The 71,384-nt window shown below is 48.7% G+C and overlaps 2 protein-coding genes and 2 pseudogenes across 4 annotated transcripts; 2 read left to right on the plus strand and 2 right to left on the minus strand.

Annotated features, from left to right (window-relative positions):
* The first annotated feature begins 15,017 nt into the window (after nt 1-15,017).
* Nucleotides 15,018-15,557, plus strand: LOC109944310 (uncharacterized; annotated as a pseudogene).
* Nucleotides 15,558-20,822, minus strand: LOC103649000 (L-2-hydroxyglutarate dehydrogenase, mitochondrial-like; annotated as a pseudogene).
* A 3,579-nt stretch (nt 20,823-24,401) lies between these two features.
* Nucleotides 24,402-26,935, plus strand: LOC100273132 (putative MATE efflux family protein). The gene is made up of 7 exons (NM_001147579.1): nt 24,402-24,861; nt 25,065-25,606; nt 25,688-25,774; nt 25,886-25,942; nt 26,033-26,390; nt 26,462-26,548; nt 26,660-26,935. The coding sequence occupies exons 1-7, from the start codon at nt 24,511-24,513 to the stop codon at nt 26,738-26,740; spliced, it is 1,563 nt and encodes a 520-aa protein (NP_001141051.1). The 5' UTR covers nt 24,402-24,510; the 3' UTR covers nt 26,741-26,935.
* A 1,693-nt stretch (nt 26,936-28,628) lies between these two features.
* On the minus strand, nt 28,629-35,498 carry LOC100285568 (uncharacterized). 3 transcript variants are annotated; one of them, XM_008669919.4, is made up of 13 exons: nt 35,352-35,498; nt 35,183-35,265; nt 33,905-34,491; nt 33,737-33,817; nt 33,214-33,480; nt 32,531-32,662; nt 32,269-32,442; nt 31,396-31,625; nt 30,616-30,733; nt 30,120-30,251; nt 29,905-30,039; nt 29,609-29,815; nt 28,629-29,313 (listed from the first exon to the last, which is right to left on the minus strand). In XM_008669919.4, exons 3-13 carry the CDS (start codon nt 34,442-34,444, stop codon nt 29,149-29,151), a joined length of 2,181 nt encoding a protein of 726 aa, XP_008668141.1. In that variant the 5' UTR covers nt 34,445-34,491; nt 35,183-35,265; nt 35,352-35,498; the 3' UTR covers nt 28,629-29,148. The 3 variants fall into 3 exon arrangements, with proteins under 3 accessions (XP_008668141.1, XP_008668143.1, NP_001151931.2); NM_001158459.2 differs by having other exon boundaries at nt 28,883-29,313; nt 35,183-35,272; nt 35,352-35,446; XM_008669921.4 differs by lacking the exon at nt 35,183-35,265.
* Between the last annotated feature and the right edge of the window lie 35,886 nt (nt 35,499-71,384).

Below are 71,384 nucleotides of genomic sequence, written 5' to 3' on the forward strand. Positions count from 1 at the left end.
TTTAGATGTTTGCAATGTTACAATTTCCGATCTTAGAGATAACAATGATATTTTATGTGCTAAGATTGTTGAACTTAATGCTTGCAAACCCTCTACATCTACCATTGAGCATGTCACTATTTGCACTAGATGTAGAGATGTTAACATTGATGCTATTCATGATCATATGGCTTTAATTAAACAACAAAATGATCATATAGCAAAATTAGATGCTAAAATTGCCGAGCATGACTTAGAAAATGAAATTTTTAAATTTGCTAGAAGCATGCTCTATAGTGGGAGACGCCCTGGCATCAAGGATGGCATTGGCTTCCAAAAGGGGGACAATGTCAAACTTAGTGCCCCTCCTAAGAGATTGTCTAACTTTGTAAAGGGCAAGGCTCTCATGCCTCAGGATAACGAGGGTTACATTTTGTACCCTGTCGGTTATCCCGAGAGCAAAATTAGGAGAATTTATTCTAGGAAGTCTCACTCTGGACCTAATCATGCTTTTATGTATAAGGGTGAGACATCTAGTTCTAGGCAATCAACCCGTGCAAAATTGCCTAAAAAGAAAACTCCTACTGCATCAAATGATCATAACATTTCATTTAAAACTTTTGATGCATCTTATGTGCTAACCAACAAATCAGGCAAGGTAGTTGCCAAGTATATTGGGGGCAAACACAAGGCCTCTAAGACTTGTGTTTGGGTACCCAAAGTTCTTGTATCTAATGTCAAAGGACCCAAAACCATTTGGGTACCTAAAATCAAGAACTAAACTTGTTTTGTAGGTTTATGCATCCGGGGGCTCAAGTTGGATCATCAATAGCGGGTGCACAAACCACATGACAGGGGAGAAGAAGATGTTCTCCTCCTACGAGAAAAAACAAGATCCCCAACGAGCTATCACATTCGGGGATGGAAATCAAGGTTTGGTCAAAGGATTGGGTAAAATTGCTATATCTCCTGACCACTCCATTTCAAATGTTTTTCTTGTAGATTTTTTAGATTACAACTTGCTTTCAGTTTCACAATTATGTAAAATGGGCTACAACTGTCTTTTTACGGATACATGTGTCACTGTCTTTAGAAGATGTGATGATTCAATAGCATTTAAGGGAGTGTTAGAGGGTCAGCTATACTTAGTAGATTTTGATAGAGCTGAACTCGACACTTGCTTAATTGCTAAGACTAACATGGGCTGGCTCTGGCATCGCCGACTAGCACATGTTGGAATGAAGAATCTTCACAAGCTTCTAAAGGGAGAACACATTTTGGGACTAACAGATGTTCATTTTGAGAAAGATAGGATTTGTAGCGCATGTCAAGCAGGGAAGCAAGTTGGTGTTCATCATCCACATAAGAACATCATGACGACTGATAGGCCACTGGAGCTCCTACATATGGATCTATTCGGCCCGATTGCTTACATAAGCATCGGCGGGAGTAAGTACTGTCTAGTTATTGTGGATGACTATTCTCGCTTCACTTGGGTATTCTTTTTGCAGGAAAAATCTCATACCCAAGAGACCTTAAAGGGATTCTTGAGACGGGCTCAAAACAAGTTCGACTTAAGGATCAAGAAAATAAGAAGCGACAACGGAACGGAGTTCAAGAACTCTCAAATTGAAGGCTTCCTTGAGGAGGAGGGCATCAAGCATGAGTTCTCTTCTCCCTACACCCCATAACAAAATGGTGTAGTGGAGAGGAAGAATCGAACTCTATTGGACATGGCAAGAACCATGCTTGATGAGTACAAGACTTCGGATCGGTTTTGGGCCGAGGCGGTCAACACCGCCTGCTACGCCATCAACCGGTTATATCTACACTGAATCCTCAAGAAGACATCATACGAACTTCTAACCGATAAAAAGCCCAATGTTTCATATTTTAGAGTCTTTGGTAGCAAATGCTTTATTCTTGTTAAAAGAGGTAGAAAATCCAAATTTGCTCCTAAGGCTGTAGAAGGCTTTTTACTAGGATATGATTCAAACACAAGGGCATATAGAGTCTTTAACAAGTCCTCTAGACTAGTTGAAGTTTCTTGTGACATTGTGTTTGATGAGACTAACGGCTCTCAAGTAGAGCAAGTTGATCTTGATGAGCTAGGTGATGAAGAGGCTCCGTGCGTCGCGCTAAGGAACATGTCCATTGGGGATGTGTGTCCTAAGGAATCTGAAGAGCCTCCACAAACACAAGATCAACCATCCTCCTCCACACAAGCATCTCCACCAACTCAAGATGAGGATGGGGCTCAAAATGATGAAGGAGAAGATCAAGATGTTGAGCCACCTCAAGAGGAGAGCAATGATCAAGGGGGAGATGCCCATGATCAAGATGAGGAAGATGAACAAGTTCCAAGGCCACCACACCCAAGAGTCCACCAAGCAATCCAACGAGATCACCCCGTCGACACCATCCTCGGCGACATTCATAAAAGGGTAACCACTAGATCTCGTGTTGCACATTTTTGTGAGCATTACTCTTTTGTTTCCTCTATTGAGCCACACAGGGTAGAGGAAGCACTACAAGATTCGGATTGGGTGGTGGCGATGCAAGAGGAGCTCAACAACTTCACTAGGAATGAGGTATGGCATTTAGTTCCACGTCCTAACCAAAATGTTGTAGGAACCAAGTGTGTTTTCCGCAACATGCAAGATGAGCATGGTGTGGTGACAAGGAACAAAGCCCGACTTGTGGCCAAGGGATATTCACAAGTCGAAGGTTTGGATTTCGGTGAAACCTATGCACCCGTAGCTAGGCTAGAATCAATTCGCATTTTACTTGCCTATGCTACTTACCATGGCTTCAAGCTTTATCAAATGGACGTGAAGAGTGCCTTCCTCAACAGACCAATCAAGGAAGAGGTCTATGTTGAGCAACCTCCCGACTTTGAAGATAGTAAGTATCCTAACCATGTGTATAAACTCTCTAAGGCGCTTTATGGGCTCAAGCAAGCCCCAAGAGCATGGTATGAATGCCTAACAGATTTTCTTATCACTAATGGATTCAAAGTCGGAAAGGCCGATCCTACTATATTTACTAAAACCCTTAACAATGATTTGTTTGTATGCCAAATTTATGTTGATGATATTATATTTGGGTCTACTAACGAATCTACATGTGAGGAATTTAGTAGGACCATGACACAGAAATTCGAGATGTCAATGATGGGGGAGTTGAAGTACTTCTTAGGATTTCAAGTGAAGCAACTCCAAGAGGGCACCTTCATTAGCCAAACAAAGTATATTCAAGACATTCTAAACAAGTTTGGGATGAAGGATGCCAAGCCCATCAAGACACCCATGGGAACCAATGGGCATCTCGACCTCGACACAGGAGGTAAATCCGTAGATCAAAAGGTATATCGATCGATGATAGGCTCTTTACTCTATTTATGTGCATCTCGATCGGACATTATGCTTTCCGTATGCATGTGTGCAAGATTCCAAGCCGACCCTAAGGAAGCTCACCTTACGGCCGTAAAACGAATCTTGAGATATTTAGTTCATACTCCTAAGTTTGGGCTTTGGTACCCTCGGGGATCCACATTTGATTTAATTGGTTATTCGGATGCCGATTGGGCGGGGTGTAAAATTAATAGAAAGAGCACATCGGGGACTTGCCAGTTCTTGGGAAGGTCCCTGGTGTCTTGGGCTTCAAAGAAGCAAAATTCCGTAGCTCTTTCTACCGCCGAAGCCGAGTATATTGCCGCAGGCCATTGTTGCGCGCAATTGCTTTGGATGAGGCAAACCCTTAGGGACTATGGTTACAAATTAACCAAGGTTCCTCTTCTATGTGATAATGAGAGTGCAATCCGCATGGCGGATAATCCCGTTGAGCATAGTCGCACTAAACACATAGCCATTCGGTATCATTTCTTAAGGGATCACCAACAAAAGGGAGATATCGAGATTGCATATATTAACACTACGGAACAATTAGCCGATATCTTTACCAAGCTACTAGATGAACAAACTTTTAACAAACTTAGACATGAGCTTAATATCCTTGATTCTCGGAATTTCTTTTGATGTTTTGCACACATAGCTCATAAATATACCTTTGATCATGTCTCTTTTATATGCTATGACTAATGTGTTTTCAAGTGTATTTCAAACCAAGTCATAGATTGAAAGGGAATTGGAGTCTTCGGCGAAGACAAAGGCTTCCACTCCGCTCCATCGAGATTACTCATCCTTCGCCATCACTCCGAGCATCTCTCCGTCTTTGGTATAATCTTCACTCATATTTTATTTGCCAAAGGGGAGAAAGTAGTTAAAAGGGCTTATATTTCACTCAAATATCCATTTTTGGTGATTCATGCCAAAGGGGGAGAAAGTATTAGCCCAAACCAAAAGGACCGCACCACCACCGATTTCAAAAATATGTTCAAATGATGAAATTTTTCAATTGATATCCTATTGTTTTCAAGAGGGGGAGAAAGTAGTATTTTCAAAATTGGTATCTTAAAACTCTCTTGAACGCTAAGAGGAGGATTTTTATTAAGGGGGAGTTTTGTTTAGTAAAAGGAAAAGCATTTGAAACAGGGGGAGAAAAATTTCAAATCTTGTAAATGCTTCTCAAAATCTTATTCATTTACCTTTGACTATCTACAAAAGGACTTTGAAAAGAATTTACAAAAGAATTTGCAAAAACAAAACATGTGGTGCAAGCGTGGTCCAAAATGTTAAAAATATAAAGAAACAATCCATGCATATCTTATGAAAATTTATTGGTTCAATTCTAAGTAACCTTTGCACTTACAATTATGCAAACTAGTTCAATTATGCACTTCTATATTTGCTTTGGTTTGTGTTGGCATCAATCACCAAAAATGGGGAGATTGAAAGGGAATTAGGCTTACACCTTTTCCTAATTGATTTTGGTGGTTGAATTGCCCAAACATAAATAATTGGACTAACTAGTTTGCTCTAGTCTATAAGTTCTACAGGTGCCAAAGGTTCACAAAAAGCCAATAAAAAGACCAAGAAAGGGTTCAAACAAAGAGAGCAAAAGACAACCCAAAGGCACCCTGGTCTGGCGCACCGGACTGTCCGGTGTGCCACCGGACAGTGTCCGGTGCACCAGGGCACTCGAAGCTGAACTCGCTACCTTCGGGAAAATCAGAGGGCGCTCTGCTATAATTCACCGGACTGTCCGGTGAAGCACCGGACAGTGTCCGGTGTGCCAGCGGAGCAACGGCTACTTCGCGCGCAACGGTCGACTGCAACTGCATTCAATGTGCTACAGTGCGCGCCAGAGTCAGAGCACACGCAGTTGGCGCACCGGACAGTCTACAGGACCTGTCCGGTGCACCACTGGACAGCCCAGAGGCCCCACCTGACAGAGCTCCAACGGTCGAACCCTAACGGCTTGCTAACGTGGCTGGCGCACTAGACAGCGTCCAACGGCGCACCGGACTGTCCGATGCGCCATGCGACAGCAGTCTTCCAACGACCATTTTTGGTGGTTGGGGCTATAAATACCCCAACCACCCCACATTCAATGGCATCCAAGTTTCCAACCTTCAACACATTACAAGAGCTATAGCATTCAATTCTAGACACTCCAAAGAGATGAAATCCTCTCCCAAGTCCGGAATCACTCCAAATCAAATAGTGACTAGAGAGAGTGACATTTGTGTTCATTTGAGCTCTTGCGCTTGGATCGCTTCTTTTCTTTCTCATTCTTCTTGTGATCAACTCAATTGTAACCGAGGCAAGAGACACCAATTATGTGGTGGTCCTTGCAGGAACTTTGTGTTCCGTTTGATTGAGAAGAGAAGCTCATTCGGTCTAAGTGATCGTTTGAGAGAGGGAAAGGGTTGAAAGAGACCCGGTCTTCGTGACCACCTCAACGGGGAGTAGGTTTGCAAAAACCGAACCTCGATAAAACAAATCATTGTGTCTCGCTCTTTATTTGCTCATGATTTGTTTTGCGCCCTCTCTCTCAGACTCGTTTATATTTCTAACACTAACCCAGCTTGTAGTTGTGCTTAAGTTTATAAATTTCAGATTTGCCCTATTCACCCCCCCTCTAGGCGAATTTCAGACTCTTTCATCTTGATTTGGTGATAACCTGAATAGGCGTTGAGGAATGACAAGGTTTCGCACCCAGCAGTGGAGTCCACAATTTGATCGATGCGAGGCAGAGGGTAGGGAACCTTCGGACATGCTTTATTTAGACCAGTGTAGTCTACGCACATCCTCCACTTCCCACCTTTTTTCTTTACAAGCACATGGTTAGCTAACCATTCGGGATGGAATACCTCTTTGATGAACCCTGCAGCCATCAGCTTGTGGATCTGCTCGCCTATGGCTCTGCGCTTTTCTTCGTCGAAGCGGCGTAGAGGCTGCTTCATGGGTCGGGCACCGGCTCGGATATCCAGTGAGTGCTCGGCGACATCCCTCGGTATGCCGGGCATGTCCGAGGGACTCCACACAAAAACTTCGGCGTTTGCGCGGAGAAAGTCGACGAGCACTGCTTCCTATTTGGGGTCAAGCTCGGAGCCGATCCGGACTTGCTTGCAGGCGTCGTTGCTGGGGTCGAGAGGGACGGACTTAACCGCCTCAGTCGGTTCAAAGTTGCGGCGTGGCGCTTCGCATCAGGCACCTCTTTGGAGAGGCACTCGAGGTCGGCGATGAGGGCCTCGGATTTGGCGAGGGCCTCAGCGTACTCCACGCACTCCACGTCGCATTCGTACGCGTGTCGGTACGTGGATCCGACGGTGATGACCCCGTTGGGGCCTGGCATCTTGAGCTTGAGGTACGTGTAGTTGGGGACGACCATGAACTTGGCGTAGTACGATCTCCCCAGCACTGCGTGGTAGGTCCCTCGGAACCTGACCACCTCGAACGTGAGGGTTTCCTTGCGGAAGTTGGAGAGAGTCCCAAAACAGACGGGCAAATCGAGTTGCCCAAGGGGCAGGACGCGCTTTCCGGGGATGATCCCGTGAAAGGGCGCCGCACCAGCCCGGATCATGGACAGATTGATCTCTAAGAGCCCGAGGGTCTCGGCGTAGATGATGTTGAGGCTGCTGCCTCCGTCCATGAGGACCTTGGCGAGCCTGGCGTTGCCAATGACAGGATCGACAACGAGCGGGTACCTTCCTAGGCTCGGCACGCAGTCGGGGTGGTCGCCTTGGTCGAAGGTGATGGGCTTGTAGGACCAGTCTAGGTAGACTGGCGCCGCCACCTTCACCGAGCAGACCTCCCGGCGCTCTTGCTTGCGGTGCCGAGCCGAGGCGTTCGCCACTTGCCCACAGTAGATCATGAAGCAGCCATGGACCTCGGGGAACTCCTCTTCCTTGTCGCCCTCTTTCTTGTTGTTGTCTTGGCCTTTGCCATCTCCCGCCGGGGGCCCGGCCTTATGGAAGTAGCGCCGAAGCATGACGCATTCCTAAAGGGTGTGCTTGACGGGACCCTGGTGATAGGGGCACGACTCCTTGAGCATCTTGTCGAACAGGTTGGCCCCTCCGAGAGGCTTCCGGGGGTTCCTGTGCTCGGCGGCAGCGACAAGATCCGCGTCAGCGGCGTCGTGCTTTGCTTGCGCCTTCTTCTTGGCCTTCTTCTTTGTGCCACGCTGGGCGGACGCCTCGGGGACGCCTTCCTACTGCCTTCCCTGAGGCTGCTTGTCCTTCCGGAAGATGGCCTCGACCGCCTCCTGACCAGAGGCGAACTTGGTGGCGATGTCCATCAATTCGCTCGCCTTGGTGGGAGTCTGGCGCCCCAGTTTGCTCACTAGGTCCCGGCACGTGGTGCCGGCGAGGAACGCCCCGATGACATCTGAGTCGATGATGTTGGGCAGCTCGGTGCGCTGCTTCAAAAACTGTCGGATGTACTCTCGCAGGGATTCCCCTGGCTGCTGGCGGCAGCTTCGGAGATCCCAGGAGTTCCCAGGGCGCATGTACGTGCCCTGGAAATTTCCAGCGAAGGCCTTGACCAGGTCGTCCCAGTTGGAGATCTGCGCGGACGGCAGATCCTCCAGCCAGGCTTGGGCAACATCGGAGAGGAACAGGGGGAGGTTGCGAATGATGAGGTTGTCGTCGTCCGTCCCTCCCAGCTGGCATGCCAGCCGGTAGTCCGCAAGCCACAACTCTGGCCTTGTCTCCCCCGAGTACTTGGTGATGGTAGTCGGGGCCCGGAACCGAGCCGGGAATGGCGCCCATCGTATGGCCCAAATGAAGGCTTGCAGACCTGGTGGTTCGAGCGAGGGACTCCGATCCTCCTCACTATCGTAGCGTCCTCCACGCCTGGGGTGGTAGCCTCGGGCACCCTCTCGTCGAGGTGGGCCCGACGGTTGCGATGGTGTGGCTCGTCGCCGAGGCGACCCGAGGCTGTAGGCGTTCCGTCCCGCGTGCGCCCGGTGTGGACCGAGGCCTCCCGCATGAGTCGGGAAGTCGTTGTGCGATGCTCCGGGGGGCACCCTTGCCTTCGGGAGGCAGAGCTTTCGGCCCGTCGGACCGCAGCATCCTCCAGGAGATTCTTGAGTTCGCCCTAGATACGCCGCCCCTCGGTGGTGGATGGCTTCGGCATTGCTCGGAGTAGTATTGCCGCTGCAGCTAGATTTTGGCCGACCCCGCTGGAGGCCGGGGGTAGCCTTGCCCTGGCATCGTCAACAAGACGGTGTTGAACGTCCCGAGCCCGATGACGTGCTTCTCCGGCGAGTGCTCGGCCTGCCCACTCCTGCTCGATGTTTTGCCGGAGCTGCACAAGTTGCCCTGCTTCCTCATCGAGCTTGGCCTGCATCTCGCGGATTTGCTCGAGCTGTGTCCTAACCCCCCGCAGGGACTGGGACCACAGCTAGCTCCTGCGGGATGTCAACGCGAGAAGCAGGCACAGAGGGATCGTCATCCTCCGGCATACCAAGGTGGTTGCCTTCGTCGCGATCCCCCAGATCGACGTGGAAACATTCGCGACTTGCGCCACAACCCTTGTCGTCAAGGCTGTGGCCATCATCAGAGCAACCGGAGAGGCAGTAGTCACATGCGGACATGAAGTCTCGCATGGCATTGGGATCACGGAGCCCGAAGAAATCCCAACCAGAGTCGGGGTCATCTTCTTCCTCGGAACCCAGGGGCCCATAGGATGAGACGGCCGTCAGTCGGTCCCAGGATGACCACATATGGTACCCCGGAAGGTTAGGATATGCCTTTACGAAAGCGCTCACCAAAGCAGGGTCGCTTGGTGGATCGAAGCTGAATCTAAAAGGCACAGGGTGGAAACGGATGGTACCTCTTGGTCGATGGACGGTGGGGAAGTCGCATCGGGGACGGACTGCACCATTATCTCAAGTACGAGGCTAACGCCCAGCAAGTCCTTCACGAGTGTGCTGGCGTCATCAGTCCGCTTGGGGTTGACACGTTGCGGGGAAACGACGTCCGTCGTTGTCTCGGGTGCGAGGACAACGCCCGACATGTCCCCCGCTGGGGTGCCGGTGTCGTCGACTCGCTCGACAGCCGACGAGGTGTCGCCTCCTGCTTGGCCACGGTTGCCCCGTCTCCTCCTCCTGCGGTGAGGAGGGTGGCAGGGCAAACTCGGATGCTGCTCTTCCGCCACGGGGGGAAGACGTCGTTGAGTTCGCCGCCGCTGGGCGAGCTGACGACCGTCGTTGTTGCTGTCACGCTGCGGGGGGAGGAGTACCATGTCGTAGCTGCCATTGAGGGACATGAACTCGAGACTCCCGAAGCGGAGCACTGTCCCGGGCTGAAGAGGTTGATGAAGACTACCCATCTGGAACTCAACGGGAAGGTGTTCGTTAACACGCAGCAGGCCCCTACCTAGCGCGCCAACTGTCGGCGTTTCGGACCCCGGGGGACCCTCAATTGGGCCGACCAGTGAATTTTGTCGCTGCGTGCCCCTGCCCAGATGGGTTGGCGCAAGATGGAACACAAGGGGAAAACACGGCTCGTATTATCTCGCGCCAAGGGCGTGCTCGTAGTAGGGGTTACAAGCGTTCGCGAGAGAGAGAGAGTGTGAGCCTGTTCGTTTGCTCGTCCCTCCGCGCGACCCTCCCGCATGAAGGCCCTGGACCTCCCTTTTATAGATGCAAGGAGAGGGTCCAGATGTACAATAAGGGTGTAGCTAGGTGCTAACATGTCTGGCAGAGAAGTGCCTGAGCCCTGTTTACATGCCAACATGGCTGTCGGGGAAGTGCTTGAGCTCTGCGTACGCGATAACGTGGCCATCGGAGAAGTGTCTGAGCCCTGTAGAAGCACAGCTGGCGGTGCTGCTGGGATCCTGCTGACGTCTCCTTGCTTCCGTAGGGGGCTGGGAACCACCGTCGTCATGGACGCACGCGGGGAGCCATCATTACCTGTTACCGGGACGAGCCAGATGGGACCTCGGTCTTATTCCCTCGTAGCCTGAGCTAGCTAGGGGAGGGTAATGATGTATCCCCTGTGGCGCAGTCGGTCCGAGCCCAAGGTCGGGCGAGGCGGAGACTTCTCCTGAGGCCGAGGCCGGGGTCGGGCGAGGACGCGATTCCTCCCGAGGCCGAGACTGAGGCCGAGTCTTGGGGTCAGGCGAGGCGGAGACCTCCTCCCGAGGCCGAGGCCTAAGGTCGGGCAAGGCGGAGCTTCCTGTTGCGCCTGAGGCTGAACTTGCTATTGTCAGCCTTGTCCGGGTGGCCGGCACAGCAGTCGGAGCGGGGTGAGCGGTGCTGTTTTCCTGTCAGATCAATCAGTGAAAGGGCGAAATGACTGCGGTCACTTCAGCCTTGCCGACTGAGGAGCGCATGTCAGGATGAGGTGTCAGGCGATCCTCGCATTGAATGCGCCTGCGATACGATCGGTTGGTGAGGCAATTTGGCCAAGGTTGCTTCTCGACGAAGCCCGCCCGAGCTGGGCCTCGGGCGAGCCGAGGGTGCGCCCATTGCCTGAGGAGGCCCTCGGGCGAGTCGTGAATTCGTCCGGGACTACTGTCCCCGCCCGAGGCCGGGCTCGGGCGAGGCGAGATTGCGTCCCTTGGTAGATGAGGTCTTGAACTGAACCATGCCTGAAAGTCACCTAGAGGGGGGGTGAATAGGGCGAAACTGAAATTCTCAAAAATAATCACAACTACAAACCGGGTTAGCGTTAGAAATATAATCAAGTCCGCGAGAGAGGGTGCAAAACAAATCGCAAGCGAATAAGGAGTGTGACACGTGGATTTGTTTTACCGAGGTTCGGTTCTTGCAAACCTACTCCCCGTTGAGGTGGTCACAAAGACCGGGTCTCTTTCAACCCTTTCCCTCTCTCAAACGATCCCTCGGACCAAGTGAGCTTTTCTTCTCAATCACTTGGAACACAAAGTTCCCACAAGGACCACCACAAGATTGGTGTCTCTTGCCTCAATTACAAGTGAGTTTGATCGCAATGAAGAATCAAAGAAAGAAGAAAGCAATCCAAGCGCAAGAGCTCGAAAGAACACAAGCAAATCTCTCTCTCTAATCACTAGGGCGTTGTGTGGAGTTTGGAGAGGATTTGATCACTTGGGTGTGTCTAGAATTGAATGCTAGAGCTCTTGTAAGTAGTTGAAGTGGGAAAACTTGGATGACTTGAATGTGGTTGGTTGGGGGTATTTATAGCCCCAACCACCAAACTAGTCGTTTGGTGGTGGATGACTGTCGTATGGTGCACCGGACAGTCCGGTGCACACCGGACATGTCCGGTGCGCCAGCCACGTCACCAGGCCGTTGGGATTCGACCGTTGGAGCTTCTGACTTCTGGGCCCGCCTGGCTGTCCGGTGTACACCGGACAAGAACTGTAGATTGTCCGGTGCACCGTTTCCCGCATACCTGACTTCTGCGCGCTTCTGGCGCGCATTAAATGCGCCTGCAGGTGACCGTTGGCGCGAAGTAGCCGTTGCTCCGCTGGTTCACCGGACAGTCCGGTGTACACCGGACATGTCCGGTGAATTATAGCGGAGCAAATTCCCGAGGCTGGCGAGTTCCAGAGCCGCTCTTCCTTGGGGCACCGGACACTATCCGGTGTACACCGGACAGTCCGGTGAATTATAGCGGAGCGCCACTGGATTTTCCCGAAGGTGAAGAGTTCAGCGTGAAGTCCCCTGGTGCACCGGACAGTCCGGTGCGCCAGACCAGGGCACAGTTCGGTTACCCCTTGCACTCTTTGTTGAACCCCATTCTTGGTCTTTTTATTGGCTAAGTGTGAACCTTTAGCACCTATATATCTTATACACTAGAGCAAAACTAGTTAGTCCAATTATTTGTGTTGGGCAATTCAACCACCAAAATCATTTAGGAAATAGGTGTAAGTCTAATTCCCTTTCAGTGCCCATCAGTCTTTGCGGTTTGTGCTGAGGGTGCTTACCAGCCGTGTTTAGGAGCGTTGGGGGTACCCCTAATTACGGTACTCGACAACTACGGTTTGGTATTTACTTACATTTAGTAACTGCTAATAAAAGTTTGACCAACATATAAAAGCAATGCTCACCTTCAACCTTTATCTTATTGATCAGCCTTATACTTCACATGAACTCTCCCACCTTTGGTGAGTTCATGCACATTATTCCCCACAACTTTTTGAGCGATGAACATTTGTGAGCTCACTCTTGTTGTCTCACACCCCCCACTGGAGAAGAACAGGTGGTTCAAGTGGAGCCACATAACGACGAGTTCGATTCGATCTAGGTGGCGTCTCCCAGTCAGCTTTCTGGCGCCAAGGATAGATTTTAGATCATGTTATATTTATCTTTTATTTTTGTATGTCTTCCGCTATGTAATAAGTACTCTGATTATATTGTGACATTTATCTCTATACACCCTGTTATTATATATGTTGTCTTTTTTAATGTATGTATGAGATATCCGTCTTTATTCATTAAAGACCGGGTGTTACAAAGCCCACAACCCAACCTGACTGCTGAGGTCCAATAATTTTCCTGCTGCTGCAAAACGTGGTCAAAACTCTGGCTGCCACTACTAGGACTTTATGTCTTTGTCACAATTTATTTTCCTCTAGCTAGTAGTCCAACACAATGGTGCTCCTATCGTATATGGACCATCCAAACCAATACAAATTCCACGCTTTCAGGAGAAAATGAGGCATGCAACTTGTCTGCCATGTGCCCTTGTACAAGGACTTGTTTGGTTTGTCATCCAAAAAACAAACAAACACACACAACTGTTCTGCTCTGCGTACCTCACTCGAAAAACTGTTGCCTGTCCAGTAGGTGCTTCAGCTTTGCTCTTTTGTGTCTACGATGAGGATGCTCATCTGTAGTTTGGAATGTTTATGTCATGCACTCTGGGGCTGATTGGTTGCCGGTATATCAGGTGCCTGGCTCGTGCGGGTCTGCTTCCCCAGCGATTGTAATTTTTAGCATCTCCACACATGCAGGCTGGACACCGAAAAAATCACTAAATTGCATCTGCGCATGTAGTCTTGAGGGCGTCGGGTGGGGCAACCAAACACCTTCTCGCGTCTAGTCAACGCATGCCGTGAGCCTGGGCAGTTAGGACGCGGCAACCAATCACACGTTCTATGTTCTGTCATCTCAAAACGCTATGAAAATAATAGAAATGGAAAATACACTCGTCGAATTTTTTTTCCGAAAAACAGACACTACTTGAGAACGATGGATGTTGGTGATGGAACACAGACACACAAAAAGTGTAGTCCTTTCCGCTGGTTAGGTTTTTTTAATAGAAAAATCAGTTCGTCTGAATAGTACTTCGTTTTTTTTCTAGATTTATTGTTCTAAAATTTAACGGTGTTGTTATTTTAGTGTGGCCCGATCAACGATTACGACGACTTTATCAATCGATATCTACCAGCTCAACTTTTCAAATGAGCTTTGTCCCTCCCTTCACAACTACGTGACGCCGTTGATTTATTCTAGAAACAACTTTTTTGATACTCGTCTTATTCAAAATATTTATTCGAAAATATAAAATCATCTTATTAAAAATGTTTATTCGAAAATATAATATTTTAAGTAATACTTAAACGATCTTAAGTGATAAAACAAATCATAATAAAGTAAATGATAACTCATAATTTTTTAATAAAATGAGTGATCAAAGTTTTTTAAAAAGTAAACGACATCGTATATTTGTGAATGTAGGGAGTATATAAATTTTTAAAAAAAATCGTCATGAAATAAAAGATGCATTTAAGTGAGATAATTGGATGGCACTGTAACTAGTTTGCCATCGCTAAAGAGAACCGAGAGTTCAACATTACTGTACCGTATATTAAAAGCAACTCGCCATTGCAGCTCCCTCTGCGTTTGAAGGAGCATTGGCTACCGCTCCGTGTGATGCATGTCGTGTGGTACGCTCGTGTTCCTCTCTCCCACCGCTCTGCACAACGCGTGCCTGGACGGAACTCTCTCTCCAAATCAGCTCTGAGCCTTTGAGCGCGGTACACTCGTGTTCCTCTCCTCCACGCCCTCCCTCCCATCGCGCCATGCCTCCTCCTCCCGACCACTCCCCTCCCCGCGATTCTTCTTTGGCCAGGCGGCCTGCCGGTGCTTGCGCCCGGGCCCCTCGCGCGCTCGCCTGCCGTCCCACGAACAGTCGGGGCGGCGGCGGCATGCCCGTGCGTCAGCTTCTGTCGCACATCGCCAGCACGATCGGTCAAGTACTACTCCTCGGTTTATCTCATGTCAGCAGTGTAGGCGTCCACACAATCACGGTTCTACCGCTTCGCTCACGCCCGCGGCCGACCCTCCCCCGCAGCCGCCAACGCTCACCTTCCATCCCCATAGAACCCCCTCACCTTCCATCCTCGCGCACCTTCATCCTTGCGGATCCCGCACTCCCTCGGGCGCTCCCTCCGCGCCCGCCCGCAGATCTCCCATCGACGTCGATGCTCCGCGATTAAGGGGATTCGAGGCCAACAGGTAATAGGCCTTGAACTGGAGCTGCGGGAAGACCGCGCGGACGAGGTCCCCGAGGCCCGGGTCGGAGACGAGGAAGTGGAAGAAGACGCTCTCGGGGCACCTGGCGTGCTGCACCACCGGGTGGACTGCGGTGACAGAGCCCCTCAGGTACTCCTCGTCGAGCGTAATCGCGATGTGGACGAGCCATGGGTCGCAGACATTGGCGGCGGTGCCATTGTCCGCGGCGGCGCCGCAGTCGGCGGCATTTCGGAACGGCGGGGCACGGCGGAAGGCGACCCCCCTGGCGCCCCTGCGATATGTCCCGGGAAGCGGACGCTGCCGTCGAACTACGACGACCGGATGGCCTCGGCGGGTGGGAAGGACTGGAGCGACGGCGACAGCACCACCACCACCATGGCGACGGATAAGAAGCCGGACAGGTGCACCACCCACAGCATCGCGCTCCGCCGGCTCGGCCACCGCTTCCTCGCGCCGGGTCTCCCGAGCTGCGGCAGCCGCTGCTGCTTCGACCACCTCACCAAGACGTTGTGCAGGTGCGCGATGGCGTCCAGCGGTGGCGCGACCAGGCTTGGGTTGGAAACAAGGGAGAACACACGGACAGCGCGCAGGCACCCCCACCTCCTGGACCTCAATTGGATCGCGTCGCGCTCTCCTAGAGGTTGGAGGATCGACGCGTGGAGTTGGGGAGAAGCAAGCATGAATCCATGCGAGGTCAGGCGAGGTAAATCTGAAGGAGGTTGTCCAGGACCAGAAAGCTTTGGTCGGATCCCAGAATAACCAGGTTCCAAAGACCCATCCTTGAGATTTGGAAAATACTTCCTTACCACAGGGTAAAATACAGAACAACGATTGAGATTTACTGAGTAATCAAACCTGATGAAGATAAGACTCTAAAGTTACAAACCTCATGATAATTACTAAAATACTCTAGATTCCATAAATCACGCTGATAGTAAGAATGGCTAGAAGCATGGTACAACACTGAATTGCATTTTCTTGGGAAAACAAAGTTCAGTTATGTGACATCCAGATATCTATAACATATCTTATCATGAACACAACTAACTTACTAAGTTGCTACAGATTCTATCATAAACAAAACAAGACTAGCATCGACATGCCAGTTAAAAAAATATGGTATCTACAATAACTTATTACATCCTTTGGTCATGAACCAAGGAGTTAAATGTTCCAAAACACGACATGAAAATTTCAACCCCAGAAAAAGGGAAGGGAAACATTGTTCGATTGAGAGGGGTCTCTTGTTTAAAAAGTGACATATTTTGATGTTTAAAAAACAGTGGCATATTTTGATAACTGAATGTACACATGTTTGCAATGGCTTACTTGTTCAGAAAACATGACACATGGTCCTTTCCACCATCAGATATCCATTCAACATCTGGACCAAATCTAACAAGGCCATTCAAATCTAAAGTGACATGAACTCCTATGCCACCATCCTGTGGTAGAGGATATATTAACCGACTGAAAGGACTCTTGGTTTGAGAGAGGGTGAAGTAACACCCACGCGCATAGAGAGGAGTGGGCACAAATGCCTGGTCAAGGCCATGAAATTGTTTGGCAAGTGGAACTGCACTCAAACCTGCTGAGTTTATCACAAGCTTCGGAAGCAAAAACAAGTTGTGCGTTCACATGAGACCCTACATGATAATTCTGCAGCTCTTTGCTTTCACAAACATGGAGTTCAAGGCCATTGGATCCAACATGCCCACTGGTAACTGATGTGTTATATGATATAGTTGTTCCCAAGTTTTCAGCATCAGCCTGAATCACACCAACAATCAAAATAAAATTACAGTGAAAGCAAATTCAGATTGATCTAAGACTTTTGCCCTAAAACTCTAAATTGTGTTCATTTATATGATGGTCATCATACCAAAAGGGAGAGCATGAGTGAATGAGAGTCAATTATCCCAGTACTAGGTGATAGTAAAGCTTTAAGACATCGAAGCTCAGGTTCCATCTCCATAGCTTTAGAACCCTCCATCAACTGAAGATCATCCACCCCGTTTTCTTTGGCATTTCTGAGAAGCATGTTTAGCTTTGGAACCTCTGCAGCACCAGTGGCAACGATGAGTTTGCTGATCCGTTTGTGGGCAACACCTCGTTCTTCACAGTACTTGTAGAGCATTTCCTTTCCCCTTACACAAAGGCTAGCCTACAAAAGGCAATCTGCAGGTAGAATCTGTGATACATTAATTAAGGGCTCCATGTAGTGCCTGTAAAGTTAGAACTATTTTCAAGTTAGATGCCCAATTCTCATATATACTAACGTGTGCTGAATCATCTAAAATCCTAAAGCAACTCTACTGTTATAAGACGTTCAGAACTGGTCTGCTAGCTTTTGGAAAGATTAAGATCTAGCTGAACACTCCCCATAGAAGATAGAGCTGAAATTCAAGATCACTAGAAGAGCAAGAGGTTTCTGTGAACTCTGGTGCATCAATTGATGCAGCTCGTGTACCGTCGCAACGCATGGGCAACTAACTAGTAAATATATAACACCATTAACTTTTAAAAAAACTTTGACCACATCTTTTTTTTAAAAACAATAAATTATTATTTGTGATTTGTTTTATCAGTTAAGCTAATTTATGCTTGACTTAAAATTTTATATTTTTGAATAAGACGAGTGAGCAAAGTTTTTAAAAAAATCAACAATGTCATATATTTGTGAACATAGGTAGTATATATGTAGTTTGTGTATAGTTTGTATATATTGAACTGCACTGTTTGATTGTTTATACTAAGTAACTATTCAACCCGAGGACTTCTTGTAGTCATCATTTTCATCGGAAGACACATGTGACTAAAGACCGTTTCCAAGTATTCCCCTATATTTCTCTCACTTTCGATATTTTCTATTATATTTTACTACATCACTTTAAAAGATAATCTCTACACACACATGACGTCTCCAACCATATACCCTATCCAGCTCTCCTATATACTATAATTCAGTTATTTAGTATTTTCTCATCAATTTTTGAAGTTTAAAAAATCATAGACTGTTTCTACTATCATAATATCGGTATTTTGATCCGAGGGTCCTAACCAACTTAGTGAATTTGTGTTATGTGTCTCGTCCAGACGGGTTATGCAAGAAGACACAAGATTTATCCTGGTTCGGACAATAGAAGGTCCTACTTCCAGCAAGGGGGATGAGACTTATATTATCTTGCACCTAGGTGCTTGTAGTAGGGGTACAAGCTAGTCGAGAGAGGGAGTGGATCCCAAGTCTCTGTGAATGATTGAGCCGAGTGCCAATATCGAAGGTGGAGGGCAAGCATTGAAGTGTTGTCCTCTGTCCCCTAGGCACCCTGGACCCCTCCTTTTATAGCCGCAAGGAGGGAGTCCAGTAGTACAAGGGTTGTCGTAGTTGTTGAGAGGGGGTGATCACGAGCCCTTGTAGCAGTATGGCCACCAGGATGGCTCCTGTCCTGGATGTTGTCTTTGATCAGCAGGTGGGTGTTGTGACGGAACCTCCCAAGTCATTAGGCCCACCTACAGTTGTCCTTGTCCAATGGACCTCAGACAACCCTGTAGGTGCCCCCGAATCACTTGACAAGTTTGGTATCTGCTTTTCTTACCTTCCCAAGAGCGTTTTACCCGTCTTGCAGACATTACAAATCATCGGAGATACGGAAAAGCGGAAGCATTTACAATAACTTATCTTTATTTAAAACATAAGAGTGAGTTTTAAGATTTACAGACTAGAATATAATATACGAGTGCAAAGTATTATTATTACAAACCATGGGAGGCAAAAATCCCTCCTAATAAGTTTTAAACAAAAGTTCTATGGAGGATCCATTCCTCGCGCAGCTTTACTCCTGGTTTTCTTCTTTTGATACCACCTTAGAACAGAAGCAACAAAAGTTGGTTGCTTCCTCACCTAAAAACAATAGGGAATAAAACCATGAGTATGGAATTACTCAGCAAGTCTTACCCGACTAAGGAAAAGACTCTCAAGGGTATGCTGGATTTGGGAATCAAGGAGAGGCTTTAGCAAAAATCAACTTAGATACTTTTGCAGAGATAACTTACTAAAGTGAGTCCTTACTTTCAATATTTTAACGCCAGATTAAATATTAATAGACTCTGTTTTCATATGGTCTACTTTCACCATCTCATCAATACAACATCATTTTTATTCATGAGGTTCACATCCTGACTTAGGTTGCAGGTCAGTGATCAAGTCTCCACTCTCCGGGGATATAACGGCGATCCGAATCGATTTACACAGCTGAGGATCTCTAACCACACGACATATGTAGCACTTAACCCTTGCATATGTCAACTCACCACCGGGGTTCTTAAGACCAGATCAGGTTCACGCCAACCGAGAGCACAGATACACCATCGTCCAGCCTCTTGCCACGGAGGGTACACACTACTATCGCCATCTCTCCACGCCCATTGCGTGTTATCTTATTCTGGTATTAGTCTGCCCGAGGCAAAGCTTACCCTATCCCATTTCCAGGGCATGTGGCCAGTTAAGATAGTCCTTGATCTAGCAGGCCTACATACGCATCCAATTCTTAATTGACCCGGGCGGAGCATCACCTGTTCCTAGCCCAAGTCGCGAGTTAAATACTTCCATCCTTAGGATTGTTCTATGTTCCTTAGGATGAAGAGAGCATTATAGGGAGCTTTGCAGTAAGATCCCAGCATGCTTCAGATGAAAATATTCTTGCAGGTAGAAGCCATCCTTTCTCGAGCTAGGCTAAGAACAACCTCCATCCACAAGATCTAAGCAGGGCTAAGCATTTTTGTAAATTATGTTTTGATACTTCAACAGAAGTATCCTATAAAGGTGTGGATATCAAGGAAGGCAATGCATCAAAAGGTTCCAAGCAACTCCTATAAACCTAATGCACATTTCACTAGACTTAAAGTGTGCAGAAATTATTTAAAAACACAAGGAAGGGGTTGCATGCACCGGGGCTTGCCTTGGTTTACAGGTGAATCAGGCCCGGATCCGCAGATGTCAAAATAAAAACAGCTGCTTGCCTGATGTTCCTCAGGTGGTGGTGGCGAAGTCTTCTCTTCTTCTACTTCAACTTCTTCCTCGTTTTCTAAATATAACCATACATAATAATAAATTCCCATGTAATGCTCATGAGAATGCAAAGATAATAAAGGTTTATTATCTAAAGTCTTGAATACAACTTTTCTTCACGGTTCTCCGAGAAACCAGGGTTTCCGGAGTCAGTAAAGGAATTCAAAGGGCAGGGGGTAGGGTTTTGGGTTATAAGTATCAAACAAGGTCCAAATCATACCAAATTCTACCCAAGGCTTCTAAATAATGTATAAGGGTCATCTAAAAAGTTTGGGGATTTTTGGAATTATTATTTATTTTCTAAAAAATCCAGAAACAGAGGTTTAAGCTGTTTTAAATACCCCAAAATTCCCTATTTGACCTAAAAATCATGAAATTATTTTTATTAAATTCTATGGAAAATTAGGAATCTAGCAAAATTGGTTTGACATTTTTACCATTTTTCTACAATTTTCTAGAATTGTTTTTGCCCTGGTAGAAAAAGAAAAAGAGAAAAGATGAATAGTCCTGGGCCGAAACCAGCCCAGGCGGCCCAAACCTAGGCAGAAACGCGCGCGCGTCCGCGCCCGCGCTGCGGACTTTGCAAGAAAGGCCCTGGCGTCCGGGTTAATTTGAAGTGGGTTCGTTCACTGTTGCCTTGAGTCACTAACAATTTCCAAGAAAACCCCCCACGTTCTATTCCTTTACAAGCCGAGGTCCTCGACGGCGAGCGGCACGGTAGAGCTCCGGCGAGCTTGCGTACCGGCCGATTCACGCAAGGACTGGTGCCCTACTTCGGCCGAAACCGAATTCACATCCTAACCAATGTTTCCCCCAGGTTAATTTCAAGAAGGGCGACCTAATTTGCTCTGGCCATGGTGACAACGCGAATGATCAAAGGAACAACGTGTACCCAATGATCCATGGCAGTCAAGCTCAATCAGAGGGGTCGAGGAGTTTGAGGAGGATCTAAGAATGCTAGAACAAGCGATCAAGGCGCTGGAACTGACCTGTAATAGGCCGGCCACGGTGAGGTGTTCTTGCGGCGTGTTCGAACCGATTTGGGGGAAGTTAGAAATTGGAGCTCACTGGTGATCAACCGAGGACAATACTTGGTGGCTGGGTGCGTGATGATCCTACGGAGCTCTGGGAGGCTTCAACTTATAGAGCGCAACAGTGGTGGCGCTCAGTTTGGCCGAGAAGTGCTGGCGGCCGGAGAGGGGGAGGATTACTGGTGCAGTGGATTGATGGCAACAATCGCGGCAGCGCTCACTGGCGAGGATCAGATGGTTATAGTGAGTCACGGCGACACGACGGACGTGTCTCGATACGTGGCATAAGGCCGCGAGACGACGGTCACCGGCGATCTCATCTAATTCCACCGCGGCGAGCCTAGTACGGCGACCGGAATTGTTTACTGGCCGAGGCTTATCCACGACGGCGTGCTCCGAGCGTTATCCGATCAACCTGAGCACAAATCAAGACGGCGACAGCACGAATCACAGCGGAGATCGTCGGCGGTGAGCTGAGCTGTAAATCTGATCTGTTTCAGGTTACTGTACCATCGCGAGTTCCTTTCAGTGCACCTGACAGTCAAAGTTTGGGCTCAAATCTCTCTCAAATTTCTATGGCAACCAGTGGATCGGCCAGTAACAAAGTTGTTGTCTGATGATCCAACAACAATCTTGCTATAGCAACCATGGCCAAATTCACATTAGATCAGGGTTGATTTCCAGTTCAAAGTTGACTCAGTATCACTGTTAGTCTGAATTTCAGACTGCAAACAGCCTGACAGCTCGACTTTGAGCTGAATTATCTCCAAATTCTTCATAACAACAATGTTTAACCCCTTAAACAAAATTGTTCACCTTTGATAGATCTACAAAATTGATGTGGTGGCCTAGGGCAAAAACCTTATAATTTGAAAGTTACAAAGCCTCAAAGATGAGCTCAAATACTGAATTTCAGACTTAGCCTTTAGAACACCAATAGGGTCTTTTTGCAAATAGGTCCAAAATTCAGGGTTTAGCTTGTAACTCTTCATGATTGTAAACCATATGACTAAGGACACCTTATTATCATGGTTTTTACACTTTAGTCCAAAAGTGCACTGATTTTGCACTTAGCCCCCTATGGTTTATGTTTAGGGTTTTCCAGGGTTCCTTTTTAGGGTTTTTGGTATTTCAGGGGTGTGAATGTAATTTAGGTCCATTCTTAGTAACATTTCATGACTATTTCACTTAAGCTTTAGTGTTTTATCTATTTGGATTTTGTTTTACCCTTCTGACCCCTTTTAAGGTTAAGTACCCTACTCTAGGGTTTTATTTGCAAAATATCATCTCAATACAACTTGTTTGAAATTTTTGCCTAGTGAATGCACTCTAGGTGTGTCAAACATATGCAATGCCAATGCTTATGATGTTATGATCAAGTTTTAGTGACAGTAACACCAGGGGTGTTACAGGTGTCTGGTTCCTATATCCATATTTTGACCAAGAAGAGAGCCGAGGCTAGGGTCGGGGCTCGGATGCGTACCCGAGCCCATCCCATGGACGAGACGTCTGAGTCGTAGTGGTTGAAATAGCGATTAGTATGGTGAAAAGTGCATGGTAATCCGACATGTATCTCATGCGAAATGGTGTAAAGCAAACTTGACATCAGCCCTATAGTTTCTGTAGCCATCCCGTTGTCAGCATTTTTTGCGAAAGGGTTGGTGGTGTCGGGTGTTCTTTTTGTTGATGTTGTTGGCCAAGCCATGCTCGGGCGAGACGGAGATTTCTCCTGAGGCTATGGTCGGGTTTGCGCCTGGACATGCAGTCATGCTGGGAGTGGCCAGAACAGTAGTCGGAGTGGTCTCCTGCGGGATTCGCGGGGAGTTGGTGGCATTTAATGCGCCACTGCCAAGGCATTTGGCCGACACGGAGCTCGGGCGAGGCGGAGTTCCCTCCTGAGGCCGAGGCCGACCTCGGGCGAGGCGGAGTTCCCTCCCGAGGCTAAGGTTGTGCCTAGATGTCGTATGTCCCATCCGGAGTTGTTGAGAATAGTGACCGGAGCGGGGGAGCAGTGCCCGATATTCGTGGGCGTGCGTCATCGTGAACGGTGAGAGTAGATGGGACCATGGTCACATTGTCCTTTGTTGACTGCGGCGTCATTGGCAGAGAAGGTGTTTGTACTAGTCGCATTTAATGCGCACATTTTGCGGTTCCTGAGAACTTTTGGTCGAGTCTGGGCTCGAGGCTAGGCCTTCGCCCGAGATGCCCTCGGGCGAGGCAGATTTTTGCTTCTCGTCAGAGGCGGGGCCCTCGGTCAGTCGAGGATCCGTGCGGGCACGGCCTTTGTTCGAGGATGGGCTTGGACGAGACGTGGTTTTTGGGCAGCCGATAAGTGGGGTCTCAGGTGAATCGTGATTCGACCCTACGCGACCTCGGGGAGCGCGTTTTGCCTTATGGTTCCAGCTGGAACGGTTCCAAAGAAGGCCCTGTTTGGTTTTTATGGATTGGTTGGCTGAAATAATTCCTATTTGGATTACTTCTCTAATTTATATAAAATTTAATCAGTCGGAACGATTCCGGATACAATCTCGTACAAAACGAAGAAGGTCGAAAGCGTCACACAGTAAGCGGACAGGGCCTTAGAGCCTGTTCGCTTGACTTTAATTTGTATCGATTTCTACTGTTTTTACAATGTTTTGTTTTTATGGATTACAGTTGCATTTGAAAAAAGGGTTAGTTGGAGTCTCTACGGCTCATTCGAATGATTGATCGGCAAACTAAGTCGATAGCTTATTATTAGGTATAGGATAGTTGTACGTAGGTACGTACTCCGTACGTATTACTCTCTCTCTCTCTGGCCATGTACTCCCTCCGGTGCAGTAAAAGAAGTCATCCTGCGCGTGACCGAGTGTGCACAAAAAGAAGTCATGGCGCGCGTGGGTCTGAGATTTGGACGTTGTTGCCCCTAGTAATTGCACAAAAAAAGATGTATTTAAGAGGAATCAAACTTGAGACCTCCAGTCTAGAATGCCTTGGAGCTGCTACAGCAACCAATCAAGCCTGATTGTTTTAGTGACATTAATGCACCCATATCCCTATTTAATAGGGGCAAACAGGGAAAACTCTATGATAATTAATCACTCCTTGGTATGCACAATCATGTCCTAAACGACTACCTTTACTGCACTGGAGGGAGTATGATGCATGTGTGTAGAATTCTAGGAAACGAGGTAGGCGTGCTGCGGCCTGCGGGCTGGCCGCCTTGAGGAGGGCCACAGCCGCCCCTAGACTGGAAAAAGGAGGAACAATACACGTGTGTGGCCTTAGGAGTCAGGATGATGATTGGCCGGCGGGGCCATCTAGCGAGGAGCCGAGGAGGGAAGACTTCATTGCCCGTCGTACCCTCCCTACCAACCCAGCTACCGCCACAGCTGCGGGGGCAATCTCGTCCGATCCACTGTCATCGCGTTCAACCACGCATGCCACACCTACCCCGGCCGCGACGGACCCATGTCAGCTCCTCATTGCTTATTGTGGCATCCAACGCCCGTGTGCTACTGCCCTACTGCTACCTCCTCTTGATTCCTAAGCAGACAGAGACAGAGCCCCGGCGACGGCGAGATGGAAGAGGAGCAGAGCAGCGGCGGATGGGGCGAGGAGGCGACGAACAAGGCGCCGCTGCTGGAGCCACGGGCGGCGTCGGACCACCAGCACCGCAACGGAACATCAGCAGGAGACGGGGCTGGCGCCGGCAAGGCGGAGGCGGAGTGGTCGGCGCTGCCGCTGCGGCGGCGCGTGTGGGAGGAGAACAAGAGGCTGTGGGTGGTGGCGGGGCCGTCCATCTTCACGCGCTTCTCCTCCTTCGGCGTCACCGTCATCAGCCAGGCCTTCATCGGCCACATCGGCGCCACGGAGCTGGCCGCCTACGCGCTCGTCTCCACCGTGCTCATGAGGTTCAGCAACGGCATCCTGGTGAGCCTTTCCGTGTCTACTTCAGATCTACTAGCTTGCTAGCTAACTACAGTTGCATGGGACGACGACACGGACCACACACAGCACACCACCAGTCACGTAGCAGCCTTTCATTTGTGGCCACACCACAAGCAAGTACGTAACGTACACGGCACACACACCGTAATGACGTGCTCTGCTGTCTGCATTGCGTTGCGTTGCAGCTGGGCATGGCGAGCGCGCTGGAGACGTTGTGCGGGCAGTCGTACGGCGCGAGGCAGTACCACATGCTGGGCATCTACCTGCAGCGGTCGTGGATCATCCTGTTCGCGTGCGCCGTGGCGCTGCTCCCCGTGTACCTGTTCACGGAGCCGCTGCTGGTGGCGCTGGGGCAGGACCCGGCTATCGCGGCGGTGGCCGGGACCATCTCGCGCTGGTACATCCCCGTGATGTTCTCCTACGTGTGGTCCTTCACGCTGCAGATGTACCTGCAGGCGCAGAGCAAGAACGCGGTGATCACGTACCTGGCCATGCTGAACCTCGGCCTCCACCTGCTCCTGTCCTGGCTGGCCACCGCCAGGCTCCGCCTCGGCCTCGCCGGCGTCATGGGCTCCATGGTTGTCGCCATGTGGATCCCCGTGCTCGGCCAGCTCGCCTTCGTCTTCTTCGGCGGGTGCCCGCGCACCTGGACCGGCTTCTCCTCCGCCGCCTTCGCCGACCTCGCCGCCATCGTCAGGCTGTCGCTGTCGTCTGGCGTCATGCTCTGGTAAAATTGAGAAGAGTCGTCACCTATGGCTAGCGCTGTGATGTGGTCATGTGATACAGATTCAATTGCGCTGCTTTACAGTTTGGAGCTGTGGTACAACACCATACTGGTGCTGCTCACTGGGTACATGAAGAACGCAGAGGTTGCGCTGGACGCCCTCTCAATATGGTAGGGATTACGCATTGTGTTGTGTTGTGTTGCCATCAGCAGGTCCTACAGATCCTGGACAGGTCCTAGCTAGCTGCTAACTATATATGTATCGGCGAATGAAACGTGCAGCCTCAACATCAACGGCTGGGAGATGATGATTTCCATCGGCTTTCTGGCGGCAACCGGGTAACCACCCACCTCCAGATTCTTTCTTTTTCTTTTTATTTTCATTAAGCAACACTCACTACAAGTCACAACGCCTTCATCATTCATCAGAGTACGGGTGGCGAACGAGCTGGGAGCCGGGAGCGCGAGGAGGGCCAAGTTCGCCATCTACAACGTGGTGGCCACCTCCTCCATCATCGGGTCCGTGCTGTTCGTGCTGTTCCTCCTCTTCCGCGGAGGCCTCGCCTACATATTCACCGACAGCCAGGCGGTGGCGGACGCAGTCGCCGGCCTCTCGCCCCTGCTGGCCTTCTCCATACTGCTCAACAGCGTCCAGCCAGTGCTGTCAGGCGTCGCTGTCGGCGCGGGCTGGCAGAGCGTCGTCGCCTACGTTAACATCACTTCGTACTACCTCATCGGCATCCCTCTTGGAGCCGTGCTGGGCTACGCGCTGGGGCTTCATGTGAAGGTACTGCATGGGTCTCTTTCTCTCTCTCTCTCTCTCCTTGGCTGTTCTCTGTTCACCACCGTCGTACGCAGGGCATCTGGATCGGCATGCTGCTCGGAACGCTGGTCCAGACTGTTGTGCTTCTCTTCATAACGTTGAAGACCGACTGGGAAAAACAGGTTACCACCACTGTTTCATCAGTATATATATACTGAAACTAATGCTATATATATATATGTTATCTGCAGTACGTATTCTCTCTAACAACACCGGCCCCCTTCAATCTGCAGGTGGAGGTTGCTCAAGAGAGGCTGAAGAGATGGTACATGGAAGAGAACAGAAGACTCCAGGGGTCCAGACGAAACCCTTAGGCCGGCCCTCAGCTCCACTGTGTATCTCTAGTTTTCCACTCACCACGAGAACAAAACGAGGGAGACGACTGCTCCACGTACAGGCCGATCGAGGCTGAAGGATCATCTCTGGGCTGTATGGTATTGTAGACACAAATAATCATCTGGGCTGGGCTGGGCATGCAGGTAATAGTGGTGTGCACTAGTTCTGAGGTTATATCTCTGCCTTGTTCATCTTAATTCGATCTGCCGGTGTCTTGTTGATCAGTGCAATCCTAGCTAGTTGTTACTGCATTGCAATCTGGGAACTCGGGTGTTGTTTTTCCGAGCGAAACCGGGTCGATTTCCCGCGATAGTTTGAACAGCTCACAGGTGCGCCGATCAACCCGAGAGGCACAACGAGCCAGCAAACTCGGAGGACATGACATGACATGGTAGAGGGGGGGAGGGGACAAACCGATCGAGGTGGATTGGACTCTCCAGGCGAATGATGGGCGGCGGGCTCCCGGCAACCGTCATGGTTCGCCGGAGCGCCGCCTCTGCTCCACCCCTCCTCGATTGTTTGTGCCATTGTGTGGGCTCAGGCGCTCAGCTCAGCGCATAACTCCGCCTCTCAAACTGACGCCATCGCTGGAACAACTCCACAGTTCCAGCACTAGGTGGATGACAGGTCGGGCTCGTGTGCCAGGAGCGAATGTTGCCATCTCTCCAGAGAGAGGTGTGGGAAGACGAAGGGCCATCTAGGGATGGCAACAGATCGCATTCGGATCTGATATTGCAAATATCGGTCTATAACCATATCTACGACTGTAATTAATATCTGTTCACGATCATACCCTGGATAGAAATTTAGACCCATGTCTATGCCCCATTGGATTTTGGATATCCGTCGAATACAAGAGACACCATTTTCAACAATTCAATAACATAATTAATCAAATTTCTTACCAAATCACCATCATACACTATTAAAACTTAATAAAAGAATTGTTATTGATCATAGTTAGGGGCACTAGAGCTTGAAAGAGCCCGTCGTCAGCGGTACTATTGTCTATGAGACTTGGAAGGGGCCATGGGGCACAACGCAGCAAGCCAACAAGGCTAGAAGGGACGACCAATAATGGAGAATTGGAAGCGTTCGACGTGGGGTTTATGGTGTTAGAGTTTATTTTTTGCTATGTAATATGAGGTAGGCCAAAAAAATACACTATAGATCGATTTCGAATATCCAACGGACAATCTACGGGTGGAAGATACTCCCTCCATCCCATAATATAAGCCGTAACCACTTTTTATTCATGTCCCATAATATACTCTCTAAACGTATGCACATCGATACAGTGACATAGAGAAAATTAAATATATTTCTAGGTCTTTAAACCAGAGATGGTTACTCCTTATCTATACTAATCTATTAAGAACCTAACGTGGGCACCTAATACCATAGCTTCACCCTCCATGCTAATACTCTGGACCCACCCACCACACCGCGCTAAAATAGTGCAGAGCGAGCACTCGAACTCATACCCACTGCTTCAAAAATTTAGAGTTAACCATTAAACCACACATACCTTAGAATTTAAAAATAAACAATAATTATATTTAAATATATATCAACATGTCTACCCGACTTTGGGTAGGAATAGAACTCCTATTGATTTGCTAGTTGATAAAGTAAATATCCAGCCCACTCAATGCTAGGCGTAATGAGGATAAGGGCCTCCAAAAAACTTCTTTTCGTTCTATGAACTTTAAGGTGCATGAAGTCTCATAGTAAACTCTTGCAGCGGAACGATAGACTCTATTTCACTTAGATTGATTTAATTTAGGCCAGAGTTAGATCTAAGTCAAGGTAATCCTCCTTTGAAACACTTTGGTATTATTCCTAGATAGATCATAAGACAAATAATCAATCAGAGCACAGGGAGCCATTTTATTAAAGTCTGACCACAGATCAAAACTGTGGTAAAAACATCAAAACTGTGGTAAAAACATGTATCCATACCCGGCTCTGGTATCTATTGGATTAGATATCCAACAAATATCTAAATCCACAGGTCAAATTGCGACGACTATGGCCATCTCAGAGAACGCCCCGACAATTGCCGGCTGCCCGGCTTCAACCATCGTGAGGCATCAAAACCGATAGCGGCAACTCTTATCGACCGGTCCATCCAGATTCAACTGATTTCGAGCTAGGGTTCATGCAAGTTAAGTGAAGCTATACAAATCAAGATCGTTCCAACCAACACTTTGGCTTATTTTTCATCACACAAGAAGCAGCTCCTGCTGTACCGACGCCGACACACATCCACACACACACACACACCACTCGTGGTCTCGTGCAGGTCAGTAGGTTCCATTCCGCATCCAGGCAGCGTTTTGGCAGCGCAAGCTCCTGAACGCGTGGGTGCAAGCCCCGCTTTTCTTCAGTGGTAGAGCTTGTCCAGATCGTCTTTGAATTTGGCCTTTATCTGCTCCCTCTTCAGCTTAAGCGCCGCCGTCACCAGCCCGGACTCCGGCGTCCACGGCTCAGGCAGCAGCTCGATCTTCGCCGGCACCTCGAATCTCTCCAGCCTCGCTGCTTTCGCGGCCTGCACAGTTCGAGCATGTCACCTTACATGACACACCTTCCTAAAGCTATAAAGGAAAAACTGACCGCATAGGCCCTAATCCACAGTTGCAATATATAAACAAAAACCTAGCATGGCTAACGTAAACGAAAAATTGAGATGGCTTCAAATGCGGGTGATTGTTGCTGCTGGTACTAGGAAAGAAAGATTTTGTGCCTCTGCAAACCAAAGAGGTACCACTCTTCCTTAGACACAGCAACTCCTCTGTTAGTATAACTTTTAGTCATGTAAGACGCCGTCAGTTGAGATGGCTAACCTTCGATAGTGATTGCTGAACCTCCTTAACCGCCTGGCCATTTTGGCAAAGCTCTTCAAAGCCTTCACAGTTTATCCCAGAATTTTGAGCCCACTTCTCCAGGGCCTGGCGTACTGGAACAACCAGGGCAACACAGTAGTTATGGAACGGATCGGCGTAGACCATGATGCTCTCCACATAACTACTTGTTGCTAGAGCCGATTCAACCTGCAAAAGAGGAACAGTAAATCACTCTTTCGACAAAGTATTTACAGGTAGGAGTCCCTTTTCAAAAGAAAAAAAAAAGCAAAACAAACCTTGCCAAGAGACACATATTCTCCGTGCTGAAGCTTTACTATATCTTTTTTCCTGTCAATAATCTCAAGGCACCCGTCAGGATGGAACTGGCCAATATCACCAGTGTAGAACCAGCGTATACCCCTCTCGTCAACCTGTAGGTCATATGAAATGGAAATGAAGTGAGAACTCTAAGGCTACAATGTTCTCGACTTCTAGTAGTAGTCTTACTTACCTTGTATACTTCATTCGTCTTTGCTTCATTGCTGAAATAGCCTTTTGTTATACTGTGTCCGCCAACCACGACCTCTCCTCTCGGCATCGGATAATCAGAAATCTTGTAACCACCTTCTTCCCATGAAACAAGCTACATTGGTTTGACGAAAAAAAGGAACATATTTCAGATAATTAAGGCCTGGACATGCTGGAAAGAGATCAGTTTTTCAGAAAAATGGAAGTGTTCATTGTATTCGTTAGGGAATCAAAATCAGATAAATGGTTGGGGGGAAGTATTTAATGGAAAAGTTTGAGCATTCCATTCAGAAAACTAAAATGCTAAGCTACGTGGTTGATAAAATGGATCCAGAAAAGGTGACAAGCATGACACTCCCAGACATGCTTAAATCTACCACCTGTTCTTTTTAATGCAGGTATTATCTGCTACATCTGCCATATGAATATCAACTACATTTGTTAACGGATCCAGCAAACATCAAATTTGTAGAACAAACCTTCACATAGCAGCAAGGAAGTGGTGGACCAACACGACCCACACTTGTGTCATCCCATTCAGTGAAAGCTGCTCCAGCACAGGTTTCAGTCAAACCATAGCCTTGACCCACTGGGACACTGCAGCAACACAACAATCAAGTATCATATAAGAACAAGCAAAGGCAACACCTTACCTTATCAGGAAAGTTCATAGGCTACATATGCGATTGAATATAGAAAGTTCCACTCATTAGTAATCTTCAGTTTATCGCCTTTGAATTGGTAAGGAAATTCAGAATAATGATAACTCTAGATATTTAAGGATGAACTAATCCAACTGAGAATGACTGAGATTCAGGATAACATGGACCTGGACCCAATATGAGCATGTCAAATTTGTCATTTGTGTACATTCAACGAGAACATAGGTCAAGAGCTTTTATAAGCAAACAATGATGGCAAATTCACCAACACAAACAGCATTCACACCTTTTATTAATGAAATGATATGCAACTCTCCTGCGTGTTCGTGAAAAAAAAATGATGGCAAATTCACGGTCTAACAAATAACAGTCCCTAGTCAAACGCATGGGAATACATTTACACCTGCTATGAACCAAGATCACTCACTAACTATGCTTAAGAGTTTCCTGTGTAGCACTAGATGAATATTCTGATCCTAGTGGCATATAGAATCTGAACGATATACTGTTCCATAACTAAGAATCGCACTATACCATACATTCGATCGGCTAAGATAATAAATTGTAATTTGAGATAAGCAGGGCAGAAGACATTACCCTAGACATATATTCATGAATCTTTGTGTGTCACCTGATAAAGGTGCACCACCACAAAGAACAAATCTTACACGTCCTCCAAGCATTGCCCGTATTGGTTTATAAATAATGGTATCCCATATCATCCTCTCCGGTGCCCAGGATCCAAACCAACTCCCCTCAATTGATGCAAGATTCCGCTTATATGCAAAATCAAACAGCTTTTTTGTCAGGCCACCCTTCTCACCAACCTGGAAAGAGAATTCAAAACGTTAATTTTAACAATGAAAAATAGTTGATTGCTTACAAAATGATCCCACATGATTAATGCCATTGAAAGCAGTTATATGTGTTATTAAAAATCATTGTGGAAATCTAATTCAAAGAAGCATGGTTATCTGTATGGTATATGACCATGTATAACTGGCCTGGAAACCCTACCACATGAAACCAAAAAGGAACTCCCTTACCAGTTACCTCATGTTCTAGCCACAAAATTAGAAGTGTAACAAGATATGTTACAATAGGGAGGTACTCAAAATATAAAACTTGCTCAAGTTATGTGCCACTTTTATCAACTGATCATAGTTGTATCACAAAGAGTTGAGCACAAGGGAATGACTATACAAAGGAATGTTCACACAAAGCACCCTTCAGGCTTTGTTTGGATAATCTAGTATTGACACCAATCCACATGGGTTGGGGTGGATTGGGGTGTAAATTAGTTTAAGTTACATCACAATCCACCTCAACCCATGTGGATTGGTGTCAATACTATATTATCCAAACAAAGCCTCAGTGGGTTATTATTACCATATACGTAGAATATTCTAATGGTAACAATGCTAATCAATGACATTTGGTGGAAATATAAAATTCAGGAAATAAACTCACTTTCTTAAACACTGCATCTCTGATACGATCCAAAATTGCAGGAACTGAAATTATAAGAGTAGGATTCAGTACAGAAACATCTCCTTTTGTCCCCTTCTTAATCTTGTTCGATGTATCAGTCATAGTCAATGTTGAACCATATCCAATGGCAGTACCAGAAGCTAGCATGACAGTCTGGATTGACAACATGTCAACATCATATCATTAAAGATAGCGACAACTCTTGTAAAACTACATGTTTATGAGTTAAAATATACATCACCTCTCCTGCTAGTTCAAAGACATGAGCCAATGGAAGGTAAGCCAGATAAACATCATTCATGCCAAGTTTTGGGACTATTGTCATGACTGCTGCAGTTGTGGCCACCATGTTGCCATGTGTGATCATTACACCCTACATCAAAATGAACCACCTGACTAAATTACAGGAGACAAAAACACCTAGTAAATCAATGATTTCAGCAAAAAAATCTTAAGAAGAAACTAAGCCCCTAACATGCTACAATATAACTAACTAGTTGATGTAGCATGATAAACTCCAGAAAACTACTCTTGTAGATTTTATGCATTTCAGTGCACTTGCACCAGAGTTTGATATCTTCGCATATTTTAGAAGCAATGTCAAGTGAAAGCTTTATCTACTACAAATTTTGCAGTGTCAGTTATTATCTATGCATAAATGCATTAGACGGAAAAATTGCTGCAATGGACATTAAGATGTGGCTCATTTTTCCCACACCAACACCAATCTTAATGGCCCAATTGGTCCTGCCACTGTAGGTTCTGTATCAAGGACACTGATATATAACCAAGCAAATATTGGGACCAACTGGGTTCTGATGTTTTATACAGAACCAGAGCCTTTTATCATTTTTATTCATGTTTATTCAGATTACAAGATTACGAATGCATAAGAAATTGCAAAATCTTTGATCAACAGTATACCTTGGGAAGACCAGTACTTCCGCTTGTATACATGATAACTGCAGTATCAGAGCTTGAAGGTAACCTTGCATCAACACTAGATGTCTTGCCTAACTCCTCTACTTCAGTGAAAGACAATGTTGTCAGATGCTTCACTTGGTTCAGTGTCTCAGCCTCGACAGGTTCATCCTCAATATAGATAATATGCCTAAGACTCTGCAATTTAGAGCTGATTGCAGGTATTTTCTTAAGTTGCTTCGAATCACATATCAGAGTTGAAACCTGTGTCTGAAATTCAACAGAAGAGTATTTAAGATGTGTGACCAAATGAATCGCTGCTCGTTAAACTCCTCCAATACTTCGACAGACATCAAGCGCTTATAAACAGCAGACATACAGGTTTTCTTCTAAAGCTATCAAGTTAAATAAAGAGTACAGAGTACAGACATGTAATTGCATACAGAATAGTTTTCAGCTGGATAGAGTCCAAGAGAAGATGACCCCTTCAAAAAAATTGTATAACAGTACACCAAATTCACAGTACCTCGTTTAGTGAATGCACCAATGCATCCTCACCAAGAGATGCATATATTGTTACAACCGTCAAATTTTGTCGGAAGCATCCCTAGAAGAAAAAAGATGATACTACAGTCAGAGAGCTTCACAAGTTCCAACAGGTGTTCTGATACAATGGCACACATGATATGATTACCTGAGCAGCAATGATCCACTCAGCTCTTGTATCAGAGAAGATAGCAGCATGACTATCTAGGTCGTGGCCCATCTTGACAAGTCCAGAAGCAAAATTACATGCGCGGTTAAATGCCTCGGCGTACGTATCCCATTCGTATTCACCAAGGTGCAGTTTCTCAAACTTCCTACCATCAGAAGATTCCACAAATTCCCTCTTGATTAGCTTCCTCGTGCCAAGACACCTCCGTCGAGAGTATTTTTTGCTGGCCATCTCGAACAGAGCTGACATCGTGGTGGCGCCTTCCCATGGGACTTCAACTAAGGAGGAAAACCTACTGTTTCGCATGGCAAATCCTTCCTCTCCACCCACATTAGCTCGCACCGCCCTCTGCTTTGTTTTCTTGCCAAACATCATGGAAAGCAAGACGGGAGTAACTACAGCAAGAAGCAGAGCGACGACAACTCCATTTACACCATACTCTTTCAACAGCGGTACGTCACTTGTTGCGATTCTTTTTAGAAAGGACAGGTTGGAATTGTCATCACTAACTTCTCCCATGGTTTTCTACTATGTCTGGAGCATCGGACGTAACTTGACAAACTTGGCTGCATAAAAGTAGCCACGGGGTTATGCGTGTTGGCGTGTTATAAAAGTAACAAATCTGATGCGCTTGAATTTGTACATAACAACATTGAGTGAGTGCAACGCAGGTGATGATCCATGATGATAGAATATTTGCCATGGGTACCACACCACTAGGCAGCATAATGGAATGGAAAAAAGGCAACATTCTAGCTACGGCAAGAATCTAACAACAGTAGGGTGTTACCAATGAGCTCAGCATCTGAGCGGACAGATTCAGAGTTTGCTCTACGTCAAAGCAAGAACCTTCCAAAGCTCAGTAATATAAAAGGTACGACGATCATGACAAACAGGGCAGAGCAAAATGATGTTAGAAAGCCGCAGCTTGCTTTTTTACTTTAGGTGAGGCAATGAAGCTGCCCAGGGCATCATAACGGACAGGGGGTCAGGGTCTCAGGGAGTCACAACGCCACAAGTGATAGCAGTGAGACTAGAGGCACTTGTCACGTCAATAGACCTAAATTTGAACAGACTTTAACAGTAACAGAGTTAGTGCTGTGAGGCCGGTCTCTGGGGACGACGGTAACAGACGGGACGGGGCTCTCTCACCCACTCCCACCGTCCCACGGAGGAGGGGGAGGGGGTTGGGGAAGAAGAGTTGCCAAAGCAGAAGACGCCGCAGAACAGGACAAGCTAAAGCGCGGGATCTCTTACCGGGAAGGAGGGGGGCAGCAGAAACGGCTCCGACTACTCCGCGACGACGCCTCGTGGTCGTGGCTGTGTTGTCCGGCTCGGCTCTGCGGGCTAGATGGGACCAGATCAGCGCAGAGGCGGGGAAGCATGGAGGGGGGCGAAGGGCCGGAGGGGCAGATCATGGCCTCACCTACGCCTCGCCGAGGAGGAGGGGATCGGTCGCCGGATCTGAGGTGGCGACGTCGTGAGCCGGTGAGGAGGCGTGTGAGGGTCTGAGTCCGTGTCGAATCGCGCAGGAAGAAGCAGCCTGGAATGGAATAGAGGTACTGGTTCCATTGGTTCTTGTTGTCGTGCCCCCTGACTCATGTGCCCACGTGTCGTACCGTACCATACGCGGCAGGGCAACTGTTTAGTGGAAACTGCAAGGGACGAAAGAGAAGCGCCTCACGTCCAATAGATCGGGCACCTGGGCCCATGAAATATACTCCCTCCATTTTTTATATTTATCGCGCTCAGTTCCAAACTAGCAAGGTGATCATACTAACAGAAAGACAAATCTAAAAAGATATTAAAGTGAATACATATTAAGAACTATGACAAAAATTGATAAGGATAACAAGATGGCACAAAAAATTGTGAATCGTGACAGCGTATTTCCACTTACTAATATTATTGTGAGCTAAAGTAACAATAGAATAACTATTTTTGTTTAGTTAAGGTCCTTTAGATTATCCCTTGTAACTTTACATAAATTATACATTTTCTGTCACAGTAGCAACATTATACATGCGATTTTGTCTCAAAGCTGGTAGGATAGTTATATATGCTAATAGTCGGGTAAACAAAAGAATTTGACAGAATATTGTCTGTCATTTAGTTTTCGTCACAATAATTAGTTTTATAATTAGACTATATTTAACACATGTAGTTGACATTCAAATGTTCGATGTGATGCATACTAAATTTTAGTCAGGAAATCAAGCACTCTAGTCGAACCGATCAAACCTGCACCAGCTCCACCAACATTACACACCATACGCATCATTAGGGTTATAATCGAATCAAATACGGACGAATATTTCTCATACCATTTTTGTTTCAGTTTTACTCTTTAGATTTGGATCAGGTATAAATATTATTAAGTTATGTCGGATAAGATTTGAATGAATATCGAGACCTTAAATATCTGAATTTGAATGTATGGATACAAATATAAATCAGTTACTAAATAACAGGACTCGAATATGAATAGGATCTTAGCCCCTTTAGATGGATCAGATTTAGATACATATATATAATATTCGTATCATTTATATTCCTATGTAGCATGACAGCCAATGACAACATGTCAATAAAAAAGTAAAATAAGAGAATTAATTAAAATTTTAAAATATAAAGAAATCAAAGAAAACAAAAAAAGGAAAGAAAGAGAAAATAAAGAAAAAAAACGTCGTCTACATGATTGAAGGCAGAGAAGAAAGAAAGTAAAGAAAATAAAGGAAACGAGGACAGAAAGGAAAGACAGAAAATAAAGGAAAGAAAGAGAAAATAAATAAAGAAAGAAATTGTCGTGTCTATGTATGTGATGCTTGTGGGGTGGGAGGGTGGGATGAGTGATGATCCGAAGAATATCATATGTTGGATGTGAGTAAGAGAACGAAGAAGTTTAGATAGGATCTTGTCCGTTTATTTTTAATTGTTTGTTTTATGGGTGCATTTGTTGATGTGACTATAGATTTATTTGAAGTGGTGGATTATATAGTGGTATAGATAAATATCAGAATTTGAATATATGGATACAAATATAAATCAGTTACTAAATAACAAGACTCGAATATGAATAGGATCTTAGCCCCTTTAGATGGATCAGATTTAAATACGCATATATAATATTCGTATCATTTATATTCCTATGCAGCATGACAGCCAGTGACAACATATCAATAAAAAAGTAAAATAAGAGAATTAATTAAAATTTTAAAATATAAAGAAATCAAAGAAGAAGAAAAAAAAGGAAAGAAAGAGAAAATAAAGAAAAAAAACGTGTATAGTTGACGTCGTCTACATGATTGAAGGCGGAGAAGAAAGAAAGTAAAGAAAAATAAAGGAAACGAGGAAATAAAGGAAAGACAGAAAATAAAGGAAAGAAAGAGAAAATAAATAAAGAAAGAAATTGCCGTGTCTATGTGATGCTTGTGGGGTGGGAGGGTGGGATGAGTGATGATCCGAAGAATATCATGTGTTGGATGTGAGTGAGTAAGAAAACGAAGAAGTTTAGGTAGGATCTTGTCCGTTTATTTTTAATGTGTTTGTTTTATGGGTGCATTTGTTGATGTGACTATAGATTTATTTGAAGTGGTGGATTATATAGTGGTATAGATGAACAGGTAGAGATGACAATGGATATATAACCATCGGTTAGTACCATTATTGTCGGGGACCATAATTAGGGGTACCCTCAAGACTCCTAATTCTCAGCTGGTAACCCCCATCAGCATAAAGCTGCTAAAGCCCGATGGGTGTGATTAAGTCAGGGATCAGTCCATTCGAGTGACTCAACCACGCCTCGCCCGAGCCTAGCCTAGGACAAGGGCAGCCGAGCCCGGAGGATTTCCGTCTCGCCCGAGGCCCCCCCTCCGACGGCGAACATATCTCCGGCTCGCCCGAGGCCCTGTCTTCGCTAAGAAGCAACCCTGACTAAATCGCCGCACCGACCGACCAAGTCGCAGGAGCATTTAATGCAAAGGTAGCCTGACACCTTTATCCTGACGCGCGCCCCCCGGCAGAGCCGAAGTGATCGCCGTCACTTCGCCGCTCCACTGACCGGCCTGACAGAAGGACAGCGCCGCCTGCGCCACTCCGACTGCAATGCCACCTGACAGAGTGAGACTGACAGGCAGTCAGGCCCTGCCAAAGGCACCATAGGAAACTCCGCTCCGTCCGACCCAGGGCTCGGACTCGGGCTAAGCCCCAGAAGACGGCGAACTCCGCTCCGCCCGACCCAGGGCTCGGACTCGGGCTAAGCCCCGGAAGACGGCGAACTCCGCTCCGCCCGACCCAGGGCTCGGACTCGGGCTAAGCCCCGGAAGACGGCGAACTCCGCTCCGCCCGACCCAGGGCTCGGACTCGGGCTAAACCCCGGAAGACGGCGAACTCCGCTCCGCCCGACTCAGGGCTCGGACTCGGGCTAAGTCCCGGAAGACGACGAACTCCGCTCCGCCCGACCCAGGGCTCGGACTCGTGCTCATCCCCAGAAGACGACGAACTCCGCTTCGCCCGACCCCAGGGCTCGGACTCCGCCCTGGCCTCTGCCGACGACCTCCGCCTCGCCCGACCCAGGGGCTCGGACTCGGCCTCGGCCATGGAAGACAGACTCGACCTCGGCTTCGGAGGAGCCTCCACATCGCCCAACCTAGGGCGCAGGCCAGCCACGTCAACTGGAAGCGCCATCATCACCCTACCCCGAGCTGACTCGGGCCGCAGAGAACAAGACCGGTGTCCCATCTGGCTAGCTCCGCCAGATAGGCAATGATGGCGCCCCGCATACTCTGTGACGACGGCGGCTCTCAGCTCTCTTACGGAAGCAAGAGGACGTCAGCAAGGACTCAACCGCTCCGACAGCTGTCCCTGAAAGTCGCCTAGAGGGGGGGTGAATAGGGCGAAACTGAAATTTACAAATATAAACACAACTACAAGCCGGGTTAGCGTTAGTAATAAAGAAACGAGTCCGCGAGAGAGGGTGGAAAACAAATCGCAAGCAAATAAGGAGTGTGACACACGGATTTGTTTTACCGAGGTTCGGTTCTTGCAAACCTACTCCCCGTTGAGGAGGCCACAAAGGCCGGGTCTCTTTCAACCCTTCCCTCTCTCAAACGGTCCCACGGACCGAGTGAGCTTTCTCTTCTTAATCACTTGGAACACAAAGTTCCTACAAGGATCACCACAAGATTGGTGTCTCTTGCCTCAATTACAAGTGAGTTTGATCGCAATGAAAGAATCAAGAAAGCACGATTGAAAAGAGCCAAGCGACAAGAGCGACAAATAACACACGGATCACTTTCTCTCTCAAGCCACTAATCACTAATGATCTCTTTTCTCAATTTGTGAAACTTGGAGAGATGGAGGCTTTGAGTGTGTCTTGGAATGGATTGCTAGCTCTTGTATTGAATGTTGAAGGTTGGAATGCTTGGATGAAGTGAATGGAGGTGGTTGGGGTTGTATTTATAGCCACCAACCACTTCCTAGCCGTTGGGCCATTCTGCTGAGCGCGGACGGTCCGCCCGCCTGGTGCGGACGGTCCGCCCCTGTAGATCAACGGCTGAAAATGCAACGGTCAGCAGTAACGGCTATATCAACGGCTATATTGCATTTAATGCGTCGTCAGATGTCAGACAGAGCCAGTCGCGGACGGTCCGGTCGTGCACCCCGGACGGTCCGCGAGGCCCCTTAAAATTCATTTCTCCGAACCCGTCACCTTCGGGTTTTTTAGTTTCTTACCGACCGGACGGTCCGCGCCTGAGGCCGGACGGTCCGCGCGAGGGCTCGGATGGTCTTTGCTTTTTCTCCGGACAGTCTGTAGTGGAAACTTGTGTTTTTGCAATGGTTCTGTCCGAGGGTCATTCTTGTGTCGCGGACGGTCCCCCGCAGAGGCCCGGACGGTCCGCGCTTGGCCTGTTTTTCCAAAAAGCTTCTCCTGTCCGGAATAATCTACGGTATTCCGGACAGTCGAATTAGTATAGTTGTAGATGAACCTTTGGCACCTGTAGAACATACAATCTAGAGCAAACTAGTTAGTCCAATTATTTGTGTTGGGCAATTCAACCACCAAAATAATTTAGGAACTAGGTGTAAGCCTAATTCCCTTTCAATCTCCCCCTTTTTGGTGATTGATGCCAACACAAACCAAAGCAAATATAGAAGTGCATATTTGAACTAGTTTGCATAATTGTTAGTGCAAAGGTTGCTTGGAATTGAGCCAATATAAATACTTACAAGATATGCATGAATTGTTTCTTTCTTATATAATGTTTTGGACCATGCTTGCACCACATGTTTTATTTTTGCAAACTATTTTGTGATTCCTTTTCAAAGTTCTTTTGCAAATAATCAAAGGTAAATGAATAAGATTTTGCAAAGCATTTTCAAGATTGAAATTTTCTCCCCCTGTTTCAAATGCCTTTCTTTTGACTAAACAAAACTCCCCCCTAAATGAGATCCACCTCTTAGTGTTCAAGAGGGTTTTGATATCATATTTTGAAATACTACTTTCTCCCCCTTTTGAACACAAAAGAATACCAATTGATAATATTCTTGGAAACACAAAGTTTTTGAAATTGGTGGTGGTGCGGTCCTTTTGCTTTGGGCTCTTACTTTCTCCCCCTTTGGCATTAATCGCCAAAAACGGAATCATTAGAGCCCTCTAAGTACTATCCTCCCCTTTGGTCATAAATAAATGAGTTAAGATTATACCAAAGATGGAGTCCTTTTGCTTGGTGCTCATGCTTTCTCCCCGAAGAATGGAGAGTTTCTTGGAGTGACGGCGAAGTATGAGTTACGTAGTGGAAGCCTTTGTCTTCGCCGAAGACTCCAATTCCCTTTCAATACACCTATGACTTGGTTTGAAATAGACTTGAAAAACACATTAGTCATAGCATATGAACGAGACATGATCAAAGGTATATAGAAGAGCAATGTGTGCATTTTAACAAAAGAAGTTCCTAGAATCAAGAATATTGAGCTCATGCCTAAGTTTGTTAAAAGATTGTTCATCAAGAGGCTTGGTAAAGATATCGGCTAATTGATCTTTAGTATTAATGTAAGAAATCTCGATATCCCCTTTTGTTGGTGATCCCTAAGAAAATGATACCGAATGGCTATGTGTTTAGTGCGACTATGCTCGACGGGATTATCCGCCATCTTGATTGCACTCTCATTATCACATAGCAAAGGGACTTTGGTTAATTTGTAACCGTAGTCCCGCAGGGTTTGCCTCATCCAAAGTAATTGCGCGCAACAATGGCCTGCGGCAATATACTCGGCTTCGGCGGTGGAAAGAGCGACTGAATTTTGCTTCTTTGAAGCCCAAGACACCAAGGATCTTCCCAAGAACTGGCAAGTCCCCGATGTGCTCTTCCTATTGATTTTGCACCCCGCCCAATCGGCATCCGAATAACCAATTAAATCAAAGGTGGATCCCCTAGGATACCAAAGCCCAAACTTAGGAGTATAAGCCAAATATCTCAAGATTCGTTTCACGGCCGTAAGGTGAGCTTCCTTAGGGTCAGCTTGGAATCTTGCACACATGCATACGGAAAGCATAATATCCGGTCGAGATGCACATAAATAGAGTAAAGAGCCTATCATCGACCGGTATACCTTTTGATCCACGGACTTACCTCCCGTGTCGAGGTCGAGATGCCCATTAGTTCCCATGGGTGTCTTGATGGGCTTGGCATCCTTCATCCCAAACTTGTTTAGAATGTCTTGAGTGTACTTCGTTTGGCTAATGAAGGTGCCCTCTTGGAGTTGCTTCACTTGAAATCCTAAGAAGTACTTCAACTCCCCCATCATAGACATCTCAAATTTCTGTGTCATGATCCTACTAAACTCTTCACATGTAGACTCGTTAGTAGACCCAAATATAATATCATCAACATAAATTTGGCATACAAACAAGTCATTTTCAAGAGTTTTAGTAAAGAGTGTAGGATCGGCCTTTCCGACTTTGAAGCCATTAGCAATAAGAAAATCTCTAAGGCATTCATACCATGCTCTTGGGGCTTGCTTGAGCCTGTAAAGCGCCTTAGAGAGCTTATAGACATGGTTAGGGTACTCACTGTCTTCAAAGCCGTGAGGTTGCTCAACATAGACCTCTTCCTTGATTGGTCCATTGAGGAAGGCACTTTTCACGTCCATTTGATAAAGCTTAAAGCCATGGTAAGTAGCATAGGCTAATAATATGCGAATTGACTCAAGCCTAGCTACGGGTGCATAGGTTTCACCGAAATCCAAACCTTCGACTTGGGAGTATCCCTTGGCCACAAGTCGAGCTTTGTTCCTTGTCACCACACCATGCTCATCTTGCTTGTTGCGGAAGACCCATTTGGTTCCTACAACATTTTGGTTAGGACGTGGAACTAAATGCCATACCTTATTTCTAGTGAAGTTGTTGAGCTCTTCTTGCATCGCCACCACCCAATCCGAATCTTGGAGTGCTTCCTCTACCCTGTGTGGCTCAATAGAGGAAACAAAAGAGTAATGTTCACAAAAATGTGCAACACGAGATCGAGTAGTTACCCCCTTATGAATGTCGCCGAGGATGGTGTCGACGGGATGATCTCGTTGGATTGCTTGATGGACTCTTGGGTGTGGCGGCCTTTGTTCCTCATCCTCCTTGTCTTCCTCATTTGCATCTCCCCCTTGATCAATGCCATCATCTTGAGGTGGCTCATTTGCTTGATCTTCTACTTCATCAACTTGAGCTTCATCCTCATTTTAAGTCGGTGGAGATGCTTGCATGGAGGAGGATGGTTGATCTTGTGCATTTGGAGGCTCTTCGGATTCCTTAGGACGCACATCCCCAATGGACATGTTCCTTAGCGCGATGCATGGAGCCTCTTCTTCACCTATCTCATCAAGATCAACTTGCTCTACTTGAGAGCCATTAGTCTCATCAAACACAACGTCACATGAGACTTCAACTAGTCCAGTGGACTTGTTAAAGACCCTATATGCCCTTGTGTTTGAGTCATAACCAAGTAAAAAGCCTTCTACAGTCTTAGGAGCAAATTTAGATTTTCTACTTCTTTTAACAAGAATAAAGCATTTGCTACCAAAGACTCTAAAATATGAAATGTTGGGCTTTTTACCGGTTAGGAGTTCATATGATGTCTTCTTGAGGATTCGGTGTAGATACAACCGGTTGATGGCGTAGCACGCGGTGTTGACCGCCTCCGCCCAAAACCGATCCGAAGTCTTGTATTCATCAAGCATGGTTCTTGCCATGTCCAATAGAGTTCGATTCTTCCTCTCCACTACACCATTTTGTTGTGGCGTGTAGGGAGAAGAGAACTCATGCTTGATGCCCTCCTCCTCAAGGAAGCCTTCAATTTGAGAATTCTTGAACTCCGTCCCGTTGTCGCTTCTAATTTTCTTGATCCTTAAGCCGAACTCATTTTGAGCCCGTCTCAAGAATCCCTTTAAGGTCTCTTGGGTTTGAGATTTTTCCTGTAAAAAGAATACCCAAGTGAAGCGAGAATAATCATCCACAATAACTAGACAGTACTTACTCCCGCCGATGCTTATGTAAGCAATCGGGCCGAATAGGTCCATGTGTAGGAGTTCCAGTGGTCTGTCGGTCGTCATGATGTTCTTGTGTGGATGATGAGTGCCAACTTGCTTTCCTGCCTGGCATGCGCTACAAATCCTGTCTTTCTCAAAATGAACATTTGTTAATCCTAAAATGTGTTCTCCCTTTAGAAGCTTGTGAAGATTCTTCATCCCAACATGGGCTAGTCGGCGGTGCCAGAGCCAACCCATGTTAGTCTTAGCAATTAAGCATGTGTCGAGTTCAGCTCTTTCAAAATCTACTAAGTATAGCTGACCCTCTAACACACCCTTAAATGCTATTGAATCATCACTTCTTCTAAAGACAGTGACACCTACATCAGTGAAAAGACAGTTGTAGCCCATTTTGCATAATTGAGATACAGAAAGCAAATTGTAATCTAAAGAGTCTACAAGAAAAACATTTGAAATAGAATGGTCAGGAGATATAGCAATTTTACCAAGACCTTTGACCAAACCTTGATTTCCATCCCCGAATGTGATAGCTCGCTGGGGATCTTGGTTTTTCTCGTAGGAGGAGAACATCCTTTTCTCCCCTGTCATGTGGTTTGTGCACCCGCTGTCGAGTATCCAACTTGAGCCCCCGGATGCATAAACCTACAAAACAAGTTTAGTTCTTGACTTTAGGTACCCAAATGGTTTTGGGTCCTTTGGCATTAGACACAAGAACTTTGGGTACCCAAACACAAGTCTTGGAGCCCTTGTGCTTGCCCCCAACATATTTGGCAACTACCTTGCCGGATTTGTTAGTCAAAACATAAGATGCATCAAAAGTTTTAAATGAAATGTTATGATCATTTGATGCACTGGGAGTTTTCTTTCTAGGCAACTTAGCATGGGTTGGTTGCCTAGAGCTAGATGTCTCACCCTTATACATGAAAAAGCATGATTAGGGCCAGAGTGAGACTTCCTAGAATGAATTCTCCTAATTTTGCTCTCGGGATAACCGACAGGGTATAAAATGTAACCCTCGTTATCCTGAGGCATGGGAGCCTTGCCCTTAACAAAGTTAGACAATCTTTTAGGCGGGGCATTAAGTTTGACATTGTCTCCCCTTTGGAAGCCAATGCCATCCTTGATGCCTGGGCGTCTCCCATTATAAAGCATGCTACGAGCAAATTTAAATTTCTCATTTTCTAAGTTGTGCTCGGCAATTTTAGCATCTAGTTTTGCTATATGATCATTTTGTTGTTTAATTAAAGCCATATGATCATGAATAGCATTAGCATCAACATCTCTACATTTAGTACAAATAGTGACATGCTCAATGGTAGATGTAGATGGTTTGCAAGAATTAAGTTCAACAATCTTAGCATGAAGGATATCATTTTTATCTCTAAGATCGGAAATTGTAACTTTGCAAACATCAAAATCTTTAGCCTTAGCAATTAAATTTTCATTTTCAACTTTAAGGCTAGCAAGAGAAATGTTCAATTCTTCAATCCTAGCAAGCAAATCATCATTATTATCTCTAGGATTGGGAATTGAAATATTACAAACATGTGAATCAACCTTAGCATTTAAACTAGCATTTTCATGTCTAAGGTTGTCAATCATCTCATGGCAAGTACTTAGCTCACTAGATAGTTTTTGACATTTTTCTACTTCTAGAGCGTAAGCATTTTTTACCTTAACATGTTTCTTGTTTTCTTTAATTAGACAGTCCTCTTGGGAATCCAAAAGGTCATCCTTTTCATGAATAGCACTAATTAATTCATTTAATTTTTCTTTTTGTTCCATGTTAAGATTGGCAAAAAGGGTACGTAAGTTATCCTCCTCATCACTAGCATTTTCATCACTAGAGGTTTCATATTTAGTGGAGGATCTTGATTTTACCTTCTTCCTTTTGCCGTCCTTTGCCATGAGGCACTTGTGGCCGACGTTGGGGAAGAGAAGTCCCTTGGTGACGGCGATGTTGGCGGCGTCCTCGTCGTCGGAGGAGTCGCTAGAGCTTTCGTCGGAGTCCCACTCCCGACAAACATGAGCATCACCGCCCTTCCTTTTGTAGTACCTCTTCTTCTCCTTTCTTCTTCCTTTCTTGTCGTCGCCCCTGTCACTGTCACTTGATAATGGACATTTAGCAATGAAGTGACCGGGCTTACCACACTTGTAGCAGACCTTCTTGGAGCGGGACTTGTAATCTTTCCCTCTCCTTTGTTTGAGGATTTGGCGGAAGCTCTTGATGACGAGCGCCATTTCCTCATTGTCAAGCTTGGAGGCGTCTATTGGTTGTCGACTTGGGGTAGACTCCTCCTTCTTTTCTTCCGTCGCCTTGAATGCGACGGGTTGAGCTTCGGATGTAGATGGATCATCAAGCTCGTTGATCTTCCTCGAGCCTTCGATCATGCACTCAAAACTTACAAAATGCCCGATTACTTCCTCGGGGGTCATTTTAGTATATCTAGGATTACCACGAATTAATTGAACTTGAGTAGGGTTAAGGAAAATAAGGGATCTTAGAATAACCTTAACCACTTCATGGTCATCCCACTTTATGCTCCCGAGGTTGCGTACTTGGTTCACCAAGGTCTTGAGCCGGTTGTACATGTGTTGTGGCTCCTCCCCTTTGCGAAGCCGGAACCGACCGAGCTCCCCCTCGATCGTTTCCCGCTTGGTGATCTTTGTAAGCTCATCTCCCTCGTGCGCGGTTTTGAGCACATCCCAAACCTCCTTGGCGCTCTTCAACCCTTGAACTTTGTTATACTCCTCTCTACTTAAAGAGGCAAGGAGTATCGTTGTTGCTTGTGAGTTGAAGTGCTCGATTTGGGCCACCTCATCCTCATCATAATCCTTATCCCCTACGGATGGTACCTGTGCACCAAACTCAACAACATCCCATATACTTTTGTGGAGTGAGGTTAGATGGAATCGCATTAAATCACTCCACCTAGCATAATCTTCACCATCAAAAGTTGGTGGTTTGCCTAATGGGACGGAAAGTAAAGGTGCATGTTTAGAAATTCGAGGGTAGTGTAGGGGGATCTTACTAAACTTCTTACGCTCTTGGCGTTTAGAAGTTACGGAGGGCGCATCGGAGTCGGAGGTCGATGTTGATGAAGTGTCGGTCTCGTAGTAGACCACTTTCCTCATCCTCTTTTGCTTATCTCCGCTTCGATGTGGCTTGTGGGAAGAAGATTTTTCCTTCTTCTCTTTGTGGTGAGAAGAAGATTTCTTCTCCTTCCCTTTGTTGGAGAAGCTTTTCTTCTTCTCCCTCCTCTTGGTGCGGGACTCTTCCGATGAAGTGCTCCCGTGGCTTGTAGTGGGCTTTTCGCCGGTCTCCATCTCCTTCTTGGCGTGATCTCCCGACATCACTTCGAGCGGTTAGGCTCTAATGAAGCACCGGGCTCTGATACCAATTGAAAGTCGCCTAGAGGGGGGGTGAATAGGGCGAAACTGAAATTTACAAATATAAACACAACTACAAGCCGGGTTAGCGTTAGTAATAAAGAAACGAGTCCGCGAGAGAGGGTGGAAAACAAATCGCAAGCAAATAAGGAGTGTGACACACGGATTTGTTTTACCGAGGTTCGGTTCTTGCAAACCTACTCCCCGTTGAGGAGGCCACAAAGGCCGGGTCTCTTTCAACCCTTCCCTCTCTCAAACGGTCCCACGGACTGAGTGAGCTTTCTCTTCTTAATCACTTGGAACACAAAGTTCCTACAAGGATCACCACAAGATTGGTGTCTCTTGCCTCAATTACAAGTGAGTTTGATCGCAATGAAAGAATCAAGAAAGCACGATTGAAAAGAGCCAAGCGACAAGAGCGACAAATAACACACGGATCACTTTCTCTCTCAAGCCACTAATCACTAATGATCTCTTTTCTCAATTTGTGAAACTTGGAGAGATGGAGGCTTTGAGTGTGTCTTGGAATGGATTGCTAGCTCTTGTATTGAATGTTGAAGGTTGGAATGCTTGGATGAAGTGAATGGAGGTGGTTGGGGTTGTATTTATAGCCACCAACCACTTCCTAGCCGTTGGGCCATTCTGCTGAGCGCGGACGGTCCGCCCGCCTGGTGCGAACGGTCCGCCCCTGTAGATCAACGGCTGAAAATGCAACGGTCAGCAGTAACGGCTATATCAACGGCTATATTGCATTTAATGCGTCGTCAGATGTCAGACAGAGCCAGTCGCGGACGGTCCGGTCGTGCACCCCGGACGGTCCGCGAGGCCCCTTAAAATTCATTTCTCCGAACCCGTCACCTTCGGGTTTTTTAGTTTCTTACCGACCGGACGGTCCGCGCCTGAGGCCGGACGGTCCGCGCGAGGGCTCGGACGGTCTTTGCTTTTTCTCCGGACAGTCTGTAGTGGAAACTTGTGTTTTTGCAATGGTTCTGTCCGAGGGTCATTCTTGTGTCGCGGACGGTCCGCCGCAGAGGCCCGGACGGTCCGCGCTTGGCCTGTTTTTCCAAAAAGCTTCTCCTGTCCGGAATAATCTACGGTATTCCGGACAGTCGAATTAGTATAGTTGTAGATGAACCTTTGGCACCTGTAGAACATACAATCTAGAGCAAACTAGTTAGTCCAATTATTTGTGTTGGGCAATTCAACCACCAAAATAATTTAGGAACTAGGTGTAAGCCTAATTCCCTTTCAGTCCCTCCGCCAGGCTCCATCGCTCCTCCGACGGCCACGACATCACACCAGCTGGGTGCCAAAAACTCTCCGGCTGCCACATCGGCATGTACTTAGGGCGCTAGCTCTCCCCCGCTAGACACGTAGCACTCTGCTACACCCCCCATTGTACACCTGGCTCCTCTCCTTACGCCTATAAAAGGAAGGACCAGGGCCCTCTTATAGAAGGTTGGCCGCGCGGGGACGAGGACGAGACAGCTGCTCTCTTGGGGCCGCTCGCTTCCCTCTCCCGCGTGGACGCTTGTAACCCCCTACTGCAAGCGCACCCGACCTGGGCGCGGGACGAACACAAAGGCCGCGGGATTCCCACCTCTCTCACGCCGGTCTCCGGCCGCCTCGCCTCTCCCCCCTTCGCGCTCGCCCTCGCGCTCGACCCATCTGGGCTGGGGCACGCGGCGACACTCACTCGTCGGCCCAAGGGACCCCCCGGTCTCGGAACGCCGACAGTTGGCGCGCCAGGTAGGGGCCTGCTGCGTGTTGACGAACAGCTTCCCGTCAAGCTCCAGATGGGCAGTCTCCAGCAACCTCTCCAACCCGGGACGGTGCTCCGTTTCAGGAGTCTTGAGTTCATGTCCCTCGACGGCAGCTACGACATGATACTCCTTCCACCGCCGCACGACAACGACAACGGCGGCCAACAGCCCGCCCGCCGGCAGCGGAATCGACGACGTCTTCCCCGCGTGGCGGAAGAGCAATCTTCGAGCTCGTCCCGCCTTCTTCCCCGTCGGCGGAGGGGAAGGCAGGGCAACCAAGGCCAAGCAGGAGGCAGCGCCTCGTCGGCTGTCGAGTGAGTCGACAGCGCCGACACCCCAACGAGGGGCACACCGGGTATCGACTTCGCGCCTGAGACGAAGACGAGCGCCGTCTCCCCGCGACACGCCAAACCCGAGCAAGTGGACGACGCCAGCGCGCTTGCGAAAAGCTTGCAGGACGTCGCCCTCGTACCTGAGACGACGGTGCAGTCAGTCCTCGACGTGACTTCATCGCCGCTCGTCGACCAAAAGGTACCGACCGATTCCCATCCTACGTCATTTGGATTCAGCCTCAACCCGCCTAGCGATCTCGCTTTGGCGGACACTCTCGTAGAGGCGAGTCCAAACCCTCTGGGGTTTCGCATGCGGTCGCCTTGGGACCGGTTGACAGACGTCTCGACCTATGGGCCCTCTGGGTCCAAGGAAGACGATGACCCCAGCATATGTTGGGATTTCTCTGGACTTGGCAACCCCAGTGCCATGCGGGACTTCATGACTGCATGTGACTTCTGCCTCTCTGACTGTTCCGACGGTAGCCGCAGCCTCGACGACGAGGACTGCGTCCCAAGCCGCGAATGTTTCCACGTCGATCTAGGGGGTCCCTCCGAAGGCAATCATCTCGGCATGCCAGAGGACGGTGATCTCCCTAGGCCGGTGCCTCGCGCTGACATCCCACGGGAGCTAGCTGTGGTCCCCGTTCCGGCGGGGGGTCACGATCCACAACTCGAGCAAGTCCGCGGGGCGCAGGTCAGGTTCGACAAGGGAGCAGGAGCGCTTGAGCCAATCCGCCGGGACGTCGGGCAGGCATGGGCAGGCCAACCCCTGGCCGGAGAAATATGTCACCTGCCCCAGGGTTTCCAGCACCGCGTCGCCGACGACGCCAGGGTCAGGCCGCCACCCGCATCTAGTGGCGTCGGCCAGAACCTGGCTGCAGCAGCGATGCTCCTCCACGCGATGCCGGAGCCATCAACCACCGAGGGTCGGCGAATCCAGGGGGAGCTCAAGAATCTCCTGGAAGGCGCCGCAGTCCGACGGGCCGAGAGCTCTGCCTCCCGAAGGCAGGGATACCCCTCGGAACCTCATGCCGCGACTTCCCGATTCATGCGGGAAGCCTCGGTCTACACCGGGCGCACGCGCAACACCGCGCCTGCGACCCCGGGCCGCCTCGGCAACGAGCACCATCACCGCGACCGTCGGGCCCACCTCGACGAGAGGGTGCGCCGAGGCTACCACCCCAGGCGTGGGGGACGCTACGACAGCGGGGAGGATCGGAGTCCCTCGCCCGAGCCGCCCGGTCCGCAGGCCTTCAGCCGGGCCATCCGACGGGCACCGTTCCCGACCCGGTTCCAACCCTCGACTACTATCACAAAGTACTCGGGGGAGACAAGACCGGAACTGTGGCTCGCGGACTACCGTCTGGCCTGCCAACTGGGTGGAACGGACGACGACAACCTCATCATCCGCAACCTCCCCCTGTTCCTCTCCGACACCGCTCGCGCCTGGTTGGAACACCTGCCTCCGGGGCAGGTCTCCAACTGGGATGACCTAGTCCAAGTCTTCGCCGGCAATTTCCAGGGCACGTACGTGCGCCCTGGAAACTCCTGGGACCTCCGAAGCTGTCGGCAGCAGCCGGGAGAGTCTCTCCGGGACTACATCCGGTGGTTCTCGAAGCAGCGCACCGAGCTGCCCAACATCACCGACTCGGATGTCATCGGCGCGTTCCTCGCCGGCACCACCTGCCGCGACCTGGTGAGCAAGTTGGGTCGCAAGACCCCCACCAGGGCGAGCGAGCTGATGGACATCGCCACCAAGTTCGCCTCTGTCCAGGAGGCGGTCGAGGCTATCTTCCGAAAGGACAAGCAGCCCCAGGGCCGCCCATCGGAAGATGCTCCCGAGGCGTCTACTCAGTGCGGCGCCAAGAAGAAAGGCAAGAAGAAGTCGCAAGCGAAACGCAACGCCGCCGACGCGGACCTTGTCGCCGCCGCCGAGTACAAGAACCCTTGGAAGCCCCTCGGAGGTGCCAACCTCTTTGACAAGATGCTCAAGGAGCCGTGCCCCTATCATCAGGGGCCAGTCAAGCACACCCTTGAGGAGTGCGTCATGCTTCGGCGCCACTTCCACAGGGCCGGGCCACCCGCGGAGGGTGGCAGGGCCTGCGACGATGACAAGAAGGAAGATCACCAAGCAGGAGAGTTCCCCGAGGTCCGCGACTGCTTCATGATCTACGGCGGGCAAGCGGCGAATGCCTCGGCTCGGCACCACAGACAAGAGCGCTGGGAGGTCTGCGCGGTGAAGGTGGCGGCGCCAGTCTACCTTGACTGGTCCGACAAGTCCATCACCTTCGACCAAGCTAACCACCCCGACCACGTGCCGAGCCCGGGGAAATACCCGCTCGTCGTCGACCCCGTCATCGGCGACGTCAGGATCACCAAGGTCCTTATGGACGGAGGCAGTAGCCTCAACATCATCTACCACCGCAGCCCCTCAGGCATCCTCCAGCGATGCATCTCCGTCACCGAAGGTCAGGAACTCCTGCGAGAGATACACTCGGGGGCTTGCGGCCATCACGCAGCGCCTCGAGCCCTTGTCGGGAATGCTTTCCGACAAGGCTTCTACTGGCCAACGGCGGTGGCTGACGCCACTAGAATTGTCCGCACCTGCGAAGGGTGCCAATTCTATGCGAAGCAGACCCACCTGCCCGCTCAGGCTCTGCAGACGATACCCATCACCTGGCCTTTTGCCGTGTGGGGTCTGGACCTCGTCGGCCCTTTGCAGAAGGCACCTGGGGGCTACACGCACCTGCTGGTCGCCATCGACAAATTCTCCAAGTGGATCGAGGTCCAACCTCTGAACAGCATCAGGTCCGAGCAGGCGGTGGCGTTCTTCACCAACATCATCCATCGCTTCGGGGTCCTGAACTCCATCATCACCGACAACGGCACCCAGTTCACCGGCAGAAAGTTCTTGGACTTCTGCGAGGATCACCACATCCGGGTGGACTGGGCCGCCGTGGCTCATCCCATGTCGAATGGGCAAGTAGAGCGTGCCAACGGCATGATTCTACAAGGGCTCAAGCCTCGGATTTACAACGACCTCAACAAGTTCGGCAAGCGATGGATGAAGGAACTCCCCTCGGTGGTCTGGAGCCTGAGGACGACGCCGAGCCGAGCCACGGGTTTCACGCCGTTCTTCCTAGTCTACGGGGCTGAGGCCTTCTTGCCCACAGACCTGGAATACGACTCCCCGAGGACGAGGGCCTACAGCGATCAAAGCAACCAAGCTAGCCGAGAAGACTCGCTGGACCAGCTGGAAGAGGCTCGGGACAAGGCCTTACTACACTCGGCGCGGTACCAGCAGTCCCTGCGACGCTACCACGCCCGAGGGGTCCGGCCCCGAGACCTCCAGGTGGGCGACCTGGTGCTTCGGCTGCGACAAGATGCCCGAGGGAGGCACAAGCTCACGCCTCCCTGGGAGGGGCCATTCGTCATCGCCAAAGTTCTGAAGCCTGGAACGTACAAGCTGGCCAACAGTCAAGGCGAGGTCTACGGCAACGCTTGGAACATCCAACAGCTACGTCGCTTCTACCCTTAAGATGTTTTCAAGTTGTTCATATACCTTGCACCCACGCAAAGTTTAGTCATCAAGGAAGGGTCGACCTCGCCTCGGCAAAGCCCGACCCTCCCTCGGGGGCTAAAAGGGGGAACCCCCTCTGCGTTGAAATTTTCCTCGAAAAAAGATCTCTTCTGCCAGAATATCTTTCGTGCTTTTTGACTGCTTCGAAAAGTGGATGCTGAAAACGACGGAGTACACGTAAGCAGCCAAGGCTGACCGAGCCGAGGGACTCCTACGCCTCCGGGATATGGATACCTCACTCGTCACCTTCTGCGATAAGTAACTCGCGTTCAGATAAAGTGATTCCGCGGACCGAACAAGTCTTCACGTTCGGAAGCTCTTCTGCCGAAGCGATCCTTCGAGCCTTCTCGACTGAGTCGGTGACAGAGCCTCATGGACGGGTGAAAGTGCGCGTAAGCGGCAAGGCCGACCGAGCCGAGGGACTCCCACGCCTCCGGGATATGGATACCTCACTCATCACCTTCCGCGAGAAGCAACTCTCGCTCGCACAAACAACCCTGTTACCGACAAAAAAGTCCAGATACTCGAAACAAGAGGAAAAGAGACGCAGCTTTACAACACAGCGAGGGTGTGTGTTCTGGCCTCGGCGGCCGCAGAAGGCACACGCTACAAGACAATCTGATCCTGCAGGCTCGGGTCTTGACGCTGGAAGGGGGCAGCAGCACCCTCGGCATCGACGACACCTTCGGCGAGGTTCGACCTAGCCTCGGACGGCGACATGGTCCGAAGATCTCCGCTCCGAAGGACGACATCATCACCACGCCCGGGCCATCGCCGCCAGGGTCTTCTCCGGGAATCCGGCCCGAGCAGGCGGCTCGGCCGGTCACCTCTGGGGCCTCGGCCAACCATCTTCCAAGGGCGCCAGCCCGACCCGAGGCCTCGGCTGGTCAACTCCAGCGTCAGTCCCGCCAACGGACAACCCGACTAGGCTCCGGCCAACCAGGTTTCATTTTTGATCCAACTCTGCCCCTGTTCATGCTGATATCGCTACCCCTGGCCTCGGCTCATCGAGGAGCGGCCAAGGGGTCCCTTTAACTAAGCCTGAGGAACCTCGGACAACAAGGCCGACCGAGCCGAGGGACTCCTATGCCTCCGGGATACGGATACCTCACTCGTCACCTTGACACAGGGCGACTCACGCTTGGTGAAGCGGTTCAGACAATCAATAGGCGAGTCTTAGTGCTCGAAAATGAGGAAAAAGCACGGCTCAATGCCAAAATTACATACATGTTCAGGCCTCGACAGCCATAATGAACAAAAACACTGGCATTCAAAGTGCCATTACAAACGGAACTCCGGTTCCCCCTCCGCAGGTACGAACAACCCCACTCAATGGGGGAGGGCCTGCGGAGCAACAGAAGACCGACGGGCGGCTCGCCGCCGCCCGTTCTGACTGCGACGACAACGACCCCCGCTCCGGGTGGCCAAACTGCAGCAGCGCAGGCCTCAGGATGGGCGCTGCCGCAATCTTGCCCTCGCCCACACCGACGCTCGAGGGGCGAGGACAAGTACAAAGAGCCGGAGGCCCGAAGCGCGGATGGTGGCAGTGATCCCGTCGGCGACGGGGACTTCTCGAGCCGCCTCCACCTCGGCACCGATGGCGGGGGCCATCAGCCCCCCGGCAGATCCCCACTTAAATCCTCCCGGACGAGTGGGGCACCGACCTCCGCGTGGAGGCGCCATACCGGTGCAAAGGCAGGACCACCCCAGAACACGAATGCCGCCCTAGCAGCGCGCGACACCTTGGGCGGTCCTCCCGTGCACACAGCGCGACAGCCGCCTTCCGGCAGGAGGGGCCACCGGGAGCCAGGCCGACGAGCTCAACACGCTGGGGGTGACGACGCCCGCCGTCGACCAGCCCCGCGTTGTCAAAGTCCGGGCCGCCCGCAGGGCCAGTGAGCGCCCTCTCCCTCGAACGCCGCAGGAGAGGGTGACCCACGAACCCGCGCGGGAGGTAGAGCTCCGGCTCAGCCCGGCCTCCACCCCAGCAAGGATGATGAACATCCTTGAAGCTGAGGGTGGGACCAAGATCGCAGCCCGGCTTGCTTCTCCCCACCCAGGGGCTAGTGGTCACCATCTTGGGTGACCGCCGGCGGAGGGGTGTAGCCGGGCTGCATGATGAAAATCCTTGAAGCCGAACGATGGCTGAGAGGTACCAACTCCCACGGAGTCGTGTTCCTCCAACGATGAGGCGGAAAGACGGCGGGCACCCCCCATCCGGGGGCTTGGAAGGTGGAAAGACGCGGTGCATAAGGGAGCGCGAAGACATGGTCGCCTTCCGAAGGGGGTCACCCTCCTTTTAAAGGCAACTCTCCCTACTCGCGCCCCCAGCCGTCACGGGCTGAGTCTTCTCCAACACGCTCCAAGGCCCTCCCCTACGGCGCGGGGGCTGGGCCCCGCATGTCATGCAAGCCGGCTCAGAGCAGAAGAAGCCAAACCGCCGCGCGCGGTGCACACGACCGCCCAGCGGTTACAAGTGACCCTCCACTTTTGCCCAGACCAATGGGCGAAAGGGGCGGGCAGCCATGCAGGCGGCATGCAACCGCGCCAAGTGGGCGCGCTTCTTCGACTCCCAACACGTCCAGCCTGGAGGCCCAGGCCCACGCGTCACGCAACCGGCGCACCGACTGCTTCGTGCATGCAACTGCACCGCCACTTGCGCGACCACCGCGCCTCCTCGATTGCGGAACCGGAACCGTGACTCGAGGCGACCCAGCGCACGACCCAGCAGCGCCAGCCTAGCGCGGCGGTCAATGCGGCCAAAAGTGGGCCGGCAGTAATGACGGTGGCAGACGGGCGGGAGCAGCGGTCACGTCGTCAGCCAAGCTCACGTCCCATCTAGGGGCAGCAAGAGAACCCCCTCTCACGGCGTGAAGACAACGCGCCCGTGATCCGTTCCTCGAACGGCTCGCACACGCGCAACGGCCGCCCCGCCAACCACTCGCCCCGTCGCATTAACTCCGCGGCGGGACAGGCGGCGCTTCTGGCAGGAGAAGCGGGCGGCGCTTCGCCTTCGCCGTAATAACCGCGCCAAAAAAGGTACGCCGCGTCGTTCGATTTTGTATCCTTTTCTTTTTTTCCTCTTTCTCTCTCTCTCTCTTGCAACAGGGACCGGGAAAGGGGGATACCCCAAAAAGGATCCTTCCCCGTGAAGGAACCAGGCTCCGAGCCTCCCTACTGATCAGAGGTTCGAAGGCTGGCCCCCCGAAGGGTTCGACAGCCGCCTCAGATCGCGTGGGCCCTACACCCACTACTGGTCAGAGGTTCGAAGGCCGGTCCCCCGAAGGGTTCCACGGCCGCCTCAGGCTACTCGGGCTCTGCGCCCATTACTGATCAGGGGTTCGAAGGCTGGCCCCCGAAGGGTTCACAGCCGCCTCAGACGCCGAGCGAGGGATGACCATGGGTACGTTCGATACATAACCAAGGCTCGGGCTGCGCTCCCGAGGTACCCTAGGACATTTCCGAGACCAGCGGGAGCGATCTTGTAACGGAATCCCATCAGAGGGAGGCATCGAGCCCTCGGACCCTGTCGCAAGGGTACCGGGTCCGACAGATCACCCGCAGGTACTTTTGGGCGTGCCTTCGGGCCCCTAGCCGACCCCTAACGAACGGGGCACGGACGTCCACTCGGATTACCTGCTTGCAGCTCACCGGAGACACCATGTTCGGCGCCCATCGAGGGCAACATGGCGCTTTCCCCCCTCCTCCTTGCGGAAAGGCGACGCAGGGGCGTATGTAAAAAAGCCGAGTCTGTCCCTGATCGCCCTCTCGCCCTGTGTAGAGGCTCGGGGGCTGCTCTCGCAAACGCGGCTCCGGCCGAACCGTTGACAGCGTCAACATACCAGCCCGAGAACTTGGGACCCGACCGTGCACCCGGGCTACGGCCAGCTCGCATGAGGGAACAACCAGACCAGCCGAAGCATTACGCGAGGCATTAAGACCTCGAAGGAGTGAAACCACTCCTCCGAGGCCTCGGGGGCTACACCCGGCGGGTGCGCTCACGCGCACCCACCGGAACAAAATGCAACCGAGAAAGGCTGGTCCCCTTGCAAAAAAGTGCAACGAAAGCCTCCAAGCGAGTGCTAACACTCCCTTCGAGGCTCGGGGGCTACTGTCGGGGACCATAATTAGGGGTACCCTCAAGACTCCTAATTCTCAGCTGGTAACCCCCATCAACATAAAGCTGCTAAGGCCTGATGGGTGCGATTAAGTCAGGGATCAGTCCATTCGAGTGACTCGACCACGCCTCGCCCGAGCCTAGCCTCGGACAAGGGCAGCCGAGCCCGGAGGATTTCCGTCTCGCCCGAGGCCCCCCCTCCGACGGTGAACATATCTCCGGCTCGCCTGAGGCCCTGCCTTCGCTAAGAAGCAACCCTGACTAAATCGCCGCACCGACCGACCAAGTCGCAGGAGCATTTAATGCAAAGGTAGCCTGACACCTTTATCCTGACGCGCGCCCCCCGGCAAAGCCGAAGTGACCGCCGTCACATCGCCGCTCCACTGACCGGCCTGACAGAAGGACAGCGCCGCCTGCGCCACTCCGACTGCAATGCCACCTGACAGAGTGAGACTAACAGGCAGTCAGGCCCTGCCAAAGGCACCATAGGAAACTCCGCTCCGCCCGACCCAGGGCTCGAACTCGGGCTAAGCCCCAGAAGACGGCGAACTCCGCTCCGCCCGACCCAGGGCTCGAACTCGGGCTAAGCCCCGGAAGACGGCGAACTCCGCTCCGCCCGACCTAGGGCTCGGACTCGGGCTAAGCCCCGGAAGACGGCGAACTCCGCTCCGCCCGACCTAGGGCTCGGACTCGGGCTAAACCCCGGAAGACGGCGAACTCCGCTCCGCCCGACCCAGGGCTCGGACTCGGGCTAAGTCCCGGAAGACGACGAACTCCGCTCCGCCGGACCCATTGCTCGGACTCGTGCTCAGCCCCAGAAGACGACGAACTCCGCTTCACCCGACCCCAGGGCTCGGACTCCGCCCTGGCCTCTGCCGACGACCTCCGCCTCGCCCGACCTAGGGGCTCGGACTCGGCCTCGGCCATGGAAGACAGACTCGACCTCGGCTTCGGAGGAGCCTCCACATCGCCCAACCTAGGGCGCAGGCCAGCCACGTCAATAGGAAGCGCCATCATCACCCTACCCCGAGCTGACTCGGGCCGCAGAGAACAAGACCGGTGTCCCATCTGGCTAGCTCCGCCAGATAGGCAATGATGGCGCCCCGCATGCTCTGTGACGACGGTGGCTCTCAGCTCTCTTACGGAAGCAAGAGGACATCAGCAAGGACTCAACCGCTCCGACAGCTGTCCCTCCGCCAGGCTCCATCGCTCCTCCGACGGCCACGACATCACACCAGCTGGGTGCCAAAAACTCTCCGGCTGCCACATCGGCATGTACTTAGGGCGCTAGCTCTCCCCCGCTAGACACGTAGCACTCTGCTACACCCCCCATTGTACACCTGGCTCCTCTCCTTACGCCTATAAAAGGAAGGACCAGGGCCCTCTTAGAGAAGGTTGGCCGCGCGGGGACGAGGACGAGACAGGCGCTCTCTTGGGGCCGCTCGCTTCCCTCTCCCGCGTGGACGCTTGTAACCCCCTACTGCAAGCGCACCCGACCTGGGCGCGGGACGAACACGAAGGCCGCGGGATTCCCACCTCTCTCACGCCGGTCTCCGGCCGCCTCGCCTCTCCCCCCTTCGCGCTCGCCCTCGCGCTCGACCCATCTGGGCTGGGGCACGCGGCGACACTCACTCGTCGGCCCAAGGGACCCCCCGGTCTCGGAACGCCGACAATTATATACTCGTACCCATAAAATTATACCTATCATGTTACGCATATACGTTCGCGGGTATAACACATAGTCTCATACCCGCGTGGGTAATATTACCCATCGGATAACCTGTACCCACTAAAAAGGTCTCAATTCTAGTATTCCAATCACTTAAAGTGTCAAATAACCACACAAATATAAGTTCAACTTAACTTAATAGTTAAACAAATAATAGACGAAGAATGATTTTCTTTTCGTTGAGATGTGTTTTATCATTGATAACAATAGTATGACGCGGGTATATTTTATTCATGGATACACGGGTATGGGTAGTACCCACCCATACTCGTATTCGTCTACCCAGCGGGTAGACATTCTTGCTCACTAACTGAAAGTTGCTTAGAGGGAGGTGAATAGGCAAGCGGAAATTTTTCCAACATAAACTAGAAACGAACTAGGTAAAACTGGTTCAACTGGCGTCAAAACCGGTTCAACTGGTTTGCACGAGCTCAACTAAAGAATGATATATAAAACTGAATTGATCTCAAAATTCACCCAATTAACTTTGTAAATGAGATGTCCTAGATGAACCATAGGGTTCAAAGTGTTGGTCCTCGGCAAGCGATCGAAGTTGGAAGCGACGAGCTACGGCGGCGGAAGAGCGCGGTCGGCGCGGCTGCTTCTCATGTAAACGCAAGAATAGAAAGAGTTTTTGTTTCTGGGCAACCGCACAACAGCCCAGTTTCTGCTTTTCTATTATAAATACGGAGTCACACAAGCTTGAAGCCCACACCCCCGACACACGACTTGCCCCACGATCACCATCAATTTCTGTTGACCATGGGCATGCGCGGCGCGACGCCACGTCGGGGCAACTAACAGAGCGGGTAGGGGCCTCAGGCACAACACCGGGCACACCTACATCTACGCCACACTTACAATTGGTTCAACTAGATTAATACAGACTAAATAAACTTGACACGGACTAACATTCACCCCCTTAATCTTGTTGAACACAAACCACTCCCAGCTTGGATCTCAGCTCCACAAACTTGATCTTACCCAAAGGCTTTGTCAGTATGTCGGCTAGCTGATTATCTGTTCCAACATGATCCACATCCACAACACCTTTTTGAATACAATCTCGAATATAATGGTAGCGAGTGTCAATGTGTTTGCTCATGTCGTGATAAACTGGGTTTTTGCTCAACTCTATGGCTGATTTGTTGTCAATCAACAGACTGAATTTCTTTACTTCCTCCTTCATTATATCAGCAAGAAAAGTACTCAGCCACACTCCCTGACAAACACCCAGAGCTGCTGCAATATATTCAACTTCACATGATGACAAGGCAACCACTTTCTGTTTTTTGAGAGAACCAGGTCACTAGGTTTGACCCCAAGAAGAACAAAATACCTGAGGTACTCTTCCTGTGTACTAGATCACCAGAGCAATCACTGTCTGTGTATCCTAGTAGAGATAGTTCACAATTTCCCCCTTTCTTGAGTTTTATCCCATAGTTCAGTGTTCCTACTATATACCTCACAATTCTTTTAATTGTTGTCCAGTGCTCTTTGTTAGGACCTTATATGAACCTGCTCACTAGTCCAACAGCAAAGGATAAGTCAGGTCTTGTGTTCACTAGGTATCTCAGACTACCAATCACACTCCTGTATCTAGTAACATCCTTTTCAGTCCCTTTCTTAGCAGCAGTGAGTTTTATTCTTTGTTCCATAGGAGTGTCAGTGGGGTTGCAACCAGTCATGTGACACAGCTCAACAATCTTTGCTACATATGAACTTTGACAGATTAATATCCCACCCTCCTTCTGTGTAACCTCCATGCCCAAGTAGTAACTCAGCAAACCAAGGTCACTCATGTTGAAAGTGTGCATCATATGCCTCTTGAATTCTTCTATTCTTACTACTGATGGTCCACATATTATGAGATCATCAACATATACTCCCACCACCAAAAGTGATTCACCAGCTCCCTTTCTGTAAACAACATGTTCCACACTGCATTTTTTAAAACCCAAAGAGATCAGTTCAGCGTCCAATTTTGTATTCCAAGCTCCGGGTGCCTATTTCAAACCATATAGGGCCTTGTGTAATTTCAGGACCTTCTTAACCTTCCCTGGATCTTGGAAGCCTGGTGGCTGGGACACATATACTTCCTCTCTCAAATCACCATTCAAGAAAGCTGTTTTTACATCCATGTGACGAATCTGCCAGTTACCATGTGCTGCTAGAGCAAGTAGGACTCTTACTGTTTCCAATCTGGCAACAGGAGCAAACACTTCATCAAAGTCTATCCCTTCTCTCTGGGAATATCCCTTTGCAACAAGTCTAGCCTTATGTTTTACCACTTCTCTTGCTGCATTCTTCTTGAGTTTGAAAACTCACTTCAGTCCTATGGCTTTCTGTCCATTTGGCAGTTCTGACCAGCTCCATGTCTTGTTAGCTTCTATGGCTTGCAATTTTGAGTTCATAGCTACTCTCCAATTCGGATCTGAGCACTTTCAACAGACACTGGTTCATCAGCAACAAGCAAACACATCAGACTATATTCGAAGTCATGAATCTCTTCTGTAGCATCAAACAAGTCTGATAAATTTCTATATCTCAGTGGAACCATGCCTGAACTTTTAGTATCAACAAGATTTTGAAGGTTGTTTGCAGCTGAACCTAAAGATGATGTTGAAGGCTGCACCTGTGGAGTTAGTGGTGAGGGAGGTGGTAGATGACCCCCCCGAATTCTCACCAACTTGGTCATATGCAGTTGGGCCTTGGATTGCTCCATCAGAAGCATTAAAATGAAACTGAAAGACTGTAGTTTTTGAATTTTCATCAGGCAACTGAGTATTTTGAGTATCCTCCAGTTCTCCCCAATTCCAGCCCATTCCCTCTTCAAACTTAACATCTCTGCTAATCACAAGTTTGTTAGTAGAGGGATCATACATCATGTACCCTTTTGATCCTGGCTCATACCTCACCATTACCATTCTAGCAGATCTGTCTGATAATTTGTCAGGGCCAACCTTCTTTACATGTCCCACACAGCCAAAAGTCTTCAGGTGACTAACATAAGGCTTCTTCCCATACCAAGCTTCATAGGGGTCATCCATGTGACACTTTTTGTTGGAGACCTGTTTAGAAGATATAAAGCTGTAGTGACTGCTTCACCCCAGAATCTAGGTGGCACATTCCTGCTTTTAGTAGACATCTAGCCATCTCAACAACTGACTGATTTCTTCGTTCAACAACCCCATTTTGTTGAGGAGTATAGGGTGTTGTGGTGAAGTGTTTTATGCCTTATTCAGTACAAAATTTAGTGAACATCCTTGAACTGAACTCTCCTCCTCTATCTGTCCTCAAGGCTTTCAACTTGCTTTCTAGCTCTACTTCTGCTCTCTGCTTGATCTTGATCTGACATGATAGAGCTTCACCTTTTGTCTTCAGGAGTTCAATCCACATAAACCTGCTGAAGTCATCAACTACTAATAGGAAATAGAGGTTTACACCTACTGTCTGTGGTCTAATCTGGCCACATAGATCAGCATGAAACAATTCTAGACCCCTCTTTGCCTATAAACTGATGCCTTAGGAAAAGGTGCTCTGTGCTGCTTTCCTAAAGTACATGCAACCCAAACTTGCTCAAGTCTGTCCACAACTGGCATCCCTTCTACCATTCCTTTCACTCCTAGATTTCTTAGAGCTTTAAAATTCAGGTGACCAAATCTTGAATGCCACAGCCAAGCTACATCATCTAGCTTTGACAGCAAACAAATTGCAGGTATCACACTCAACTGTACTGTGTATAGTCTGTTCCCAGTGCGAGGTGCACTGACCAACAGGTTATAGTCTAGATCAAATACTTTCAATCTACCAGCAAATAATCTGATGTCATAGCCTGCTTCCTCTAGTTGTCCAAGACTAATTATGTTGCTTTTCAATTGTGGAATGTAGTACACACTAGTGAGTACCTTGTGGTCACCTTGTCTGGTTTTCATCACCACTGAACCTAGTCCACAGATTTTGACAGTAGACCCATCACCAAACTTCACTGACCCACTGACAGTGTCGTCAAGTTGAGAAAGGGTAGACTTGGTGCCTGTCATGTGGTTACTCGCTTTAGTGTCTAAAACCCATACTTCACCTAAACAGACTGCATGCACTACTTTTTCTTCAGATAGGTGTGAGAGCACCTAGAGGGGGGGGGGTGAATAGGTGATCCTGTAGAACTTAAAACTTTACACCACAAACTTGATTAAGAGTTAGAATAATAAAATCAAGTGAGTAGAGAGGAGAACTCTTGTGAAGCACAATAGACACAATAAGGACAAGCACAAGAGACACGAGGATTTATCCCGTGGTTCGGCCAAGTACAAAACTTGCCTACTCCACGTTGTGGCGTCCCAACGGACGAGAGTTGCACTCAACTCCTCTCAAGTGATCCAATGATCAACTTGAATACCACGGTGTTCTTCTTTACTTTGCTCTTTTCCCGTTTGCGAGGAATCTCCACAACTTGGAGTCTCTCGCCCTTACAGTAAGAATCAATATGAAGCACAAGAGTAAGGGAGGGAAGCAACACACTCAAATCCACAGCGAATACGCACACACAAGACCAAGACTTGAGCTCAAAAGAGTATCACAAGGTTCTCACTAGAACGGAGCTCAAATCACTAAGAATGTCGAACAAGTGCGCAAGAATGAAGTGTGAATGATCAACAATGCTCAAAGGTTGCTTGGTGGTCTCCTCCATGCGCCTAGGGGTCCCTTTTATAGCCCCAAGGCAGCTAGGAGCCGTTGAGAGCATTTCAAGAAGGCAATTCTTGCCTTCTGTCGCCTGGCGCACCGGACAGTCCGGTGCACCATCGGACACTGTCCGGTGCGGATCTCTTTCCTTATTTGGCGAAGCCGACCGTTGTAGATTCCGAGCCATTGGCGCACCGGACACTGTCCGGTGCACATCGGACAGTCTGGTGCCCCTTCTGACCGTTGGCTCTTGCCACGCGTCGCGTGCGGATTCTGCGGCCGACCGTTGGCCCGGCCGACTGTTGGCTCACCGGACAGTCCGGTGCACCACCGGGCAGTCCGGTGATTTATAGCCGTACGCCGTTAATTGCTTCCCGAGAGCAGCCAGTTGACAGTCGCCAGCCTGGCGCATCGGACACTGTCCGGTGCACCACCGGACAGTCCGGTGCACCCAGACCGAGCTGTCTTTGGCTGAACAAAGCCATCTCTTTTCCAACTTGATTTCTCCTGTTTCCAGCACTTAGACACAATACATTAGTCTCCAAAACAATGTACTAAGTCTTAGCAACATACCTTTTCACTTGATTTGCACTTTGTCCATCACTTTGCCTAGATTAACATAAGTCCACTTGTGTTGGCACTCAATCACCAAAATACTTAGAAATGGCCCAAGGGCACATTTCCCTTTCAATCTCCCCCTTTTTGGTGATTTATGCCAACACAGTTGAAAGCAACTAAAGGAAGTGCAACATCAATACAAATGAGAACTCAAAATTGTTTTGATTCAAATTTGGCATATAAGGATCATTCTTTGCCACCACTTGGTTTTGTTTTTGCAAATCTAACTTAATTCCCTATCTCTAAGTCAAACACACTTGTTGAGGCATAAAGAGAGTTGTCAAAGACAAATTGATTCAAAGATTTCAAAAACTCCCCCTATTTCCCATAATCAAATACTCTCCCCACAAGAGACCAATGTAACACCCAAAATCTTATTTTTGAAAGTTTAGTAAAAAGTTCTCCAAGGATTGTGTTATTAGAATGCCTTCCAATAAAATTTTCTTACATTTGATGCAACATCACCTAAAATAAACACGTTCCTAATAAAGATTTAAATAAAAGAATCTCTATATGAAATTGTTACCCCTTGGTTGAAATGAATATTTATACTTATTCTGTAAAGAAATTTATATTAGAGAATATATTTCTTAAAATACCCATTCTCTATGTTAAGTTTGTATGAATTTTATATTTGAAAGCATTTGATTAAATAATATAATAAATAAATAAATTAAAAAAAATCATATTCATGCTGGAATACTTTTGTTTGTGCATTTGTTTTTGAATATGAAACTTAGACCTAAATTCAAATTATAATGGGATTTGAAATAGAAAAGGGAAGAACACAGAAAATAGAAAAGAATAAAACCCATCTTGGGCTGACTTCGTTCTCTGGCCCTTCTCTCCGCGGCCCAATTCGTGATGACAGCGCGCGCTCGGGTATGCCATGTGGGGCTCGCGCGGTCAGTCACCCACCAGCCTCTGCCGCGCACAGCTTGCCTTCTCGCCGCCATGTGGGCCTTGATGGCCAGCATCGCTGTCTCGTGTGTTCACGGGCCGCTTGGTGTTTCAACGCCATGTGGGGACAAGTCCACAGAAGCTTCCTCTATCCTCTGCCCAGCGGGGCATTTCCCTGTTCCCTCTGTTTTGGACGCCGCAACAGAACACCGATCTCCCGCCTGAAATCTCGTCGACTCTTTCTTGTTCTTGCACGGATTTCGGTTGCCATCTTCTCCTTCTCCTCAAGATCGGCGGACTGCAACAAACTCCCATCGCTGGCGCCGTAGATTCCGCTCGGACTCCTGTGCTTCAAGGCTATAAAAAGGGAGCGCGCAGCCACTCAAGCCGAGGCGGTGCTGCGCTCGAGGAGATAGCCCAGCGTGGGGTGCTCGCGCATATAGCTGAAGCCCTACTACTCCCCTTCCACCATCAAATCGAAGCCATAACCAGGTCGTTGGGTGCCTCGCCGAACGCCAGTGGAGGGTTTTGGGTGCTCGCGCGGCCGCCATGGATTCAACCCTGCTGCACGGTCGTTCGGACTACGTATGCTAGTCGGAGTGTGTAATTGAAGAATGCTGGAGCATGCGGTGCCCTCGGCGGGTGCGATTGGTGGGCACACGACGACCAATTTCTCACCGGACACGATGACCGCGGTGGACCATGCATTGCCGTGGGCGGGGCTCTTTGCACCTCGATTCCAGGTAAGGAAACCCCCTGCGTGTTTGTTTGAATCTCCACATTGTTTTAATAGAGCTTCCACGAAGTTTGGTACACCTGCGCGCCGAATCGGGGAACGCCGGTGTTGGGGGCCTTCGGCTTCCGAAGGTCCTCAATAACATGATTTGACAATGTTTTCCAAGTATGCGAGCAGGTATCTTCGGAATCAGGTTGCGGGTATACAAGAGCATGGTTAAGACGAAGCTTGACTGAAATGGAAGACAATCATGACGAAGGATGAAACGATCACGAAGCTATGTGCAGAAGAGCTTCGACATGACAGCAGAAAAGGGGAACCAACTTAAAGATGAAAAGCCAAATTAGACCTCGAAGAATTACTATAGAGTTATTGATAAAAGTAAAGGGCATTAATGTAATTTTACACGGGCTGCGTCCCGTGCCTATAAATAGATGAATAGTACTCCCGTAATGTTCACGCTGACTTGGCATTAGCATCACGCTTGTACCCTTACTTTCCTTCAAGCCGAAGGTACATTTGTAATTTGTTGTTGTTTATATAAGTAAAATAAATAGAAATAAATCAATAATAATGTTCAAAGTAATCATGTTATTTTCCGTGTTTTGTGTATAAATCTCTCTTATCTTTTATTATGATTATGAAGGTGTGACCTTCATAACCTTCGTCCGAAATCCATTATATCCAAAGGAAAATAATGCTTCGAAGGACGAAGGGCTTTGATATTTAACATTTTATGTTGCCTTGTTCTTAATTCATAGCATTTGAGAACAAGTCCCCAACATTGGCGCCCACCTCCGGTGAACTCACTTCCATTTCTTGAGCTTTGAACATCTTCGGCAAGCATCACCTTCCTCATGCCGCCGAAAAAAGCTTCAGCGACAGGGGCTGCCACTCTGCAGCTGCTGGACCCCAATCAGGACGTCCTTTCCCTTAGGGAGGCCCGAAGCCAGAAGAGGAAGGCTACCAGTCCAACGCCTCCGGAGGATGACTTGGACCAGGAAATCCAAAACCTGGAGATGCTCCATCAACAGGTGCAACGAAAGAAGGAGAAGATGGCTCGTCTAGCTGACCTTCAGAGGCAGATAGATGAAGCTTCGGAAGAGGTTCGTCATCTTGCTCAGGATGACCAGAACCGAAGGCCTCCGCGCAGAGAGCTTCATCAGGAGGGCTTCTACAATGAGGACGACTGGTATGAAGATTTCCATCATGGAAATTTTGCTTTTGATGATGCTTCTCCTCTATCAACAGAATTACAGGCTACACCATGGCCCCAGTCTTACAAGCCACCCCAGCTCCCCATGTACGACGGTCATTCAGACCCGAAGTAATTCTTGATGAGCTATGAAGCAACCATATCTTCGTATGGTGGCAATACTGCAGTCATGGCAAAGTCTTTTGTCATGGCCGTCGAGAGTGTCGCTCAAACCTGGTACTCCTCTCTTCGGCCAGGGACAATAACCTCATGGCAGAAGCTGAAGGATATGTTGATAACCAGCTTCCAAGGGTTTCAGACGAAGCCAGTTACTGCTCAAGCTTTATTCCAGTGTACCCAGGACCACGAAGAATACCTTCAGGCGTATGTCCGAAGGTTTCTGCGTCTAAGGGCACAGGCGCCAACAGTGCCCAATGAAATTGTCATTGAGGCCATGATTAAGGGACTTCGGCCGGGACCTTCAGCGCAATACTTTGCCAGGAAGCCACCACAAACTTTGGAGATGCTGCTCCAGAAGATGGACGAGTATATCCGAGCTGACAATGACTTCTGCCAAAGAAGGGAGGAGGCATTCAGGTTCTCTGAAATGACCAGGGGCTTCGGAGGAAGATTTCATCCGAGGCACGTCAGGTCAATTCATAACTCCACTCAGAATGATGATAGAGGAAGCCAACAGCAAAGGCCACAATACTCCTCGCAAGCTTCGGGGCAGCAGCAAAGCTCTTTTCGGCCGCCAGCACCAAGGGGCAGAGGCGCCAGGGGCTTCGGGGAAGATTTGGGGATCAGCCAAGAAAAATCTACTGCCTATTCTGTGGTGAAGACAAGGGCCATACCACCAGGATGTGCCATGTTACCATCCAGAAGCAAAAGGAGATAGCAGAAGCTGCAGCACAACAGAGTCAGCCGAAGCAGGTCATGCATACTGCTTCGTACCATTCGCCTTACATTCCAGAATATGTAGGCAATCACTCTGCAGCTTCTGTTGCTTCGGCAAGCCAACCCAAGCATCTTGGTAACAGCCTCCACCGCCACCACCAACACAACGAGGTCAGCAGCCAGAAGGGAGTCAACACACTCACCTTCAGCGGGACTTCAGAGAGGAGTCCGAAGCTCGCACAGTCAATAGCACTGTGCCAGAGTCGAAGCACATTTACTGAAAATATCCTACCTCGACAGCAGCTTTTCGCATTTTCACATTCAGTATTATTTTCTTTTTAATAAGGAACAATTATGGAGAGTCTAAATGTCTTTTATCGTCTTTCAATTTCTTGTAATAGTTTCGCTTTTTACCATAATGAAAATATATCTTCTCCATAGGCCTAAGTTGCTGAAGCATGAGAATTTATGATGGCAAGGAGGACCTTCGAATTATCAAAAATTTGTTCTAAGGAACGCAACACAATTTTTTCGAAGCAGCAAAAAGTCGTTCCTAAGGGAGCGCAGTGTAAGTTTTCTGAGCCTACAGCGAAAAATAAGCGCTGATTCCGCTGAAAGTAAAAGGCGAAGAAGCTCCTAAGGGAGGCTTACAGCGAAAAATAAACGCTAATTCCGCTGAAAGTAAAATGCGAAGAAGCTCCTAAGGGAGGCTTACAGCGAAAAATAAACGCTGATTCCGCTGAAGTAAAAGGCGAAGAAGCTCCTAAGGGAGGCTTACAGAGAAAAATTAATGTCAACCTTCGGCAAATATCATTTTGCACAGCATTACATCATTACATCATTTGCATAGCATAACATCATACATCATAGTGCATCAACAACGCAAGAAGGGGGGTCTCGATATTGATATTCGAAGATTGTTTTGAAGAAATAGTGACAAGGCACAAAAAATAGCCGTTGAAAAGTTATACCATCGTCAAACTCTGGAATGGAAGGACCTATTGATTATTGATTTTACAAGGATTGATCATTGATTTTTACGAAGCATGAAAAGAAGGGAAGGTGTTTTTTCGCCGAAGGCTCAAAAACGGTATGTATCTAATGTTTCATGCATCGTAAAGAATACAATTATAAACAGCTAATATATATTACATCCAAAGTTACACAATATTACACATGATACTCAGCAAGCATTACAATCTAAATGTTTTTTCAGCAGCATCTAATCTTCCCTTAAGACTACTTCTGCAGCTTCGTTTAGAAGCTGATCAACAACTTTATCCATTATGGCTTCGGCCATTTGTCTAATTTCGTCACCCCCCTTCGTGTGGGGGCCCGGAGATAGCTCAGCAGGTTGTGAGGGAAGAGAAGATACAAATATATTACTATTACAAACAATGAACAAGTTCGAAATCAAAAAGTTACAACGAAGAGTCAGTTATCACTAATTAATACCTATTTGCCCTTCGGGCTCTGCGCTTTTCTCAGCAGCCTCTGCTACTTTCCTAGCATCATGGATGCCTTTTTCGCTTTTTTGAATGATTTCTTGGGCCATTTCTCGGCCGCCATTGTCCCAGATGTCTGTGAAAAATTTTCCACCAACCAGGCTTGCTTCGGCCGAGGGGTCTTTTATATCTTCGGAAGACAAGGCAGTTTCGGATTGCGCTAAAGATTTCACATGATCGCATCCTTTTTTTTCCAAAACAGTGGCAATCCCCCTGGCGCCTGAAAAAGCGCATATGTCTCTGCGGCTATTCAAGATTTCCTCGAAGGCCTCGGCTTCGTGGCTGATCCATTCAATCGGGCCTTCTGGATTCCCCCTTGTGAAATTTTCTTCGCTAGAGAATGCGCCAACGCTGGCGAAGCTAGATTTTATCTTCTTAACACACTCTATGGATTTGTCATATCACCTTTTCTTGGATGCACGAAGCTCTTCAACATTTATTTCCAAATGATTTGCCCATTGATCACTAAGTTCTCGTTTTGTTTCTTCAAGTATACGTTCTTCTTTAGCTCTGGCCAGCTGTTTCCGAAGATCCTGAATTTCGCGTTTTTGGGCTTCAGCTTGAGCCTTAGAGGTAGCTTCGTCTTCCTTTATTTTATCCAACAATGTAAGCAGAATTTTATCTTTTTCCAAAGCTTCGTTCCTCAGCTTAATAACCTCTGTTCGTAGGTTGTTGAAAGCAATATTATAGCTCTCGTCTTCGGCATTCTTTTGCGCTCTCAAAGCGTTGCTCAATATTAAACCCTATATGAAAAAAGAATTAGTATAAGAATAAAAGAATGATTCAAAAATTACAAATTTCCAAATATACAATTCTCATACCTTCAGACTATTATATGCAAGGCTATCCGCAAGATCGTCCTTCGTCATAGCGCAGAGCCCAGCTTCAAGCTTCGGAAACCCCATACTTCTAGCCATCTCCTGGCAGACAGATAATTCTTTGTTGTCTGGGAGGCAGTATAAGAAGTCATCTTCATCTGTGCCTTTGAACACTAAGGCCCCCTTCGGATACTTCAGTTCTCGGGCATAGTGATTAGCTTCAAAAATCTCTTCTTCAGATAATCTCTTCCCCGAAGCATGTCGTACAATATAATCACGTATTTTGGAAGATGCTTCGGGGGTAGCAGTGCCAGTTTCTTCACTCAAAATTTGTTTTGCCATTCCTGTTTTTTCAGCTTCCAAGGATTTCACCTTGGCAGGCTCTGAAGGCCCGGCTTCAGTTTCAGACTGTGGCTTTGAAGCTTCGGCGTCAAAGGTTTCAGTGTGCACTTCGGAAGTTTTAGCAATTTTCTTTGGAGTTGTGCTTGAAGATTTAATTGTCTCTAAAACATCTAGCACATTAACCATCCTTTTTCTTTTAGGGGTCACTGCTGGACCCTTATGGCTTTTTGTTGCCTCAGTTTTTGCCGAAGGACTCAAGAATTCTGATGTTTTTACTTCTTCAGCCCTCGTTTCTTCTATTTTTCAATCGCTGGCACTTCGGCCAACACTTCAATATTTGGCAGGGGAGCTGTCTCTTTAGCTTCATTGGCCGAAGGAGTCCCACCGACAAATGCAGGCACTGTGGCCGGTTCAATATAACGTGGCCGGTGTGTGAGAACTTTTACCCTTCTCTTCGGTGCTGGCTCGCTAGGAGCGGCTGAAGCAGTTTCCTTCGCAGAAGATGTATTCTTTCTTTTTTCACCCCGTACTGGATAATGGTAGTCGGGGTAGACAAACCCAATTGCATCAAATACTTGATTGAGCCTTTTCCTTTTTCGGCCTCCGAAGGCCGCCGATAATGCAGTATCTTCGGCCTTTGAGTATACACCAAGTAATTCATCACTGATGGCCTCAATACTTTTCAACCAGTCATCATCTGGCTCAATGAATTTATCTCCGTATTTAAATGTGTATTTCAGCCTGACTAGTCCACCTTCGTCGGTTTCTTTAATGGTCTCCTTCGGCATTTCCCATTTTTCCACAAGTGGCCATACTCTGAAGGCAATGTGTTCTTGGACCAAATCCCTTGTCCCAATAAAAGAACAAACAACACCGAAGGCTCTCTGGCATTCTTCGGCTGCTTCATTCATTTCCACCTTCGGCCTCCGCAGGCCGAAGCGTTGCCAGATGGGACGCATAATGATACTTTTAATATCTTCCCGTGATTTCAAGTCATTCTTCACGTAAAACCATTCCGTCATCCAGTCGCCGGGCCACCTCTTTCGGAAGGTTGGCATGGGGCAACTTGACCCAGACCGGGAGCCGAAGCTGTAGCAGCCAAAATTGTTGTGATACTGTTCTTTACCCTAGGGTTTTGTCTCGTACAATAACTCATGTATGTTGCAGAAACTTTTCGCATTAGGTTCCAAACCTTGGCTTCGCACGGCCCACACAAAGATGCTCATCCTTATGATTGCTTCGGGGGTAAGTTGGTGAAGGTAGATTTCAAATATCTTCAGTATTTCCACAACAAAGCTGCTTAAGGGAAATCGTAGT

The sequence above is a fragment of the Zea mays genome, chromosome 2 (genome assembly GCF_902167145.1).
Source record: "Zea mays cultivar B73 chromosome 2, Zm-B73-REFERENCE-NAM-5.0, whole genome shotgun sequence".
Taxonomy (NCBI): Eukaryota; Viridiplantae; Streptophyta; class Magnoliopsida; order Poales; family Poaceae; genus Zea; species Zea mays.

Bases quoted from the DNA above. Each gene is read 5' to 3' on its own strand.
- LOC100285568 (XM_008669921.4), bottom strand. From the start codon at position 34,444: ATGGGAGAAGTTAGTGATGACAATTCCAACCTGTCCTTTCTAAAAAGA. The intron at 33,481-33,736 runs GTACTGTGAATT...GTTGAATTTCAG, and splicing joins TGGTGCATTCACTAAACGAG to ACACAGGTTTCAACTCTGAT. The intron at 29,816-29,904 runs GTTTGTTTTGCT...CCTCTTTTGCAG, and splicing joins AATATGTGTCTCTTGGCAAG to GTTGAATCGGCTCTAGCAAC.
- LOC100273132 (NM_001147579.1), top strand. From the start codon at position 24,511: ATGGAAGAGGAGCAGAGCAGCGGCGGATGGGGCGAGGAGGCGACGAAC. The intron at 25,775-25,885 runs GTAGGGATTACG...TGAAACGTGCAG, and splicing joins CTGGACGCCCTCTCAATATG to CCTCAACATCAACGGCTGGG. The intron at 25,943-26,032 runs GTAACCACCCAC...ATCATTCATCAG, and splicing joins GGCTTTCTGGCGGCAACCGG to AGTACGGGTGGCGAACGAGC.